This window comes from Cheilinus undulatus, linkage group 20 (assembly GCF_018320785.1).
Source record: "Cheilinus undulatus linkage group 20, ASM1832078v1, whole genome shotgun sequence".
Taxonomy (NCBI): Eukaryota; Metazoa; Chordata; class Actinopteri; order Labriformes; family Labridae; genus Cheilinus; species Cheilinus undulatus.
In genome coordinates, this window is record NC_054884.1 from 11,595,192 (window position 1) to 11,667,280 (window position 72,089).

Sequence of the window (72,089 nt, forward strand, 5' to 3'; positions counted from 1 at the left end):
TGGGATGAACTGGAATGGAGATTGCCAGCCAGGCCTTTTTGGCCAACATCAGTGCCTGATCTCATAAATGCTCTACAGAATGAATGGGCACAAATTCCTAAAGAAACACTCCAGAATCTTGGTGTAATGGTCTAGCGGCTGAATACTTTTGTCCATATAGAATATTTGTAACTGAATTTTTGAATTAGACTACTAAAGTTGTTCACAAATTTGGGTCTAAGTTCTTTTTCTTGTGCTTGTCCTGCAAGCAGCTACACTCTGACTGTCATGCACCATAATGTCAGGGTTTGGCCTAATTGCTGGAGTGGGTGTCTATTTGTCACTTGGAGCAGGCACTGCCAGAACTAACATCTTTACCTGCTGAAGATGTGTTTAAATTGATATTTTACTTGCTTTTAGTTCTGATCACCATCACCATAACCTCCTTAAGGCCAGTCATCCTGGCAGAGCTTACTGTCCCCTGGGTGGAGGGAATGGAGTCTGCCCACGAGTGGAAGAGGAGAAAGTACACAGATCTGGCAAATCAGAATAATCTTTCTTGTGAGTTGGTGTGGCTTCATGGCATTCAAATGCAACATCAATGTTTACTGCCTCATTTTTCATGATTTTGAAACTTAACTTTTAGATTAACCAACTTTTGTTAAACATATATTGTTACTTCTTCAAACAACAGCAGACTCTCAAAATGTGCAATTTTTGCAATGACAGTAGGAAACCTTCCTAATGGGGCCCCATCTGACAGCACTCACTCATGTTGCACTGGCGTAAGATGCTTTATTCCTGTGAAAAAGTTTATAAATAAAATTCACAGATGAGTTAATGTTCTTTAGATTTTAGAATTAATATTACCAATGTGCTTTTTCATGTCAGATTATTTACAACATAATGGCATTTCATGCTGGTTGGAGGGGTGCTTGTTAGTTTTTCTTTGGGCCTTAATAGACGAGAAAATTGCCACTTACCTTGACAATTTAAAGCCACTGGTATCTCCCCTCACTGCTGCCCCTCTGCGTCGACACAAGGGGATTAAACTATTAATATAAAGAGGACTAAAGGTGAGAGATTATGAAAATGAGCAAGGTGATGTTAGAGTTAAATATAGATTATTAAAGTCATCAGACTGCACACATTCATGGTGTTAAATGAGAATTAGCTTTAGCAGCAGGGCTGTGCACGAACATCTCCTCCAGTCAGTGATGGATGGGGGTTTCTGTTTCTCACTGCAGCTGCAGCTACAAACCACTCTGCCCCGTTCTTCATATTGTCATTTCTGGGGCTTTCTCTATTTTATTTAGGCCAAGATGGAGGGAGGCAAGGAGAGAGAAAAATGGGAGGAGGATTCACTGTTTTATCCTCCTTTTATTTCCTTAATGCCTTGAATATCTCAAGTTCAAAGAGCCATAAACATCTCAGTAACAATTAGGATAGTTCATCTTCACAGAGAGCGATTGCTTCTGTTTTGCACCATCTCCACAAAAGAAAACAGCACTATTACACCCTCAGGCTGGACTTCAGCTGTCACCACTTTTTGCACAATTAGACCGCATTTACACCCTAGATTTCTACTTGTGTGGGTGAGTTTGTATGTGCGTCTGTTGGGGCTGCAGGACTCTTAATCTGGATTACCATACAGCACGGCCATGCTTTTCATAATCAGTTTGGTGAGCTGTGATTCTCGGCAGCGCATGACACATCTGGATGAAGGCAGTCGGTTAAGGGGAGGTGAGTGTGACTGCGTGAGAGAGAGAGAGAGGGAGGGAGGGAGAGACGATAGTTCTCACTCGGAGGTTTTTACGCTCACACAGATGGAGCAAGCAGCAGACGACACACACCGGTGGGTTTGGAGAACATTCCCATGCACAGAATAGTTTTTTCGGGTAAGCATGCGTTTCTTTGATATGATGTTGCTCTTCTCCTTGCAGGGGACAGTCAGCCATGCAGACGTTTGCAGTTTTATTTAAAAGACTGTAGATAAAAAGCTGGAGGGGTTTTCATGTGCAGGCAGCAAAGTGTGCATACTGCATGCATGAAGCAGTGTGCACTGTTTGTTTCCAGCATGATCTCATTAAAGCTACTGTGAAGAGTTCAGACCTGGTTATGAAACTGAGTGAAATTAATATTTATGACTCTATATGACCTACAAATGAAAATAAAACAATTAGCAGCTAGACTGACTATGTCTCTACTGTAATTCTTATTATCTTTAACTACCACCATGGGGGGTAGGTGTCATATGAGATGACTGACACTTCTTCTTACATTTTCTACAGAAAATAAGTACATTAAATGATATATTTGAGTGTTTTAGTGGGAAAGTTGAGATTTTCTTTGTCAGAGCAGTGGTTCCCAAAGTAAGGGTCCCAAAGACACTGGCAGGGAATCGTGGGATGCTTTAAAAAAAAATTAAGTTATACTTTTTATGCATTGTTGTAAAAAACCCTTAAAAGGAGTTCAGTTTAAAATAAAACCATAGATATTTGTTGAGATTGAATGAAGGTAATGTCTTCTATGTTTGTCTTGTATGTTTTAACAACCTCCAGGGACGGTGGGGGTCCCCAGTTTCTGGCGCTGTATTTTTGGGGGTGATTGTCTGAATTGTTTGGGAACCCCAGCACTAAAGTACAAGACAAAATCCACATTAAAATATGAGGTGCCAAAGATGTTTCCCAGGAACTTTAACTACATAATCGTTGAAATATCAGCAGGATGCACTCATCTACTTCTAGATTTCACATCTATGTAGTGAAACAAAAGTTACAAAAGTGTAACAGCACATGCAGGTGAATTTATGTTGGTAAAATGAGCCGTGTTTCTGGAGTTGGTCTTGTGTTTTTATTGTTCTCGCATATATTGTATATTCTTCCATTTAAATATGTTATTTTTAATAAAAAAATATAAATGAATCACTTTTTACTTAAATGGAAGCAGTGTGGCACAACCATGACTCTTCCAATAGCTGGTTGTCCAGACAAATTGAGCAGTTCCAGGAGAATGGCCTTGGTAACAGAGGTGACCAACACCCTGATGCTCACTCTGACTGAGCTCCAGAGATCCTGAGTGGAGATGGGACAAAGATCCAGAAGGTCAACCTTCACTGTAGCCCTCCACTGATCTGGGCTTTATGGCAGAGTGGCCAAACGGAAGCTTCTCCTCAGTGCAAAACACATGACAGCCCGTCTGGCTTTCACACGAATTGTTTTGCAAACGGCAAGCTATCCGCTGACAGCTGTTGCAGACTGGCTTCAAAAGCTTCCCTTAGTTACCAAAACGCTGATTTCTCTCAGGCTTTCTTCAATATTTTCTACTGTTGATGCCCTGAATGAATGTACAGCACACATCTGTTTATAGACACAGCAGTCTGCAGAGTTGTTCACACACTTCACTAGTAAACAGTGATACAGGATTGATTTAATGTTTTATTATTTAACCCCATCCATGTGCAATATGGTCAGCTCCATTCCGCTCTACTCAATCTTGTCTCTCTCTCTATTGATCCAACCTGCTGTTTTCTTTAAATTTAATATTTCTACTGAATCAGGAAGGAAGATGTGAAAAAGTGGTGCCACAACCTTAGCAAGAGTAAGGGGATATACTTTATGGGGTAAGATTTATTATCAGAAAGACTTTCCAATTGAAGACAACTGTGGGGCATTGTAGGATTTATGCATTGGGCTTGCACTATCAGAGATAATTCTCAAATAAATTTGAAAATAATCAACTAAGTTACAAAATCTATGGTACAACCAGCTATTCTGCCTTTTCTCTTTGATTACTCTGACTGTGTTAAAACCCTCTAAAACACTTTGTAGTCCATGTGCAACAAAAGAACTGCTCCAACCTGCTGTGAGTTCTTTCACTCAGCAGGAAAGTTAGACTGCTCTAATTAACTGGCAGTAAAAGTAATCTTGCTTTGATAAATTTGAGGTTGATTCATGCGGTAACCTCCGGTCCTAAAAAATGAAGCCAATGCGGAAGTGCAAAAAATTGCTATACTGCGACTGTCTGCTTGAGGCTGGCTGCAGGAAAACCAGAAGTTCCGTCTGCACACATGTTAAACAGCCGGCTTTGACACACAAAATAAACTGGTTTACAGCCTGGTTCAAAACACCAAACATGTCTTATTAGCTAGTGTCTTATTGTGCTCCCACTATACGGGGGGTGAATTTTTTTGTCCCACAATCATTTGGATTATATTTAGGATAAACCTCACTTCACAGTGACTGGCGCGTCTCATTTGATTGACAGATAGCTCGGCAGGCAGAGGCTCCGTTCCTGTGAACTGGAATGCTAGCTAGCAGGCTGACAGGAAGTCGCGCTTAGTGGGCGGGCCGTTAGGTTGATCCAAAGTTTGGTTGAGACCGCGATTTCAATATGGAAGCATCCACAGATTGGCTTCAAAAGCCGTTTTACTTCGCCTATTGTAAGCAGACGACTGACGTCACACACAGTTCGTCCAATTCTTTCTACAGTCTATGGGTTGATTTGATAAAAATGGTTGCAATTTGATGAAAAAAGAGGCAGAATGTATTTTTTTTTATAGTTTACCATTTATCACTCTCAGCTCACTGCTGGTACTGTTCATTACAAGTTTACCTTTTGGGAGATTTAGGGGTGAAATTGACATTTGTGAGTGTTTAAATATTTATAATATTTTAATATAATCCACATAATTTAGATGTCAAGCAAGCCTGTCAGAGACACCTCCTGAGTTATATTAAAGTCCAGGCATTATAACTACATCCCACGTCCGTGTAACCTTGCAAAGCAGATTGATTCGCCTGTTTCTGTGTTTCTTACTGGTGAATCCATCTTGCAAAGCTCCCATCTGAACCGTTTTGGCCCGGTTAGAAAGTGACAGGACCAATCAGCATCGAGGGGCAGTGCTTTCGGGTGCGGCGGAGTCGTGACGTAAGCAAGCAACAACAAGAGGCCGGTGCATCTATGGCAGAAGAGATCAGTGTGGATGCTGCTAAAGCCTCAGTTTTATCCGAACTTGACAAAATTTCTTCGTTTAAAGAAGAACAAAGAACAGCAGTGAGTTGTTTTCTTTTCAAAAATGACATAAGTTGTGTACTGACATGTCTACAGTCGCCATGGTTTGCGTCATGCTGTTCTCTATGGAGTTCATTCCTTGGTAGCAGCGCACCTCGGTGAGGGCTGCAACGTCACGTGTTTATTTTTTTTCACAGGCTCTGCCCTTTCCCAAACACTCTCTATCAGAGGTTTTCCTGATGGATGTGTGAAACAAATCCATCTGGTGTGTCAGGCTAATGTCCGTGAGGAATGCGGGGCATTTCTGTGCCGTTAATGTCCATAAGACTGTTAATATTAACAGTCACAAACTGTAATTTCTTACCCTAAAAAAATCTCAACAAAGCCCTGAGCAATGAAATAATAACCAAGCTTAAAATACCAACTCTTTAATATCATTTCAAAGCTCTAGTGACAAACTGAGTTAGGTTTGACAGATGGCAGGCGGCGTCTCCGATGGGCTTGCTGGCTTACTTCACCTGGCTGAGCCTGGAGCCTTCAACTTCGTGAACAACAGGATAAATTTTCATTTCCATGTCACATTCTGCCTCAAAAACTCCCCAAATTTAGTGATGAAATGGGACCCAAAAGACTCTCCATCTCTGCTGTGAAGTTTCAGACATTTAAGTCAAGAGTTGACTGCAAACAGAATCTTTTTCAAGGCGGTAGTCACGAAAATTCAAGAGTCTGGCTGCAGTCTGTCCATGTCAGACGACCACTCTCACAGCTGCTCATCTGAGACGCTGTATATCTGAGAACTGAAACACAAAATAAAACTTTAAATGTGTAATTGGATTAAACTTCTGTTTAAGGTTAGGGTATGGGTTAAGATAAGGGTTACGATAACAAAAGTTAAAAGTCAAAAACCTGACTTACAAAACCTGATTAAATATTGTTCAATAAAGCCAAGTAAACAGTGTGCTTACAGGAAAAAATAGCTCGTCCTCCATATAAACATTCAATGCAGCCAGCATACTGTGTCTTACATAGCCACATTAGCTGCGTAAGCTACATAGTAAACAGAGCTAAAGCTAAGATCACATAGCAGCTATGTAAGCTACATATCTACATTATCTAGATAGCTGAGTTATTTAGCTAGTTTGCTAAATCTCACCTTGCTCAAGCAGTTTTGGTTATAAAATCTTCACACTGTTCAAAAATGAATGTGCCGCAGTCGTTAAATGACTCCATCTCTCTTGTCTTCGTGCCTTTTTATTGATAAATCCGTTGAGAAAGTGCGTTGAGTGCACAAGGTTTTTGTTCTGTTGTTTTTTAATCTATGGCCCGTCCTATTTACTGGAGTACTAAACTACTTTACTAACTACTGCAGGGGCAGCCATCCTCTGCTGCGTGTTGGAAAGGCTCCAAAGGCTTATTCAATGAAGATCATCACCACGTGACATTTCGGGCCCTTCATCAGACAAACAGACCCAGGGGGTACACCTCCATATGTGTGTAGTCTGAATCACCTGACAAGTCATGTGACATTATTATGTCAGTGTAAAGATAAGACATACCAAGAATTATATACATCTGCAAGTCACATTTTAAGACAAATATACATTATTGAATTCACAATCTATGATGACAACATGCAACAATATATAGAAAAAAGGAAGTTACCCTGTCACTTAAAGACAAGTGACAATCTTTTATCACAATAACTGTATAGAGATATGGAAAGTTCAAACCTCCATGTTGTCCTTTAATCCCTGATAATTGGACACCTCATCAGGCATTAACCCTTATATAATGGAGCTGCATAGCAAACAGAGCTAAAGCTAAGCTCACAAAGCAGCTATGTAAGCTACATATCTACATTATCTGCAAAGCTAAATAAGCTTTAGCTATGTTCCCTAAGCGCATATTGCTAAAGCTAACTTAGCTTTGGAGAACAGAGATACATGGCTAATGTAGCTAATGCTAAGCTCACAAAGCAGCTATGTAAGCTACATATCTACATTATCTGCAAAGCTAAATAAGCTTTAGCTATGTTCCCTAAGCGCATGTTGCTAAAGCTAACTTAGCTTTGGAGAACAGAGATACATGGCTAATGTAGCTAATGCTAATCTCACAAAGCAGCTATGCAAGCTATGCAGGTACATTATCTACATAGCTACATTAGCTTTAGCTAAATTTGCTAAAGTTTACACGCTAAAGCTAACTTACCTAAATCAGCTCAGGTAGTAATATTCATTATGTAGCTAGCTTAGCTAATGTTAGCTTTAGCTACAGCTAACAAGGCTAAAGCAAGCCACTGTTCATCTATAAAACAACTCTAAAATGAGTCAGCATAATTTAATCCCAGATTAGACCTCTGATTTTTTCTCTATTTTATTTATGAAACGTTGTTCAGTGTCTAATTTTTGCTGTTATTCTTGGTATTTTAAATTTGTGTGTACAGTTCTGTGAGCAACAACACTAAAAAAACCCTAATTAACCAAAGTGTAAAGAAATGTCAAGTAAAAAATGTTCACATATAAAAGGACTTTGTTCAATAAATAATATATGTGAATTTTGGTGCCCCCTTGTGGACATTCATATGTCTCGCATCTGCTGATTTGTCCCGTACACGTACAAGTCATGTTTGTTAACAAACACTTTCCAAATATATCGTTCACTTTGAGTCTGTGCTGATGAAAATTTATTTTAAAAAATGCTGTTTTGTGAATGTTTTCTTACTCACTGACTCCTACCCCCTGGCAATTGCTTTTAAGTATAAAAAAAATAATATTTTAAAACTCAATCTTGTCAGTTATGTTCTGGTTTGCTTTTGTGGGTCATATGAGAGGATCAGTGTTAATTTCAGTCTGTTTCATAACCAGCTTAAAACTCCTCACATGAGCTTTAATATCTACGTTAAATAACCTTTAGAACCTTTATAACTAAAATAACCATGAAAAGGACTGCATATCCATGTGGGATAGAATCAATGACAGTTTCTCTTTTTGGTTGGGTTATTTCTGAGTGCTAGTTTAAGTGACCCCTTGTGCCCTGTGTTTAATTTTACTATTTAGAATTTCCTTTGAACCATATAAGATTAGAAATACTTTACAGCATGACCCTACGTTTAAGACTTCTGATATCAAGGATTGAAGAATTGGGCTGTTTCTGATAACTTTTATCAACATTGGGTCACCAAGATGAGCTAGCTTGGAAACACAACCCACCAAATGTTGGTTTAGCCCCTAATCCGGCTGTGTGATTTGTCAGATTTCACAGTAAAACCCCTGCATTAATGTTAATCTCAGATTGTTACTGTTTGTGCCCAACAGGATGATGTTACACTAACCCCTACACACACACAGACACACACATATACCATGGGTGACAGGCATGTCAGGCTGATACCATCACTGATTAAGAATGTAATGGATTGATTAAACACACTACAGAGCACTCAGGGCAGATGTGTTTCGTGCTATAGTTGTCACATGACGGCTCTATATGTCACACACAACCCTATGAAACAGCTGACAGCTCTCTTATTTGAACTTTTAAACAGGAGCTTACCATTAAACATAGCGTGTGGTCGGTTACAGACCTTTAGTGATGGACACTGGAGCCCTTATAGTCTGCAATTATTGACATTTACTATATGGATAAAAGATTTTAGCTGCCTGACCATTATACCAATGAGGGCTGTAATAATATTGTGTTCAAATACAGTTACTTTAATATGGAGTTACCCCCCCTTTTGCAGCTTTAACAGCTTCCAGTCTTCCTGTGCCCGTTCATTCTGTTGTGCATTTATGAGGTCAGGTGTTGATGTTCAACTAAAGCACAGCATTGTCCGGTTGTATGCTAAAGCATTAAGTTTGGCCTTCACTGGAGATAGCTGAGTTGCTGTTGTTCCTAAACGCTTCAACTTTCTAATGCTATCACTTACAGTTGATTGTGGAATATCCAGCAGGTTTAGGTGGCTTTTTTCTATCCTTGCCACTTTTAGGTTATCCTCATTTTTTGCCCTGGTATTTCCCAGTTAATCCTTCTTTAAACAGAATAAAACCCCAAACTAAAAGGACACTGTTGTAGAAGTCAGCAGAGGTCACTAAAACCCTTTAGAAACATATTAGGGAAACCTAATCCTGTTGATGGGGCTGATCCCCTGCTTTTATTCTAGTCTTTCAGTGACGTTCGTGGTATTGGATGCAATTTCTAAAACACTTTTGATGGATTTAGTTTGGCCAACTCTTCTGTTTCCCCAAAGGGAGAACGGTGGTGCAGTTTTTTCACAAAGATTTACTGTTTTCTTCCAAAGCTTTGACCACTGTTTTTATTCAGGCAAATCCTAGTATGAAGGAATGCTGCTACATATTTCATTGAACTCAATTTTTCAATCATCAAAAATAAATTTTAATTGTTTTCTAAAGATTTTAACCTCCCTGTTGTCTCCAAAACACAGTGCTGTTTACCATGATAACATCATTTTGAAGATTTTAAGACAAATTTCAAAATTTCATCATTATCCAGAGTAAAGAGAGGCAAGCAAAGGTTAGTTTGTATGTCTGCTTAGGACTTCCATACATGCGATGTAGTTCCCATAAATATGTAGAACCTGCTTTTTTGGGCCTCAGACAGGTGTCTACTTGAGCGCCTTGTAGAATGGTCTGTTATAGGCTTGCTTTTAAGAGCTGCTTCTACCCCAATCCATTCGCGCATTTGAAATTAATAGTTTTCTAAATCATGAGGTGATCTCAAATTCTTGCTAGGTTATTAAAGTTGACTTTACTTTCCCTGATAAATCCATGCATCATTTTTAAATAGGTCTGTGTGCTTAATGTTTTCCTCTGTACAGGGATATATAACCAAGGCAACATGAAAAAATCTAAAATCATCTTTTCCGGGCATTGGCTGCTTTGTAGACCGGGGAACTTCACACTCAGGGAGACGTGTCACAGTAGTTTCTCCTCCACCTTTGTTGTTGATAATGTTGGAATCAGTCCTGTCCTTTCTTGGTTCTGATTGTCCAGTGAGGGAAAAATGACACTGACAAAAAGTTTCACTTTTTCACGTACACTATAGGCGGACTATGCAAATGCACAGGGCCCCACAAACCACTAAGGGGCCCCAAAGCTGAATGTTCATTCTCATCTGAGGAGAATTTAAATTGCATGTCTTTATCCCTTATATGCTTAAAAGAACCATAATATCACAAACTGAAGTAAGTGTAATGTAAACTATGCTATACATTACTGTTAGCTCTGTTGACAGAAGAAAATATAGGTCAACATGACTGCATAAATAATTTAATACGAGAGGTTATCATGACTGCAGTCTGTTTTGCTCAAGAAGTGTAGTAGATTGTGGCATGTGGATTATCTAATGGATTATGAATCTCTCCATCGTAGTTTAGCAAACTAGGGCCCCCCAAACATCTTGCACAGGGCCCCGACAAAGCTAGAAGTGGCCCTGGAGAGAACTGCCTCTTTATTTGACTTCCGTGTCAGATATTTTGGAGCTGATACCAACAACCAAGAATGACCTACTCCTGATGGCAAACACCAAAAAGATAACCAATCATTTTTTCCAATTGTTGATTTTGAAAATACCTTTATTTATGCATATCTGGGTTAAGAGGCATTAATATGTTGTAGGCTGAAATATTTATCACCAATTCTCATAGACATCAGTTGTGGTTACTTCCAAATACATATCTGACCTGAGAGGGCTGCAGACCGTACATCTCTGACAGCAGCTCTCACAGACCATTTATCTGAGACACTATCTGTTTCAGAACGGAAATACACACTAAAACTTTCAAAATAAAACCTGATTAAACTTCTATTAGGGTAATGTTATGGAAACCAAAAGTTGAAAACCTGACGAAACCTGATTAAAACGTTTAATAAAACTGAGTAAAAAGTCAGTTTACAGGAAAGTTTGTCCTTCATGAAAACATTCTTTTGCAATGCTCTGTCGGCTATGTCAGCTACGCAGATAATGTAGCTCTATTGCTATGTTAGCTATGTTTGTCAAGGCTCACGTTGCTAAAGCTAACTTGGCTACATTGACTTATGTAATACACTTAATTGCGTAGCTAGCATAGCTATGTTAACTAAAGCTCAAGTTGCTCAAGCTCAATTAGCTTTAGAAAATGGAGCTACGTAGCAAACTGAGCAACATAGAAAACTGAGGGAAAGCTTAGCTCACAAAGCAGCTACATAAGCTACATATATATGAATTTTCTAAAGCTCATGTCGCTAAAGCAAGCTTAGCTGTACAGAATGGCAATACATAAAAAATGTAGCTAAAGCCAAGCTAACAAAGCAGCTATTCAAATTACGTAGATACATTATCTATGTAGCTACATTAGCTCTGTTTGCAGAGGCTCACGTTGCTCAAGCTAACTTGGCTACGTTGGCTTATGTAATACTATTAATTACATAGCTAGCATAGGTATGTTAGCTTTAACTAAAGTTCATGTTGATCAAGCTCAATTGGCTTTCGAAAGTGAAGCTACGTAGCAAATGGAGCTACATAGAAAATACACATGCCGCCACAGTATGAAGGAATAATACAGAAACTACGAAATGTTACAACATTATGTTTCATATGTAAACACTACAATGAAAATGAAGGTATATATAACGTTTGAAAGCTTGAACAGCTACCATTAAGCATGAATGAAATGAATTGCAATGGATTATGGGATTTGTAGTTCCTTCCTACTTGTAAAAGGAAAAGGAAATATCTGTTTTTAAATTGTTGCAGTGTTTTGCTAAATGTCTGTGGGGGGTTTGAATGGTGAATTTCACTCACAGAACCAGTGCCACCAAAAAGTTTTATAGGTTGATATTGGAACCATAAAATTCTAGAAAGTATTTGCTGATATTTTATCAGTATCAATATACATCGTGCATCCCTAAAAACCCATCATAACCCCAATGTTTTTGTAATATATTGCACCCTGAGTTGAGTGTGTGGTTACATCCCTACTTGAAGCTGGAGGAGAAACAAACTGAATCTCATGGACAGCAGCTCCCATAGGCCGATCCTTTTCATAGTACTATCAGCTTCCACAAAACATTAGCTTATCAGATTTTCAGTCTTTCGAATGCATGTCTGAGTACATGGTGTGTAATGTGTCAGGTTCTGGTCTCTCTCTGCCCTCCATATGAAAATCTATGCTAAAGGTCCAGTGTCGCCTGTCTACGTGCACCCAGGAGCTTTATCTCCATCCATTTTGGGTGCGAGCAGATTAGTCAGAATCCACCAGCTGCTGTGGAATTGGTTGAAATTGTGACACACATTGCTGTAATGCAGTTACGTAAATCTGACCCGTCACAGGAGCTAGGGTTTAACTTGCACATAGTGCAGGGCACTTGACCCAGAGAAGAAAAAAAGACAAACAAAAGGGTCCCTACTGAGCCGTTGTGCTGTTTCCCGGCTTCTGCCCAGTGATCCACAACTGCTCTTTTCTTCTTGACAGCTTGTGATACACACACTGCATCTTTGCTCTGTGGTGGCTTTTCTTTGCATTTGTCATTTTGACAACTCAGTAGGTGGTGGCTGTTTAGTAGAAACATGCCATGCTGCTGACACACAAAAGCCACATGGAGGGAACGACAAAGAGTATCTTTGAACTTCAGCTCAGGGTTACATAAGTAACTCTTCAGAAAGGCTTGAGAAGACTTCAGAGGAAGGGCTGGGAATCAGGGTTTCCATGGCCGACAGTTTGCTCTGTAGTTATTTCCTTTGGGAGATGACATGCAGAGTATTTCTTCAGATCACGAGTTTGGTGATTCTAGTGAAACTTTGAGTGTTTATTCAGAGATTTTTTTGGAAGATGTAAACATCTTCAGCCAATCTTTCCCTTTTCATCTTGTTGTTCACAGGCAAAGAAAGTTTGAGCATGTGATAACTCCAAAACGAGCCAATCAGCCCCATTAGACCTCAGATCCAAGCCTGGGCTGTCCTAGTTTTGCAACATTTGGGGGAAGACGGCCTGTCTTGTCTATTTTTGCATGCCTCTAAAACTCATTCAGTATGTGGAACGACAGCTATGGGAGAGGAGAGGTGCTCTCGGATCCGATTCACGCTCACTAGTCTTAGGATTAATTTAGATTTCCACAACTCTTCACAGCCACACTGTGCAACATTCACACTCTAATGCGTAGTTTGCACTGGTAGGCAGTTCCTGTGAAAATGAGGCACTGAAAAGATGCCCTTCCTCCCACTCTACAGCTCATTCCCTGACTGCTATTATTTGTTCTGCCCCCAGGGCTTAATAATGTAGCTGACCGTGTTCTTTATTTGTTCCTGTTCACTGACACTTAGGTGCCTTTGCTGTGCGATGTGAAGTCAAGAAATGGCAGAGAGTCGAACAAATGGGAGGAAAGGAAGCCAGGATAGAGAAACAGGAAGTGGAGGAACGCTGCAGGATCCTCACACCTCGTCTCTTGGCCTTTCTCCAGTCAGTGCCTCCTCCCTCGGGAACAAGAGACATCTTCCTAGAGGGATTGTAATCCAGCTGACCGGGACGGAGGGTGAATGGGACAGCCTGGATGAAAGTGAACTCATCTTCTCCCTTGATCGTGATGAGGACTACCCTTCGATATCTCTCTCCAAGGAGAGGACGCTTTCTGACGAGGACGGTAGACGGTTGCAGTCCCAAGCCTTCCATGTCCCTCTTTCCCCTTCGTCGCCTGGATCTTTGGGAAACTTCTCCACTGCTGGCCCCAGCTTCCTTTCCCCAGGTCCTTCTTCGCCCACCCATCGACCCCTTGCCAGTCTTGTCAAGTCTCTTTCGACAGAACTGGAACTCAAAGAAGGCTCAACTCTCAGGCCAAAGCCCCTTCTCAGTCTCGTCAAATCGATCTCGACTGAAATCTCCCGCTCCGAACCTGAGGTATCCCAGTCAAAATCCGACTCACGCCTCAATGTCCACTTGTGGAAGCAGCTTACACAACCAAAAAACCGCACCAATGGGGATTCCCGCACTGCACCCCCTTCTCCTTGCTCCTTATCCCCAAGTGGAGAGGGTTCAAAAGGAGGGTTCTTCAAAATGGAGCTGGAGGACACCAAGAGGAAGCTGTCGGAGGCCGTGCACGAGCCTTTGAGTAGCATGTTAAGTAAGATCAGGAGAGAGGAGAGCACTGGAAGTCCCAAACACCAGGGTAAGACGCAGGGTAGCTCTAGAGGACTGGGGCGAGAAAGTAGCACAGACACGGTACTTTCAGAGTCTCCTGTGAGGAATGCTAAAAAATCTGATGCTGATGTTTTGCCTGTGTTTGACTGGCCTTCTGTTAGATCTCCTGGGAGAAGATTTCATCGCCTGTGCCCCTTGCATCCCAACAGACTAAGCCGACAAGACGAGGAGCTAGAAATTTGCACAGATGGTGACACGATCCAAGTGTTAGCTTTAGAGACTCACAGGAAGGCAAAAAGACTACCTGAACCACTGATACAGACTAATACCCTTCCTCAAACCCCTCATCCTCTGCCACGGATGAGTTTATTCTGTGTAGCAGTGCTGTCCTATGGATATTTCATCTTACCTCTCAGTCCATACTTCTCTGGTCTCGCTCTGGGGTTAGCACTTGGCTTTTTGTTGGGATTGATGCTCATCAGGATGGGTTCCTCAAGGTCCTACTGCTCCGATCGGTCATACAGACAAACACAGACTTTCTTGGATGGAGGGATTCTGAGAGGAGGGACCCTCATCACTGAGCCTGACACCATCAAGGTAAATAAAATCCTTTATTTCTCACCTTTTTTTATCTTCTCAGTCTCACGACTATATTCACACATTTCTCTGATTTTCAGAAAAAAAGTAGAGGAGTCATAAAGAGCCCTGTCACTTTTATTTCTCTGATATCTAATGCTCAGTCCTAAGTAAGCACAACATGATGTGTTAATGAGCCTCAGGTTTGCCGGTAGGTTGACAATGATAGCTTTTGATAAAGCCGGACAAGAGGTTTCCATTAATTTCCAGTCCTAAGCTAACTGGCTGCAGCTAAATGCTAAATCTTAAAACCTATCAGCCAGATCTGTTGTGCTCATTAACATCTCATCTCCACAGATTTCTGTCTTTCAAACAACCTTAAATTTTAGATTAAAACATACAATATAACAGCAGATTCATACAAAAACACTGGGTTTAGGCTTGGGCCCATGAAAGGCTCCTTCTCTGATACTCTTCAGTCCCGCATGGACTGCATAATGGGACAGGTAATGGGACTAACCTTGCAAAGCAGATGGATTTGCCAGACTCCATCCCTGTCATCAGGCAAATCCATCTTGAAAAGCTCCACTTCACAATGTTTGTGCTGCACTGAACACTGTTTGGACCAATCAGCATCATTTGAGGAGAATGAGGCGGTAACTATAGGGAGGGTTTAATTTAACTCAAAGCTGTTTGCAATGATTTCCCCCAGTGCGGTGATTAGCTTGGAAACTGTCAGTTTAACCAGAACTCGACTACATTTCTGCTTGAAACAAGAATAAAAACAAGATTAAAAGCAAAAGTTTTTGAGCGTTTGGGTGGGGTAGTTGATTTTATTCACAGAAAAGCTCTGCCATTAACAATCTATGGCAGCGGTAACCTGTCAGCCCGAGAGAAGCTCATGCATTTAATGTCATCTTGTCTTGTCACTCTGATTGGTCTGTCATGAATGTGACGGACTAAATGTTCCTCCAATCACCTTCCAACAATTTTCTAAAAAGTCCTGCCCTTCCCAAGTGCTTTCTCTGGGAGCTTTCCCAGATGAATGTGAAATATTTCCATGCAATGGATGTTTGAAACAGTCAATCTGGTGTGTTAGGTTAGGAATCGGTACTGCTCAGGAGAGGGTCAGCTGCTGGATACAGGCTTTCCCAGCCTTATCCAGCTCACTGTATAATGCTTTCCAGGGACCTAGTAGACTGGGGGCATGGATTTGGTGCAGGCCTAGATAATGACCATTAGGAGGCCAGAACAGTACAACTGGACACAGTACATAGAGTCAGTTGTCTTGAAATCGAAAGGTCCTGCAGTCACTTTATGTGTCCTTGGGGGTGGCCAATTCTCCATAACAATCTCTGCCATCAGTGTGTGGATGAGGAGTGTAAGGGTGTGAATATTTAGATGTGATGTAGTCAGATGACTAAAGCACTTTACAAGCACCACTTTACAGGGTCAAGGTTGAGGCAGCAAAGTGACTGACCAGCATATGCTCCCATAAATAGGGTTAGGACAGGACGGGCTGGATTTGGAGAGAACATGCATGTGCTAGGGTAGGGTCAGGCTGGATTTTTGGGCCTTATCCAAGCTTTACTACTTCCAAAACCATTACCTTGCCCACGGTAGGTTTGGCACTGCCATGCTAAAACCTATAGAGACTGCTTTATAATAAAAAGATATCAGATTATCGCATAGCCTCGTAAATGGTCAATTAACTTTTCCAAATATAGAGCTTAAAAATGGTATATAATGGTATGCAAAATACTTTATAGAACTTAGATTTTGACAGCTATTTCATTTTAAAGAAGAAAGAAAGTTTGTGATCTGCATATTTGCAGCTTACACAAACTGATGCACAATAGGACGTATAAAGAGCAGGTGGAAACCTTTCACTGCTAGAATGCTACATGGCTACCATGGTTATAATAACATGGCCACTGTGGGATTTAAAGTAATCACAATTTAATGTTAATCCATCTTACTCTCCTTTTTTCCTCTTATTCTGAGGCTCTTACACTGCAGCGATGACGTACATGGGAGAACCCTTTTGGATTCCCCTTTGAGAGGAAAAAAATCAGAACAAAATGAAATGTAATATCTTTCTGACTCTGCCATAATAGCATTAAAGAGGACTATTCTGACAGGCAGTCTTTTGGAAACAAAAATATCACAAAATATCATCAGAAAGCCTACTTAGTGAAAGTGACTGCCTTCTGAAAGCACTTTTTGAAAGGTATATCGAAGCACTGTAACAGTCTTCTTGTAATTGGTTTTCAGTCATGCTAATTTGCTTTTAAAAGGAACAGTTGCCAAGTCACCGCTGTACCTCTGGCCACTTTTTCCTTCACAGATTAAAGCTTCTGAAAGTGGCATAGCGACTTCATAAGATGCCCTGAATGCAATTAAAAATGCCAATAATAAAAAGTGGCTGAGCAGCAGAGGTAATTACTGTTCTCCTCCTGGCTGAGCTCCACTCAGGGAAACAGGAGAGGACAGCCGCCACCCAGACACCACCACTTCCACAGGCAATTAGTGAGAATACAGGCAGGAGCAAGCAGTGATTTGTCAGGAGGCGAGTCGCACTGATGGCTGGATTTACTGTCACGACACTGAGATGATTCCCTTGTTTGGTCATTAGGGGGTAAAGTTCCAGTCTGAAGCTAGACCTGCAGAGTTTCTGAAGGGTTTCAGGGATGACAGAATGAGAAAGGTCAGTGTTTGATAGTTGGCGTAAGACCTTTAATAAACATAGAAATTCAGTTTGTACAATGCATGGTTTAATGAGGAGTATTAAGAAGGAGCAAGACACTCTAATAGGGGAAAAAAGGAGGGAATGATTCAGCAAATGTCCTACCGAACACTTAAGCATATGTAAGACTGAGGACTTAAGCCTTTTCCATTTTAATATTTCATAGAAATAAAAACAACTGATTGACTTTAAATGGGATTAATTTTCCCCAAAATAAAGGGTTAATTCAGTTTAAGCTTCAAGCTTATGTAAAACATAAATCCAGGCACAAAGGTCTCATGGAGGGGCGCAAAGCTTTTTCAGCTCTCAGGTTAGAATTAGAATTGCACATAACTAGAATCATGATAACACACTTTATGAATAGTTTATACAAAGATCTTCTGGTAGGAATAACACGTTTGCATGTTTCCTTTGGGTTTTATCAGTGAAACAACTGAAAGTAATGATTTTTAAAGTGAGGGGGGTCTGAATGGGACTTTTGAAGCTGTTAGTGGACTTACTTTTGGTCAGCCTAACACCAGGCACAGAGGTGAAGCTGAGGAAGGTCTGCCTTTGGACAAACAAAAACCATAATAATAACCATATTAACAACAACAACAACAACAACAACAATAATCATAATAATGATTATAATTATAATTATGATTATAATAATTAGAGTAATAATAATAATAATAATGACGATGATGATGATGAGAATAATAATAACAATAATATAAATAATAGTAATAATTAATGATAATAATAATGATAATAATAATAATAACAACAATAACAATAGTGGTAATGATAAAAATAACAATAACAATAATAATAATAAAAGTGATAATAATAATAATAATAATAATAATAATAATAATAATAATAGAGTAATAATAATAATAATGACGATGATGATACTGAGAAAAATAATAATAATAATAGTAATAAGAATAATAAGAGTAATAATAATAATAATGTTGATGATGATGATAATGACAATAATAACAATAATAATAATAGTAATAATAATACATGAAAAAATAACAATAAAAACAAGAAATAATAATAATAATAATAATAATAATAATAATAATACATGAAAAAATAACAATAAAAACAAGAAATAATAACAATAATGATAATATTATGATAATAATAATAATAATAATAATAATAATAATAATAATAATAATAATAAATGAAAAAATAACAATAAAAACAAGAAATAATAACAATAATAATAATAATAACAATAACAATAATAATAAAAAAAGTAGTAATAATAATAATAATAATAATAATAATAATAATAATGATAATAATAATAGAGTAAAAATAATAATAATGATGATGATGATGATAATGAGAATAATATTAATAATAGTAATAATAATAATTATTATTATAATAATAATAAATGAAAAAATAACAATAAAAACAAGAAATAATAACAATCATGATAATGATAACAATAACAATAACAATAACAATAATAATAAAAGTTATTATAAAAAAAAAAATAATAATAATAATAATCCTCCAGAAAAATAAAATGGAAAAAAATGGTCGCCTTCTATGGTGTGTGCATATAAAGGCATGAGCTATTCAGACCATATTCTATTTTTGAGTCAGGCTGTAAATATGTTTATTTCTTCTGTGAAAACTGGCATTTTCAACAGCTGTGTATGGGACTTTCTGTCACATACACAGAACTGGACAGGAACTGCAGATTTTGCTTCATTTTCAACACCAGCATTGCTGCCTGGTTATAACATTGTAAATTTTGGTGCAAGATCTAATTTACCACTTCTATCAAAGTTCAAGTTGCAAAAATGACATTTATGAGTGTAGCCCATCATATCTGTGGATTCAGTTCTGGCTGGAAAAAAAACATGTATCCATTAATCCTTACTCATAACTGTCTGGAACCCTGTAAGTATTTAAATTTAAAGCCTGGTCACTTATACTGGCTTGGTGTTGTTGCATGTTTTGAAAAAAAAGGCCAGTCTCCCTCAATGAGGCACGTTCAGTACTGTGCAGAACTTTAAGGAATGTTTGAACCAAAAATTGAAGCTGCATGAAGGCGTAGATGTGGCAGGTAAACTGTCTGAGGGCACCACTGGACAGGAAGGAGGACTGACAACCCTGGTTGTCTCTGGATGTCCTTGCATATTAGCAGGTGCATAAGAAAATACTCTGTTGAAACAGTCCACACCTTTGGGGTGGACTTTTTAAGTAAGTGGTGGATGTGATGAGTAAGCATGGCCAAGAACAGGGTTCGTCAACTACATTTGTGCAAGGGCAAGCTTTTTTCTCTGGCAGACGCTGTGGAGGCCAGACTTTAATGTAAACTAAATTAAAATTAACATTTCAGTCCAACTAACTTATTACTGTTTGAATATTTTCTGCCAAAATGTAAATAATTTTTATCCTTAATTCATTTAGTCCCAACTGCCTATACTGCAATTTGCCTCTAGGGGGCGAATGAGACATTTTGATTGCTTATTTCTAGGGTTTGATGCTTATATGCTGTCTCATGACTGGTACAGATCTATTATTTTGATTCTAAGGTAGGAGATATTGAAATTTCTAAGGGCTCTACATGGAAATTTGGCATGGTAATATCAGCTTTAAAAACAAACAAACAAAAAAAAAAGGACTAATGCAAGAGATGAGAGAAGAGATGTCCCAAGAGAAGGCAGGTTAACATCATATACTGAAGTTTAATAAAAGCCTGGCGTTGTAATGATAGGACTGTAACTATTAATATTGCATATTTAAAATCAGATGTTTATGAAGCACTTGGACGTTAAAAGCAAAAGCTCAGCAGCTCAGGGGGGTTTAATAAACATAAATCAGGCTAAGCAGGGAAAAGTCTTAGAATATTCAAACAAAAATGTAGAGAGCAAATGCAATCATAAAAGGTCCATAAGAGTAACACAAATAAAAAATGAAAGCAAAAAGCACCAGTCCGTCATTTCTAATGATGCTGACCTAAAATTCCCTTTGCAGCATGCATGTACTGTACACATCCTGATCAAGGCTCTGTTTGTTTTGATTTCTGTTTACATGGATTGGTTTACCCTAACCCTGACCCTTTTCTTAATCCTGGCCTTTACATCTGTAACTGAAGTTTCTGATTGGTGGAGTCAACAGCAGCAGAAAGCCAGGAAGCATGTGTTGCCTGTGAAGTCAAATCCAGGGCAGAATATCACCCAAAACAAAATCTATTTTTGTTGTGTTCCATGCATATTCTCTGGTTTTATTATTATTCTGGATGAGTACTCCTCTGAAGCCTTAGATCACCTTCTGCACTGCTTTCAGGACACCGTTACACAAAAACAGCAATAGAAATATTGATTATATACAAGTGTATCAATGTGAATCTAAAACTCACATTAAAAATGCACATTTACAGTCACATTTCCTCCCTTTTACCTCACTTTATTAAAACATTTTTTTAAGATTGAAACAATCCCCAAACATCTGCTTATCACTCACTTGAAGCTGCAAGGGGTGATGATTTAATTAACGCCTCCTTTCTGCCTCTTCAGGGCTGGATGAACGAGATACATGACTACGACCCAGAAACCTACCACCCAGCCATGACTCACTCCGTGTTTGCCACCCTGGAGGGCTCCCGTCTCCGTCTGGATTCCCCGCGTAACAACATCAGCCGCAGGGCGGCGTACGATGAAAAAGTCCAAGAGGCCGTCTTCATCAAGTCGCGATCCTTTCAGCTGGCACAGAGCCAAGTACGATGTTAACCCTCACTATCAGAGTTAATTGTTTTAACCTGAGGCGGCTGTGGTTGTTCACGTGTCAAGTAGAAAGAAGAGAAGTGACCTAAAAATAAAATGTTCTGCTGATGTCCTGACTATAACAGTAACATGTAGCATGTATGCTAAGGTATTCTAATTAGCACTTGATACAAAATCACTTTACAGTGTGAACCAAATTACCTGGGGGCAAGATAACTAGTCAGAGGACTGCATTAGATGTTACAGGTAATCCTGAGCAGGACTGTACCAAATATTAATTCATGGTGTTGCAGAGGAAAAGTCATGGGATCACAATGCTGAGGAAAACGGTATTAATCCAGTGAATGCACCATGTCATAGCAAACTAATACCCCATGAAAATCTGTGTCTGGAAGTTTCTGAAAGGTGTCAGGGTTGTGTACTTATGTTTTTGATCGGGGGGGCTGGTAACCTGACACACCAGATGGGAGTGTGAAACACATCCATCTGGTGTGTCTTCAATAGGAAATAGAGTTGCACAAAGGACAAGCATTTGTCAGCTTTTTCTGTCTCTACTATTCACAACCCTTCTTTAACTCCTTACACTTAAATAAAAGCATCCTGCTGTACAAACCACAATTCCAAAAAGTTGGGACATTGTATAAAATGTGAATGAAACCTAATCTGCAGACCCTTTTCAATCCATATTAAATTGAATACAGCACAAAGACAGTATATTTTATGGCAAACTCATAGACTTTCTTTTTTGTAATTAAAAACACATTCTTAATTTTATGCCTGCAACACATTCAAAAAAGCTGGGACAGGGTAGAGAACAAAAGACTAGAGGAATTGTGGAATGCTCAAAAAAAAAAACAACAACAAAAAAAAAACACGTGGCCTAGCAGGGGCACCGACTAGCCTATCCCAGCTGTAAACGGGCGAGGGGCGGGATACACCCTTTACTGTTTGCCACTATAGAGAAAAGCAGCCAGGTACATTTACACTCACACTCAAGGGCAATTTAGAGTTGCCAATTAACCTGACAAGCATGCTTTCACACAAATGACAAGCATTTTTTTGTCTCTACTATTCGCAATACTGCCTTAACTCCTTACACACACACAAAAATTTCTGTGTACAAACCACAAATCCATATTAAACACATATTCTGAATACTTCAAAAAATTGTATTTTTGTAATATTAAATATCTTGTTGTTGTGCTTCAATTGAATAATGGTGAAAAAATAATTTGGATATCACTGTATTCTGTTTTTATTCACATTTTACAAAATGTCCCAACTCTTTTGGTATTTTTATAAAACAGGTAAGTAGTCCTAATGCTCACAAAAATCATTAAGCTTTTCTTTCTGCAAATGGGCATGAGTAATGTTAATTATAACATTATCAAAGCTATAACAGAAAAAAGAAGTGGTTCTAATATCAGTTAAACGTTTCAGTTTCAATCAATAATGCATGATTGGGACTTCTGACTGCATTACCCATTGAACAGTTGTTGTTTGCATTGACACAACAAAACTCTGCCACCATTCCCCAAAGGTATTCCTGCTGCCATCTGTGCTGGCTCGAAAGAGAGTGTGGAACCCAAAGTACCCCATCTGCATCCAACTGACAGGAGGAGTAAACCCCCAGGAGGGTGAGGGGGGAAGGTCAGAGGAGGGTCGCGGAGAGGAGCCTGGAGCCGAGCCTTCAAGTCCACAGCTAAGTTCCTTAAAACTGGACCATGAACTTCCCACCACTCTATACCTCTTCGGCCGCACTGGACGAGAGAAAGAGGAGTGGTTTCATCACTTCCTGTTAGCGTCCATGGACACAGAGAGGGACAGAAAGAGGCCTGGCAGATGTGTGTCCAGATCGGGTATGAGAAACGTCAATAATGCATTAGAGCGTAGACATAAGGCAGCTATAGAACTGCTGTCTATGTGTGGATTATGGATTATATGCTCCAATTCTTTGCATTTCTAAGCCAATCCCTTTCAAGGGAACACATCTTACAGTTGTTTGGTGACCTGTTGGATCAGAAAAACATCTATCACAGGATCAAGCTTTGACTCAGAGTAAGTGTCTGAGTTTACAGAGCAAACACAACCCATTACTATTTATTTACACATGGAAATTAAGAAGAATGGGTTTCTTTTTGGACAATAATATTAGAAATATTCAAGGTTTTATTTTTGTAGGATTGGATGCTGAGAAGACTTTAGAAGAAGACATCAGGATAGATTATTTTGAAGGCAGCAAGCCATGGACGACACATGTAAGGGATGTGTGCTTCAAGGACATTACTCTTTGAAAGTTAGCGGCAATTATTCAGAGAAAATTTAAACAATTGTTTGTTAGATTGATGCTAAGAAAAAAAGGATCTAAACCCCAGAGTTTACGCTGAGATGCATCTACCCTGGAATTTCAAATAATGTCGTTCTAACATCATAAACAGGGCTGTGAGTGAGGGGGGATAAGACACGCCCATTTCCTATAGCGTCATAACAAAATCCCTCACATTTTTTTTCAAACTGGTCTGTCCTAAGCCCTCATCAGTCAAGATGCAGATCCATGCTCCCTATCTGCTGTTACAGCGGTTGTTGATATGGCTGTTAATATGGACCAGAGAGGCATTGTGCCACTGTTTCTCTTGACTTGTCAAAAGTTTTTAACCCAGTTGACCATGGACTTCTTATGCAAACAGAACTACCCGTGTAATAGATGACAGTGTATGAAAGCTGGAAATATTCAGTCTGGGTTTTTACCATTAACTAAAGATGTCCCACAGGACCCGGTTCTGGGCCCATCTATATTGTATCCATCTCTATGCTGATGATGTGATTTTATATTGCTTTGCTGATTCTGTACAGCTTGCTGTTGAGAAATTACAAATTTAATTTAATATTCATTAAAAAAGCACTTTAAAGCCTTAAGCTTGTTCTTAAGTGTAGCAAACCAAATTCAAGAAAATTGGGGCTGAAACAAACCAGATAAATGCCCGATAAATTGTTTCGTATATCCTCTGCATGGGGAATATTTCACAGTTATCTGGGAAACCTCCCTTACAAAGTGTTGGGGGGGGCAGGACTTTTTGATAAAACCTCAGAAGGTGATTGGACAAACGTTCTGTCACATTCATGATGAGCCAATCAGAGCAAAATGTCAAAATTATGTAGTAGACATTAGTGTTGTGGTACTTACGAATGGTCTTGGTCTTGAGATCGGTCTCAAGACCGCATTTTCAATGTCTTGGTCTTGTCTCGGACTCGAGAGCATTTTTACTCGGTCTTATCTCGGTCTAGGAGTGGCTGAACTCGGGATTTTCCATCAAGACTGGTCGAGACCAGCAATGATCTGCTATTCTTTGGCTTCATTAATATGATGATAAAGAGAAGCACTTGATAAACAACAAAAAGCTACACCTGCAAAAACTCAGACATCAGTCCATCTTATTCTTGTCAGAAATACCTCTGAACACTTACTCTAGGCCTCATTCACCTGACAACTCTAGATCTAAAATAAATCAAAAATAATTCCAGACTTGTCAGTGGCTTTTAAACATATCCAAGGATTTATTTTTTACAAGAAGTTACTTGAACAAATTTGTTGTTTTGCGATTTGAGATTTTTACGTTTTGCTTTGAAAGAGTTGCAGATACCTTGTTTTTATCCGTCAAATTTATTAAAAAGAAAACTCAAATTAAAGAGAGAATGCTCTTTAACTGTTAGACTTTGTCATGGTTTTCAAAACAGATTTTTATGATCTTGGACCTGTCTTGGTCTTGGCTTGTCTCGGTCTTGGTCTTGACTCAGTCTCGACCCCCAAAAGTCTTGGTCTTGTCTTGGTCTCGGTGCACTCTGGTCTCGGGCAAGTCTTGGTCTCGGATAATGTGGTCTTGAGTAAAACACTAGTAGACATACACAGCTTCAGTGCTAACAGCCCTAGAGTGTTTGTAGTGTTTGGTGCTTGTTGGAAAGGAAACATGCAAAAACATCTCTGCTGAGAGAATCTCTAGGTGTGACTCTTTGCTCTTGTTTTAAACTAAAAATGTGGTCAAGGTAGTATTAGGCTGCAGCTTTCCTACAGCTACATCCAAGCTAATCGCTACGATGGCGACTAGCTTACAGTACAACTCAACCACACCTGTAACATTTGCAAACTCGTGCTGAAACAGGCCGGCAGAAGAGCAGGAAACATCTTTTCCATTATGAAAAGCTTTCAGTGTAGCTCTTTTCTCTTGTTTTAATAAAGAGATGTGATTCAGTTACAATCAAACTAATGCTATACTAAAGCTACACCTAAGCTAACCGCTACACTGGTGTCAACGAGAGAATATAGAGGACGAAGCAGAATTCTAGTTATTCTAAAGATATTTGAAGCTAATTTAATGACAGTTTTACACAGTTAACAAGGGAAACAGGGGCTTACTGATCAGCTAGCTAGCTGTATTGCTAGCTTGACAGTGTCTGTTTTATACTGATTTAAAAGAGGACGTTTCTTAGGAGCTGGCTAGTTTTGTTCTCTCAGTTTCCAGTGGCATATTGTAGGGAATTTTTAAAGAAGCCAAGTAAGGCAGCTCCTACAAAACCATCACAGTGCAGACACTCTCTTTTAGCAGGTTATTTCTAAGCATTTAAACACACAAATACCATTGTAGCTACTTGACCTGCACAGGCAGATTAATATTTTATTCAGGTAACACAACACCAATCTTAACTTGGTAATGATCTCTTCATGTTAGCTGTCCATGGTTGTTAATTTCATGATTGTTAAGTCATTAACCAAAACATTTTAAAGATTTGGAAAATCTGCTGTGAACCGTATAGCTCTTACAGATAAATGTTTCCTGTTTCCTTCCAGGTGACCCAGCACAGACACAGAGTGTTAGCACAAGCAGCAGAGGTCCCAGCAGGGTGGGCAGCAACGACGAAGACGCCCCCTCCTCACCTCCAGTCTCCTCCATCCCTCCGGCTCACATCAGTCAGACCTCCAGTAGCATCAGGGGCCTTTCACTGCTCGACTACCCCTGCTACATGGCTCGTCTCTTGGCTATGGAGGAGCTCACCCCCCTCTCCAGTGCTGGAGTTAGCAGCACTGAGACAAGCCCTACCCTCAAAGGAAATGTAAGTTAGAAATTCATGTTGGCAATCATTTAGAAAATCTATAAAAACTTCCAACATTCATGAGCATATTTTCCTTCTATTTTAGTTTTGAATTGAACCAGCCACACTTTTCTTGTCCTCGTCTTACCCTGACTTAAGTCTTTTTTCTACAGTGTACTTGTGACCTGTCAGAGTACCCCGGGACGAGCCAGACTGCTTGGGCGAACGCTTTAATTGGTCGAATCTTCTGGGACTTCCTGCGCGAGAAGCACTGGGCTGATGTGGTTTCCCATAAGATTCAGAAGAAGCTGAGCAAAATCAGAGTGAGAACACAGTGACTATGAGTCATTTTGACAGACAGGTGACTTTTAATGAAGTGTACTGTTAAAAATATAACATTTATCTTTTACAGCTGCCTTACTTTATGAATGAGCTGAAGTTGACTGAGCTGGATATGGGCTGCTCAATGCCACAGATCACGTCTACCTCCAGACCAGAGGTCAACCACAGAGGTGAGAAGATGTTGGAGGGAAAATATTTCACAAAACAAATATTCTACATGCAGGCCTTAAATGCACAGTTTCTAAATTCTGCCACCAATTAAGAGAATAACAGAAGATGATAAGTAGAGACCCGCTGCTGCCCTGCCCACCTCTGTTGCTTACTTCTTGTTTTGAATTGAAGACTGTGTTCTTTAAAATTTGCACCTCCTAAGGTGTACTTACTAACTCATCACTTTGGTATGTATAGATTTAACATAAAGAGGGAGAAAAGCTGTTAAAAAACTTTAATGGTTAATGCTGTGAGTGGTGCGTGTAAGGATACTTCCTGACTGAATGGCGGTAGATTAGAAAACAGTGGTAGCAACATGATCCATGCTATCATGTTTGTGCTTCAATTAATAAAATAAAAAGTTATGATTCATGATTTAATGAAAAATGTTTCAGATGAGCATTAGATAGAATAAAACATACAACTGAACAAAGAGACTAGCCAAAACAGTGGGAGGACATGATTCTATGTTACAAGACCGTCTTGCTGCAGACCTCATCTCATCCACTCTCACAGACTGTTCATCTGAAAGTCCGTATATGTCGGAATGGAAATACGCTGAACATGCTAAAACATTAGAGTTAAAATCAGAGTAAACTTTGGTTTAGGGTTAGGGAAGGAGTTGAAGTAAGGGTTAGGATGCCAAAAGTTGAAAGTAAAAAATCTGGCCTGCAAACCTGATTACAAAACCTTTAATAAAGTTAAACAGTCTGCTTACAGAAAAAAGCTCTGTGAAAACACTCTAGCTGGATGTGTTAGAGTAGCTGCGTAGAGTAAGCTATATAGCTAACGGATCAATGCAGCTAACATAGCTTAAGCTAAGCTCCCAAATTAGTGACCCAGGCTACATTATCTGTGTAGCTAAATTGGCTTTGTTTGCTAAAGCTCAGGTTGCTAATTCTAGCTTAGCTATAGATAATGTAGCTAGCGTAACTAAAGCTAAGCTCACAAAGCAGCTATGAAAGCTATGTAGCTACGCTCATTGTAGCAATGCTCTATGTAGCTACCCTAGCTTCAGCATCCTTTGCTAGAGCTAATGTTGCTAAACGCTTCCATAGCCACATATGCTTATGTCAAAACATTACTTACAAAATTACTGTAGCTATGTTAGCTTTAGCTAAAGCTAACAAAGCTACATCAGCTTATGTAGTAGCATTAATTGTGTAGCTATAAGCTTATGTAGTAGTGTTAATCATGTAGTTATCATAGCTGTGTTAACTTTAGCTAAAGCTAATATAGCTACATTAGCTTATGTAGTAATGTTAATTATGAAATGAAGCTGGCGAGTTATTTCTGTTGATAATCAATAATTCACACTTGATATGCATCTTAATCAAATCACATGGCTCACATCCTCCTAAATTAGTGGTCCATTTAAGTTGCAAGATTTCCGGTCTCTTCCTCTTCTCTGAAAATTCCCCGCTCTGCCCTAGATCAGCACTGTGCTCTTGGTTTAACCCACCTCCACCCCAGCATCCACCTGTTGGCTCCGAATGAGGGTTTAAGCTGTTATCTTATCACTCCTCAATTCTGTATGTAAAAATCTGCTAGGAGTGATTAAGTCGGAGCCTGATGCCAAACATATTATGCCATAATAAAAGCTTAAACAAACTACAACATGTGATTATTGGCCAAAAATGTAGTTACTGTAGCTATGTAAGGTTTGCTAAAGCTAGAATAGCTACATTAGCTCATGTATTAACGATAATTACATAGGTATCGTAGATATGTCAGTTTTAGCCAAAGCTTAGATAGCCACATTAGCTCGTGTAGTAACATTAGTTATGCAGTAATTGTAGCTATGTAAGATTTGCTAAAGCTAGAATAGCTACATTGGCTCATGTAGTAGCATTATTACATAGTTATTGTAGCTATGTTAGCTTTTGCCAAAGCTATTGACGTTAATGTGAGCCACTGTTCGTGTAAATGCCTCTAAAGCAGGTCTAATACATAATTTAATCCCATATTATACCTCTGACCTTTCTCTCAAAGTCTGGATGTACACCAGTAATATTCTAGGACTTAAATTTAGAGTTCCCAAGTATTTCAGTAAGTGCCTTTTAAAGGGTTAAATTGGAATTTTAAGCTTTTAAATCACTTGTGATTCCAATCACAATACATTTTGATGGGATTTTTTCATTCAAAAAGGAGCCACAGGCTGATAATATTCTGGTCCAAAAGAAGTCAGCAGCACAAAACATGAATGAGATGCCAAAACAGAAGGGCAGATGCAATAGCTGTTCATGCTTCCTTATGCACTGTTTTCATGGAAACAAAAAACATGTCATATCTGACACAACGGTTTTAACAGACAACTGTTACGACTGAAAGTAATGGAACATTTCTCCAGCTTTTAAAACTGTTTGAGTAAGAACTCAACTAAAATATATACAGTATGTAAAACATTTTTACTAATGTAGACATTTCAGAGTGAAAAAACTACATATTTTACCTTTAACACACAAACACACAGCATTATGTGTGAGAAGATGACAGGTTGTTTTGTGAGTAATGTGAGTGCTGCAGGGCTTCAGATCAGACGCTGTTATCCTGTTGTAATCTCACACAGCCTTCAACATTAAGAGCATGTTGGCCTGTGAGGGAGATCATGTGTGCACGTTTGTGTTGTTTGTTAGTGTGTGTGTGTGTTTTAAAATCAGACAATCTGGCAGACCACATTCCTAACCATGAGGAGAATAAATGTGTGTCAGCGTGTTTTTCTCCACCCACTTTGCTGTTACACAACCGCCCGTCAACAAATTATCCTGTTTGCTGCTTCTCACTCGGCTCGGCCCTTGCATTTTTCCCGTAAAGGGGATTTATAATCCTCTGTAATTTTTTATAAATTTAATTTCAAGGCTCGATAATCACACTGAAAGCTGTTTAATCTGCCCACTGAGCGGTGCGAGTCCAGATTAGGCTTCGAGGCTTCACAAGCTTTGTCTTAATTTTTGGTGATCTGATGATGACCCCTGTGTGCTGCCCCCTGCAGGCCTGTGGGTGGAGCTGCAGATGGTCTACACCGGCGCTTTGCAGATGACCCTGCAGACAAAGTTTAACCTGTCCAAGCTGGGGAAAGACGGCGGGCAGGAAGCAGACTGCACGGCTGAGACTGGTAGCCCACGGTCAGTTGTACACTCTCACAGCTGTGCATGTGAAATGGTACTTCTATTCTAGATATCACAGTCAGAAATATTAAAAGATCCTCCTGTGGATAGTTCATATTGCCTCCTATGTGAAGACTTTGGGATTTAATAAAGTGTGAGACAAGTTTTCATTAAGATGGAGAAAATGAAAGCATCACAGTCAGTCTATATCTGGATTTTAAGTCCTTATGCTGGAGCCCCAAACCAGCTATAATGTGGCGCAGCAGCATTTTATTGAACTTTCCCTATCTGGAGACATAATTCGGTATTTTTTCTACATACAAGAAGCCAGAGCACAATAGTTGAAATGGCTGAGTCATACTCTGGGTGATGACTGAGCAGCCATTTAGATGCTAAATCAATGGAGTGCCACTTTAAATCATCAATCATCATTTTCTCAGTCATCTTAAGACAAATCCGATCATCTTACTCAGGCTAAGTAGCAGGACAGATAGCCCACATTACAGTAAAGCCTGTATTTTCATTCTTATCATAACACTCACAAATACACAGCTACACACCTCAGTGTCTGTCCCCTGATCCCTGCAGAGCAAAGCTTCACATCACATTGATCAGCGTTACATCGGCTGAGGATTACAGTCCACGCTGAGCTTTACATCAGCTGTCTGTGAGGCTTTGCACCCACACGGAAAACTTATGTTTGTTGATCTTTTATTAATCTTTTCAAGCTGGGAGACACTTTCACTTTGACTTGCAAGATTGCCTCTAATACAAGCATCTGTCTATAAGCCTTGTAAAAATTTAAATCATTCAGTTCTCATCTAAGAGGCTAAATATTGCTGGTGTCAGGAAGAAAACCTTGTATCTCCATTTTTCATGATTTTATTTTATTTTTTAAACAAGTGCTATTGGTCATTCTTTACACCTGTCAGGGGGTTTTAACAAAATTTAAGGCAATAAAAGGGTTAAATTAATTTAAAAAACAGATTTTTTTCATTCTCTAAAAAGTGATGATTTGGGAGATACAAGGTTTTGGCTCAATGCCAATGCTATGCAACATCCTATGTGTTAAAATTATCCATATGTAGGAATACTGTTGAGTAATGACTTCCTAAAAGATACTAAAGTCAAACTTAATGTTTGTTGTTCTCAGCTGTACATTCACACTCAGTATGTTTACATGCAGCTAAGTTTAAAGAGGGTTATAGTGGGATGAATTTATTTAATGTCCACTCTATGATTGAACCCTTTCAGGGTCTTTCTATTGGCCTTGCTAACACATCAGCATCAAGATGGTACATGACAGCATGTTGTAGTTTGTTGAATGGTGAAAACATGGACAAATTTTAAAGTTTTGTAAATTTCTTTGCCTTACTTTTTAAAACATTTCTAGGTGCTTTTTATGCCTTTACTGACAGAGGAGGACAGTGGACAGAATTGGAAACAGGGATGAAAAAGCTGGGGAGAGACATGCGGGAAAGTGCCACGGACCGGATTAGAACCTGGGCCAACCATGTACATGGGATGCGTCTTAAACCAATAGGCCACCTGCGCCCTTTTGCTTTATTTTTGAAACAAAAACAATGTATAATATGTAATTTGTTGGCACGCTTCTGCAATAAATCTCAGCCGTAGCTGAAAAATTATGTGAAAAATTATTAGCGCTCTTTCGGATTTCTTATATTTTTGCTTTTTTTTTTACACTTGAATGTTTTTCATAAACAAATTTTAATATTAGACAAAGATAAACCGAGTAATACAAAATGCAGTTTTTAAATGATGATTTCATTTATGAAAGGAACATCAAAATCTACCTGGACCTATGTGAAAAAGTAATTGCCCCCTGAATTTAAGAACTGGTTGTGCCACTCTTGGCAGCAACTACAAGCAAGCGTTTGCTATAACTGACAATGAGTCTTTCACATCACTGTGGATGAACTTTGATCCACTCTTCTTTGCAGAATTGTTTAGTTCAGACACATTAGAGGGTTTTTGAGCATGAATGCCCTTTTTAAGTTTCTACCACGGCGTTTAAAGTAGAGCTGGGTTTGGACTTTGACTAGGCCACTTCAAAACCTTCATTTAGTTTTTTTTTTAAGCCATTCAGACATGGACTTGCTGGTATGTTTAGGATCATTGTCCTGCTGCATAACCCAAGAGCGCTTGAGCTTGAAGGAACTGATGGCTGGATGTTAACCTTCAGGATTTTCTGGTAGAGAGCAGAATTCATTTTTCCATCAATCACAACAAGTTGTCCTGAAGCAGCAGAGCAGACCATCACACTACCACCATGCAATCTTTATGAAATGCTGTGTTAGTTTTATGTCAAATATAACGAGGCGCACACCATCCAAAAAGTTCAACTTTTGTCACTTTAGTTCACAGTGGTTTTGGCCTTCTTCCATGGATGCCCTTTTCCCCCCTGTCATTCTTTTTGTTGAATCATAACCTTAACTAAGACCTTAACTGGTCTTTAGATGTTGTTCTGGGTTCTTTTGTGACCTCCTGGATGAGTCAGGTTTTGGTAGGATGGCCACTCCTGGGAGGGTTAAACACCGTTCCAGGTTTTTCCCAATTTGTGGTTAATGGCTCTCACTGTGGTTCGCTTAAGTCCTAAAGCCTTAGCCTTAGTTACATTTAAGTGATTTCTTGATTCAACAGGTCTGGCAGTAATCAAGTCTGGGTGTGGCTGGTGAAATTGAGCTCAGTGAATTCATGATTTAACAAGTGGATGATTACTTTTTCACATAGGGCCATGCAGGTTTAGATGACATTTTACCCTAAATAAATGAAATCATCACATAAAAACTGCAACTACTGTTGTTGGACCTAACACATTAATCCGGCTTTGTCTACTGCATAGAAATCTACTTACTTATGGGATGGCATAAGGGGGGCTGGAACTGAGGGATGAAGGTTTAACTTAAGGGAGCATTGTTTTGGTCCATAAAGCTGCTCTCAAAGTTGCAAAGTAAACCTTTAAATTTAAAAGAGTGATTATCAAAGCTATTGTTTTACTGTATATCTACCCTGCTCTCTTCCAGCTGCAGGCCTATCTTTAGTGTGTTGGCTGACAGCGATGAGGAGTCCTCCAGCGCTGGTTCATCTGATGAGGAGGAGCCTCTTCTCTCTGAACCTCAGGGTCCAATAGGAGAGAAGGGATCTGCACCAGCTACTGATGGGTAAATACGACTAAAATAGAGTAATGTTGCTCTAAAAAGAGACATAAGTTAATGAGAGATTCCAAAGGCAAAAGTTAGTAGGTGGTATTGTAGTTCATAGATTTAAACAAACAGATACCAACAAAGGAGGAAGGTGTTACTTTAAAAAAGTAGCAAAAGGAGGTGTTTTTTCTGGAACAGTCACTTGACTGCTATCTCACTCCAGCTGGATGTTTACTTTCACTTTCACGTTCTCCTCTAATCCTCTCACAGCACAGGGGGTGGAAAGACAGGAAGGAAGATTTTGAGATTTGTGGACAAAATCACCAAATCTAAGTATTTCCAGAGGGCCACAGAGAATGAGTTCATCAAGAAGAAGTTTGAGGAGGTGTCCAACACGCCCCTGCTGCTCACTGTTGAGGTCCAGGAGCTGTCAGGGAGTCTGGTCATCAACATCCCACCACCGCCTACTGACAGAATATGGCAAGTACTAAGGCATTAGGATTACTTAGGACCAGATCCATAAAAAGAATAGGACGGCTATTTGTGCATGCTGAACCTGGGCAAAATGACAGAAAAAGGAGCATTGTGGGCGTGTCAGAGCCAGCATTTGATCAGAGCAAATTCTTTAGTGGATATGGTGCAGAGACAAGGCAAAAAGTGAACACTAATTCTACCCTAATCCTGTTGCTATTTAAGCTGCCCCTAAATGGCTAAAACTTGGATGTCCTTGAGTTTGGTGATTCCACAATGGCAGGTTCCCAAAAGTGAAGCCAAAACATCTGGAGCTCCCCCTGCTGACTGGCTGCAGTACAAGCTCTGCCTCTCATGTGAATTTAAACACTGATGGATCAAACTGTGACACAGAAATACACATAAAGGAGCACCGGGTCTCATCAAAAACATTTTTTCTTATAGTTTCTGTCTGTAATGCCACTTTTTAACATTTCACTTTTTGCCTAAATGTTTAAACAGTATTATTCAAAATAGTCTCTGCTTCTAGTGCATGTTTTTTCTCATCTCTTTAATGACTTTTGTTTGGAGATCAACATCATTTTTGTGCTTTTAATGAGGAAAATTCATTTCTAATTGAAATAGAATACCATTCTTTCAAGGCCTTATTCGTTAATGCTTTTACAATTTATCTAACAAAAAATTGTTACATATACAGCTTCTTGTTGACCAAATACAACCCCAGGTCCATAAGTTGGATTTGCAAATCTCATAAACCCACTTAAAATATAAACAGACATTTTACCATTCGAAAAATATGTCAACCTTTTGAATTTGATGGCAGTATTCCATCTCAGAAAAGAAAGGGTGACAAAAGGCTGGAAAAGTAGTACAAATAAAAAAACAGCTGGAGGAGCATTTTTCAACTAATTAGGTAATTGGCAACAGGTCAGTAACATGACTGGGTATAAGAGGAGCATTTCAGAGAAGAAGTGCTTCTTAGAAGAAAAGACGAGAAGACGTTCACCAAAAAAACTGCATAAAAATTGTGGATCAATTTCAGAAAAAAAAAAATTCTCAACAGAAAATTGCAAAGACTTTGAATATGCCACCATCTTCAGTAAATGATAACAAAAGATTCAGACAATCTGGAGAAATCTCTGTGCCCAAGGGACAAGACCAAAGGTCACTATTGGATGATTGTGATCTTCAGGCCCTCAGGCAGCACTGCATAAAAACAGACATGGTTCTGTACTGAAAATCACTGCATGGGCTCTGGAGGTCATCTTCAGCCAACACATTTCTCCGTGCCATCTACAAATGCAAATTAAAAGTGTAAACCACAGAAACCACAGAATCCTACATCAGACAAGAATGGGACAACATTCCTCTCCCAAAACTCCAGCAACTGGTCTCCTTACTTTCCAGACATTTACATACTGTTGTTAAAATAAGAGGTTATGCTACACAATGGTAGACATGGCCCTGTCCTTACTTTTTTGAAATGTGTTGCTGCCATCAAATCCAAAATGATATACTGTGGGAGTCAGATTGTAAAACAATTGTATTTGAGCAAAAACAATGTTGTGACAAATCTTCAAAGGTTATCAACCATGAAGGAAAGTTTGCAGTGCAAAAGTCTTGTGCTCTCTAGTGGACAAACTTTGTACTAAGAGAACACATGATCTGTATTGATTTTCACCTTATCTGACTTTATTGGTATATGCTTTGCTACAAACAGTATTCATCATGAATAATATATGGACAAAAATGTTTGAAATAAGCCAGTCAGTCTGTGATTTATCAGTGAAACTCTCTTTCTATACTGACATTTGGATGAGCAGCAGGTTGTATTTGTGTCCCTCTGCACTGTGACTCAAGTTTAACACGTCGTCTCCTGCCAGAGAACATTTATTTATTTCTAAAATCAGTTTGACATCAGCTCTGAGCCTGTTTTTTACACATAATTGGGAAATGTATGTGATGGATTGGGTCATGTTGTTCTCTCTTCCATAGGTACAGCTTCTGTGTGCCCCCTAAACTAGATCTTCATGTGCGTCCTAAACTGGGAGAGAGGGAGGTGACTTTCTGTCATGTGACTGAATGGATTGAAAAGAAACTGCAGGACGAGTTCCAGGTAAACAAAAATAAAATACTCTATCATTTTCTTTGTTTTTGTTCCACTTTCTCACCTTTTTGTTCATCTCCTGCAGAAAGTGTTCGTTCTTCCGAACATGGACGACATCTACTTACCCCTGATGCATGCTGGGATGGAGAGCCTTCAGGCGTCGCAGCGTGCGTCCTCCCGGTCTCAGCGGTCCCAGAGCTCGTCCACTGAGTCCATCGAGAGGATCCCAGCTGAGGTGTGTGGGGCCGAGTCTGACTAGTGCCTCGCTGATTAAAAACTGTATTCATAGTCAGAGAAGTGGGAGAGACTCTGTGGACTAAACTTTGGAGGGATGCCTGAACAACAGCCTATGAAGGGTTAATTTTTATCACTCCATGTGTGATGGAGAGTGTGTTTTATTATGGAAGACCTCACAGAAAATAAGTGAAGATACAGTCAGAAAGAGATTATAATACATCACTGTACAAACCATTAAAACCTTTTGACGATGTTTACATTTGAATGACCCTATGACAAGAATGCTGCTTTAATGTTTACAGCTCAGTGTCACTTTGGATATAAAATGAAGGACATTATTAAATAAATGTTATTTTAAAAACTGTAACTATCAGTGTGATTCTCCCAGACTAATATGAATGCACTAAGAACATTTGAAACATTGTGAGACAAAAAGCACTAATACTCATGGATTTCATGTTTTACTACAAGCTTATATATATATATATATATATATATATATATATATATATATATATATATAAAGCAATAAAGTGAAATAATTTTAAAAAAACTACAAACCCCAACTCAAAAGACAGTTATTTGCAAATCCATTCAAACCTAGGTTTAATTGGATACAGCACAAAGACAAGACCTTTCAAACCAAGAGAAAACAAAATTACATACCTGCAGGTGTTCCAAAAAAGTTGAGACAGGAGCATGTTTACCACTGTGTAACACCTTTTCTTCTAAAACTCTGTAAGCATCTGGAGACTGAGGAGACTAAATTTTAAGTATTAAAATGTGGAATCCTTCACCATTCTTGCTTGATGTGCAACAGTGCAAGGATTGTGTTGTATTTTGTGCTTCATGATGGGCAATTACATTTTCAATAGAAAGCTGTGAAGGGTTTTAGCTCATGCCGAATGTAACTCGGCATTGTCTTGCTGAGGTAAGAAGACGCGTCCCAGGAAAAGACGCCATCTAGGTGGAAGCGTATGTTGCCCTCAAACCTGTATGTGCCTCTTAGTGTTAATGGTGCCTTCACAGATTCAATTCAGTTCCATCAACAAGACTTCATTCATCCCCAGTGGGGCAGTTAGAAGCACTTAGAGCAGCAGCATTACATAAAGCAAAAAGCAGAAGTCTAAAAAAATATCACAATTGCAAATATAAACAATTACAACTGAAGTTTTTAAACCATATATATATAGAGTATATCTATGTCTATATCCAAAATAATTAACAGACTATCTGATATATAGGTCTCAATTATTGACAGTAAGAACATGTAAATAAATAAAACCATGCCTTACAATGACAGTAAAAAATGAAACTGTTGTAGTGCAAATAAACTGGAAATAACTATTAACCAGGACAACATGAAATGAACCAATACGGAGTAAACAAAGTGGTTGTAGTGCAATAAAATAAAATATACAGTACTGTGCAGAAGTTTTAGGCATGTAGAGTGCTAACAGTTCTTCACAGGTCCTGATGTTCCACAACCCTGGGCTGAAGAGATGAGGGAGGGCGGCCAGAGTCAGTGTCGACACATTTGACATGTACGCGTGTTGCTCAGCAGCCAAGGTTGAGCTTAACAGCATTTCTTTTGTCCGGGCCTTTGCACCCCTGGTAATACGCCCGGCAACCACCAACAGTTTTCAGGTGCTTAAAACATACACAAGACAACCAGGGGGTTGTGGCAACCCTCCTACGCACCCTAACAGTACCCTAGGCTATGTTTAAATGCCACATCTACCCATAACTCTACCCATAACTTGTTTAGTTTTCATCAGATTATTTTCCCATGCCCTTGGGAATGTACAAAGACATCCAGAGCATTACATGGGTTGTGTCAATCCTCCTTCCCGCCTGATGGGGCCCTCGCCATTACTTGCCTTACTTCAGCCTCAAATTTCGGCCCAAACATGCCTAAAACTTCTGCACAGTACTGTAAATGAATAAAAAATATATAAACAGAGGTATATGAAATGGGTACAACAAAATGTGTTAGTGCAAAACAAGGACAAAGTAACAGAAGTGACTGTTGAGTGGCCATTAGAGTGACTCTGTGACTGGTCATTAGAGTGACCTTGAACATGCTGCAAGCATTAAATTCAGAATGTGTGTATATTTCCAAAAAACAAAGTTAATCAGTTTAAACATTAAATACCTGTATTTGTGCTGTATTCAACTGAATACAGGTTGAAAAGAATTTGTATATCACTGAATTCTTCCTATTACACAATGTCCCAACTTTTTTGAGAATGTTGAGTTTCTACATGTTTTTGTATGACCTGACATCCAGCACTTTACTTGTCATCCTTATTTAAAAAATCTATGGAAAGACTTTTTACTTCCCCCACATTAGTAAATACTATACACATCATATTTAAGGCATTATTAATCATTTTATGTCATTATGAACAAAGCTTGAACGGATTTTGGATGCAATAGTTAAACCAAGGTCAAGGGTATTTGTAGGAGCCTCAGAGTGTGAGACATAAATTGCTCCAGCAGGTGTCACCTTTGGGCTCAGGTAGGGCACCTTATAAGCAGAGCTTTGATTAGGGTGTCAGTTGTTGTTAGACAGAGGGGCACTAACTACTGTGCCAAGTAAGGCAACACAGAGTGTTGTATCCTGAATCATTTAGATGGAAATTCACAAAAATGTGTCTTTCTAGAGAAATTAAACCTACTATTTTTACTGTAGTGTACTTTTAAGCCAATGTTGATTGTTGGCTTATTAGTGGGGATGCTGAGCATCCACACTATTGATTAGCGTCGGCCATTTTGTTTATTATTATTCTTCCACGTCGGCTATCTCCTCCTTCCTACTTTGTTGTATCGACACAGTTTCAACTCTAAAAAATTCAGTTTCTTCGTCATTCGACTGCTATGATTTCTCATTTCTATCTTTTATATTTCTTAAAATATAGCTATTTCCATGCTATTTTCAGCTATTTCTATGCTTTTTCAGCTATTGAATGCAATTTTCAGCTACTTTTAGGCCAAAATAAGCTATTCTTATGCTATTTTCAGCTCTTCTTATGCCAATTTTATGCTATTTTTATGCTATTTTCAGCTATTTTTGAGCTTTTGGCTATTTTCAGCAGTTCTTCCACAATTCAGCTCTCAGCATCCCCACGTAATTTCAGCTGAAATTACAATTTTGATATAGCTTTTATCTAAAATGCACGTTTTCTGCTTCATAACCACAGCTCTTTACTCTTAGTATTTATTTTATGTAGACCTCTGAGTGTTAGACATCTGGTGTGCATTAGGTGAACTGTTGAGCTTGACTCGGAACAGAAAAAAGCTTACAACAGAACATGATGCAAAAAAAGAGGCTGACTAAAATGCAAAGGAGAGGTCCTGATGCATAAAATTAAATCCCATGGGAGCTGAGTGTGATGATGTGTGGGAGGGTGAGTGTGAATATGTGTGGTGTGCACACGTCAGTCTGTGGGATACTGTTGAGTTATTTGCAGTATGGTTCATTAAACAAGCTCTCGGTCTGAATATGAAACCGTTTCCTGCTGTAAATGTACTTCAACATCAAAAAGTAATTTTCCACTTATTATTAACCACTGCATCACCGTGCAGTCCAGCCAAAGGGCGTGGGCCTGTAAGAGGCAAAACTCAGACAAGAAAGATGTGCATTCTGCATTTTCTTTACGCTATTTGCTGGCATATAAAAATAAAGTTACCTGCATGTAAAGATTTTTGTGCATTGATCCTAAAGTAGGTAGGGTCTAAAGGCAGGCAGTAGAGGGCAGCAGCTGTTCATTACTTAGACAGTTTTAACCCTTCAGGGGTGATAAAAATATGTCAAGCAAAATGTGTGACTGCATAAATATTCACCCCTTTCAAGTCAGTGTTTAGTACATGAGCCTTTGGCTGCAATCACAGCACTGAGTCCATGGGGATAGGTCTCCAACAGGTTTACACATCTGGACCCTGCACTCTTTTTTATAAAACTGTTCAAGCTCTGTCAGGTCACATGTAGATCAGGCGTGTGCAGCCTTTTTCAAGTCCAGTCACAAATTCTCTATTGGATTGAGGTCCAGACTTTGACTCAGTCACTCCAGAACATTCACCTTGTTGTCTTTAAATATTTCTTTGTGGCTTTGGGTCATTGTCTTGCTGGAAAGTAAATCTTCTCCCAAGTCATAGCTCTCTTGCTGACTGAATAAGTTTGCCCTTTAGGATCTTTCTATATTTTTCCCCATTTGACCAGCTGCTGAGAAGTATCCCAACAGCATGATGCTGCGTACTATCTTAATATGAGTTTTCTTCAACATGCCACTCTCCCATAAAGCTTTGACTGGTGAAGAATCCCGTCAACAGTTGTTGTATCCAGAGTCTCTCCAATCTCAGCTGCTGAAGCCTGGTGGCCTGTCTCACTAGTCTCCTTCTTGCACGGACAATCAGTTTGTGAGGACGGCTTGATATAGGCCAGTTTGCCCACGTGCCATATTCCTTCCATTTCTTGATAACGGATTGACTGAACTCATGGGGATGTTCAGTGCCTTTGAATTTTCTTTTGTATCCATCCCCTGACTTAAACTTTTCAAGAACCTTTTCTCTGAGTTGTTTGTCTTCATGGTGTAATGGTAGCCAGGAATATTGATTTACCAGTAATTGGACCTTCCAGAGACAGATGTCTTTATACTACAATGACTTGAGACACATTCACTGCCCTCATGTGATCCTAAGTCCACTAATTGCGAGGCAACTAGCAGCATCTGGCTGGACCTCTGTTGAATTAGGCCAGTTGCTTTAAATGGGGGTGAATATTTATGCAGTCACTTAATTTACTTCACATACTTTTATTAAATAGGCATTAATTTGTGGGAATTTGTTTTCACTTTCACTGACATTAAATTTTTTTTCTTGTCAAAAAGTCCAACTATATTGACCATGATTGATTTATGAAATCAAGAAAAAAGGTAAAACATCTGAGGGGGTGAATACTTTTTATAGGCAATTTATATGAACATCAAATGCAAAAGTTGAAGTTGATTCTGTTTAAAACTCTGCTCTCTTGTGTCAACGCTAGCTCAAATTACTCAACCTTGTCCCTGATGTCATCAGAGACAAAAAGGGCAGTATTTAGGGCGGCAGAGAGTAAATGGTATAAATCAAAATAATACACTGACATGCCTGATTTACCTCTGCTTTAAAATCTGCTAAGAAGGCATTTTATCAGGCAAAGATCTGTGCTGCTACTGATGCATGCAAAGTCTACTCTGCTTTTAATTCCCTCCTCTCTCCTTCAAACTGACATGGTTTCTACCATCAGAAATCAATTCTCTGAGCCTGAGAAACTTAGCTTTCTGCCGCCAGCTAGTGAAGCCTCATTTGGCTCATTCTCTCCACTGAATAAGGGCGAAATCGCCAGGCTTCTGCTTGACTCAAAGACCACAACCTCTAGATGTTTCTCCACTGTTGTCCCGTGGTAGAATAACTCTTCTCTGCTGTTGTCCCAGTGGTAGAATGGGTCTTAGCTAGACTCTTCTCCACTGTTTTCCCGTGGTAGAATAAGACTTAGTTTGACTTTTCTAAATCTAAGTTTGCTGTTGTCCCCAGTCTTTGCTAGACTTTTCTTGGCTGTTGTCCCCTGGTAGAATAGATCTTAACTAGACTCTTCTCTACTGAAGGCCTGAGGTAGAATGAGTCTTAGCTAGACCCTTTTCCACTGTTGTTATGTAGTAGAATGAGTCTTAGCTAGACTCTTCTCTGCTGTTGTCCTCAGTGGTAGAATGAGTCTTAGGGCGCACTTACACTAGGCCATCCATACCGTGCCATATTCTAACCATGCTGAAGCCCATTTGACCTGCCCCCTTCTTTGGTCCGCATTCACACTGCTCAAAGCATCCAGGCCTGGGCACGGTTACGTCATGCTCCGATGTCATCACAGGAAGCATCCACCGCTGATGAATTTGTACGTGTTGATGACTCAGTATAACTTTGCAAAGCAGATGGATACGCCCGTTTCCTTGTTTCTCACTGGCAAATCCATCCTGCAAAGCTCCCATCTGGACCGTTTGGGCCCGGTTAAAAAGTGACAGGACCAATAAGCGACGAGGGGGCAGTACTTTCAGGTGCAGCAGAGTCGTGACGTAAACAAGCAGCAGCAAGAGCTGGTGCAATTATGGAGGAAGAGATTAGTGTGGATGCTGCTAAAGCGCCAGTTTTATCAGAACTTGACAACATTTCTATGTTAAAAGAAGAACAAAGAACAGCAGTGAGTTGTTTTCTTTTCAAAAATGACAAAAGTCGAGTACCTACATGTTTACAGTCACCATGTTTCGCGTTATTCCTCAGTAGCTGTGTACGCGCAGCTCTGAGTTATTTCAGCGGACCTGGGATCAGTAGATATGTTAACTATACAGAACCCTGAGGAGAGAGAGAGAGAGAGAAAGTGGGTCATAGCGGAGAATTATCACTCACATCATATAATCTGGAGCCGGATCAGAGTTCCAGGCACTTCTGCTGAATGAAACCTGGACTTTTTAACTCGTATGAGCCCCTACAGTCATTTCTCTGCGTGTCCGTATATTATCTGAACCCCCCTTGCATTCCTTTTTGCGTCATGAACTGTACTATTTCTACAGGTAATTCTGGATACCTGCTGCACCAAACAAGTTCTCATGTCACAAGACAGCCTGTGTCCAGAGCAGGATTAAAATGTTCAGTTAAAGGGTTTTTTTCTTCCACTGTGACAAGAGCAATTTTAACCCTCTGATGAGAGCTGGAGGTGAAAACACCTAAGGATTAATAAACGATGTTCTGTTCAAACACCAGCGATCAAGATCACAATTTCACTTCTTGGTGACATGACATAGAATTAGAGGTAAGTTAATTCAGTGGATGATAGTTTGGCATTATAGTTTTATAATAAGAGAGGTTAAATCAGCTGTGAGATTAACCACAGCACACACTTGTTCACATATTTGGCACTCTCCTTTACGCACGGGGATGAAAGGTGTGTGTTATCCTGTGAGCTGCTGTTTGAGACTCAATCAAGGGAGAAAGCTTTATTTCACAAACTAAAAACCTCACAGTCATTAAAGCCTGACTTTGCCAGAAACTGGGTAGAAATGTGGACTGGACTGGGATCCTGCTGTCTCTAGCATGCGGCTGTGTGTGCTCTCTGCACTCTCAAGCGGCTTCCTCTTGTTGTTACTTAACGTTACGTCACATTCCCTCGTCTGTGCTCATTCATTTGCATCCGTGCCGTGCCTAGCCCACCTTGTCCTTCCGTGCCAGGTCCATGAAGCGTGCCACGCTGAAGCACGGAACGATTACACTTACACTGGCCAAACGTACCAGACTTAAGGCTAAAATGGGCCCAGGCACGGTGAGGATGGCCTAGTGTGAGTGCGCCCTTAGCTGGACTCTTCTCTGCTGTGTTCCCATGGTAGAATGAGTCTTAGCTTGACTCTTCTCTGCTGTGTTCCCATGGTAGAATGAGTCTTAGCTTGACTCTTCTCTGCTGTTGTCCCGTGGTAGAATGAGTCTTCAAACTACCATTATCTACCGTTAACTAACTTTTGGGTCTGTGTGCCCAGCTCTTGTTGAGTGACCCAGCTGTGGTACTTTGGTCATTGTTTGTTTGTGAAGACAATTTAACTGATGTGATGATGAGAGGTCCTCTCACGATAATTGACTCATTTCTGATGTTTTTTTTAAAAAATACACACCCACACATAAGCTTCCACACACCATGTGCATTGGCATGCTGCATTTTTGTAGCCTATTACCACAAGAATGGGCGTACTCCAGTCGGTGTCAGAATGCAAGGCATGCTGGTACCAAAAGTAACATTTTATGCCTTGTTCATCATGTGACATGGGAGAGAGTACAGAACACCAACACTCACATTGATTAAATCACTGAGTTCAGTAGTTGTTATGTAACTTCCAGTCCTCTCACATCAGGTAGTGCAAGTGGGAATTACTACTGTAACCAGGTATTCTAGAAGACAGGCAGAAAAACACATACCATTCTAAAAGATTATTTTTGCAAGATTTTCCTAACAAAATAAAAAACAACATAAAATCGGGGTTTGTTTTCTGTTTTGTTTCCAGGACTAAATTTGGCTCTAAATGCTAAAATATTTGAGAAATTCATAACCATTTTTAGACTTAAACAAATGTTATGATACATTATACAATCTGATTCAATGTGAAAAGTTACTGAATAAAACAGAACAGGGCAATTCAGTACGATGTTATTTAATTGATTTGACAGCATATAGCAAGAAGGTCCCTGGTTCGCTTCCTGGTCAGGGCCTTTCTGTGTTGAGTTTGCATGTTCTCCCTGTGGACACGTGGGTTCTCTCTGGGTACTCCACCACCAAAAACATGTTCGTTAGGTTAATTGGTGACTCTAAAATTGGTGGGTGTAAATGTGAGCATGCTTGGTTATCTGTCTCTATATGTCAGCCCTGTGATTGACTGGTGAACAATCCAGGGTGTACCCCGCCTCTCGCCCAATGACAGCTTGGATAGGCTCCAGCCCCCCGTGACCCCGAATGGGATAAGCGGTAGAGAACATGGATGGATGGAGGATAGAGAATATCAGGATATGATACGATATCATACGACACACACAGGTTGCTCTGAGATTGTCAAATTTGATTTGATATGAACCAGAGGGCCTGCATGGTGGCACAGGGGTTAGCGCTGTTGCCTCACAGCAAGAAAGTTCCTGGTTCGCTGCCCGGTCAGGGCCTTCTTGTGCGGAGTTTGCATGTTCTCCCTGTGCACATATGGGTACTCCAGCTTCCACCCACCACCAATAAACCTTCTTATTAGGTTAATTGGTGAAAGTTGGCCTTAGATGTGAATGTGAGCATGCCTGGTTGTCTGTCTCCATATGTCAGCCCTGCCTAAATAGCTATTCTATTTTTTTTTTACATTTACCTACAGTGTAATAAGTAAACAAACAAAAGGATGATCAAGTATGTAATAGACCAATAAAAAAACAAATGAAAATGCAACATAGTATTATGATCATTTTAACATCATTTATCAAATAAAGTATCTTTAAGCAGACATTTCTGGTCAAATGTACATGGTGAGATTTTCAATTTAAAACACTGACTAAATGATAACATCTAAATCATAAATCCTTTCTTTGTCTCGTGTCAGTACAGTCTACGTCCATGTCAGCATAAAGGTTCAAACTCCCCACTTCACTACCACTCACTCATGGCATCCAGCTATAAATAGCTCCTCTTCTCTGGTACTTAAGGGAATGTTTTCCTGTCAAAAGTGAACATGATTCCTTGAAGGAAGTGTGTCCAACTTGTTACAGCTAAATGGGCTCACTATCAGTTAAAAAAGAGTTGACTGAGTGCAATGTCTAAGAGATTACAAGTCCTCTCAGCTATGTTGAGTATAAGAAGAATACACTTTTTCTAAAAATAATGCTGAGAAAATCCTTTAACTGTGCACATTTGCATCCCAGTCTCTTTAGTTTTATTCAAGCATGCAATAAAGGTAGTAACACTGCTGCTGACAGTGCAAACGGTGATTTGGGTTTTATCATGTAATCGATCCGTTTGAAGATTGTAGTTGTACTTCCCGCACGCTCCGTTTTACTGCAAATATAAAAACTGCACTCACTCACTCACACAAGCACAGAGGAGTCTTATTCATAAAACTGTGTAGAAACTGTGTGTAGTGAAAATGTACCCACGGATCAAACAGAGATATCTATTTCCCATCAGCAACACATTTCTGACTCATTGCTCACCTTGGATTTCCTTGTCTTTGTGTGTAAACACAATAAATCTGACTCAGTCTCTCCAAAAGGACACAGTGTAATTGATATGATTCTTGGCGAGAAACCCTCAAATAATTTCCTTTTACTGCCAATGGATGACAGCACATCCATCACTCTGGTGATATCTATCCTTTTCGTGCCACGTTTAGCTGATGAGAATATAAAGTGAAAGTAATGAAGAAGTGTGGTGATTTATTGAGCTATGTGCTCTCAGGTCAATGAGGATGTAACACTTTGAAAAAGTAAGACTTTTATCAGATGACACTCATTAAAACAGACGCTGATTTGGTGCTTGGGTCTCGCTTTTTATCAAAGCATTTTCTCTTTTTGGTGCAAACTCCTCACTGTGGTCATTCATTTATCATGATCGCATTCCTGTAGTACCTCACTTATCTCATACATGTAGTTTGCTTTGTGATAAGGCTTTCCTTTCATCTAAAATCTCCTAAACGCTGCCACCGACTGTGCTTCCATGTGTTTCTGCACTTAAGACTGTGTTGGCAAACATGCATGATAATGACTAAACCCTGATATGCCTGCAAATGAGGAAACCCTCCTTTTTAAGTATAGACAGTATAACAGCAAAGAAAACAAAATAAGATGTTAGCACTCTTATTGAGATGCTAATGTGAACCTATTCTTATGTAAGCAGATGAACATGCTATCATTTGCTTTCAATCACTTTACAAAGGAGTGGAATGTAAAAAATGTAATTGCATAAAAAGGGAGTGAACCACTTTGACCTGATGGTGGCACTGTGGGTATGAATCAGAGAAGTCATTACATGTCGTCTTAAGGGGAAAATGAATTTCTGCAGCAAGTTTGAGGCTTAATATAAAATATTTGAGTTAAAAGGAGACCAAAGTCATCCAGATAAATCTTCATTTTTACAATCTTCAGGAGATTTTTAAAACCACACTGTGGAATGGTAGGATCACTCAAAATATGATATGAACCTTATGGCATGAAGTTATGCTTTACAAAATGATATGATACTAAACTAAGCACAAAAAGTAGGGGGATTTGTGTTTGGTAGATTATTTCTTTGTTGAAACAATGATTCTTGGCAATAAATCTTATACTGTTGTAAAGCCTGTTTATTTGTCAGGAACATGCATTTGTGGGATAAGCAGCAGAGCTAAGTATGTGGTTTGCACCCATGATAAATGTTCCCAAATCTCCTCTGCCAATGCCAAACAGCTGATTTTTCTGCTGCTAGTGAACTCTGAAAGCCCCAGATTCTGACAATGTGGTACCTGATTGGTGTTATGTTAAGTGATGAGTCCAGATTCTGTCTATGACAGTTGGATTGTAGGGTCAAAGCGTGGAGAAGACATGGAGAGTGCTACACGCACTGATAGAGTAATATCTTTTGGTGGAGGTGATGGTGTGGGGCGGCATCTCCCTCACTGGAAAATCAAGGCTTGTCATCACTGGAAGCAATCTCAATGCAGAGAGATATCAAAATGAGATTCTGCAACCAGTGGCAATTGCATATCTCCACAGTCTGGGACCAAACTCTATCCTCCAAGATGACAATACCCGCCCCCACAGAGTGGAGTTCATTGGAGACTACCTCCAGAATTTGGGAGTGGAGAGGAGGGAATGGCTTGCCAGTCCTGACCTTAACCCCATGTGGGATCAGCTTGAGTGTGCTGTTCATGCCAGAGTGGCCAACCCAACCACATAGGCAAATGCTGGTTAAAAAATGGGATGCCATCGCACAGCAGTGTGTGACCAGGCTGGTGACCAGAAATTGTTAAATTGCCAATATGTCTCCTTTCCTCAGACTTCAATCATCCAGTCCACCAAACAAGAGTCAGTGGCTGGGTTGCAGTGGCAGCAGGCTGCGCAAATCCACCCAGAAATTCCTGCCCCAAGCAACATTTTCTAGCTCTTCCAGGGGGATTCCGAGGCATTCCCTGGTTAGATGAGATATACAGTATAATCCCTCCAGTGAGTCCTGGGTCTACCCTGGGGTCTTCTTCTTATCCACGTTAGACTATCTCTAAGGCTGAACCCAGTCACCCTTCTGAGGAATCTCATTTCAGCCACTTAAACCCACGATCTCATTCTTTCAGTCATTACCTAAACCTCGACCATAGGTGAGGGTTGGAATGTAAATGCATTCATGCCCTACATACCATTTTAAGAGCTCATAATGTAAAATGTGATGAGTAAAACTGGCAGGGAACTGTTGAGAGCAAAGGTAGGGGGATCTACGCAACACACTTGTGTGGCACAAAAAGCTTAAGTAATGGCTGAAAAGTAGAGGGCAGAAAAGGAATCATAAAATGTAAATACAGGGTAAGACAAAAGTGTTTGCTGACTCCTGCTTCCTCTAAATGGATTCATATCTCTCCTGCTAAGTTGTTTTAAAAGGAGCTTTCTGCGCCATCAAGATGGAATTACCCTGATTAATTTGAACAAACATAGCAAACCCCTGCAGTTTAAAAGTCTTATCATATCAGTTACACCAAGCCGCCGTAGCCTCCTCTTCATCGTGGCTGTGAAAGAGCTTCTGTCTCATGTTGTCCTACACCATGAGGATATGCTGCTTAAAGCCTTTCCAAATCTTTTGATGATAATTCATTATGATTCAGAAACATTATGAAGCCCTGAAATCCCCCCTACTGGCCCATCAGCTCTAACTGTGTGAATGTTTGCTGAAAGCAGAGAGCAGAGTCAAGCACCGACACGGAACTGCAGCCTCACAGCAGAGCAAGAGGGATTATAGTCTACTTGACCTGAGTTAACACATAACTGAATTCCCTCAGGGTCACTGGCTGTCCATTCCTAATTTTTCACAGCAGGATTAAAGTTTTGACTCGTGCAGCCGAGCACTGAGACTTCTCTTTGTGGGGATTTCCAAAGTCCAGAGAAGTTTTGAGCATGGTGACAGCTTGGAAAGGGGCTGGCCTCACTAATGACAGAAAGATTTTCTGGGAATCTGAGCTTGATTTCCTCTTTCTTGTGTTGACATTGTGTAGATAAACTAGTTAAATTTAAAGCTGATGAAGCTACTTCACCTTTGTAGATAGTGTTACAAAGATAAGGTAGTTAAATTTTATTCTAAAAATTGCAAATTTAAAGTAACAGATAATGTTATGTAGATAAAGTAGTTAAATATAAAACTTAAGAAACCACGCTGACTTTGTGTATGATTTACATAGTTATCGAGTTGAATCTAAAGCTAACAAAGCTACTTCCCTACATAAGCTACATAGCTAAATCTAAATCTAATGTAGCATTGCAGATAACCTTGAGTAGATTAACATGGATATATTTAAAGCTAAAGAACCTTCCATAGCTTTATAGATGATGTTACATAGATGAAGTTAAATCCAAGCCAACAAAGCAATGTAAGCTTTGTAGATAACATTATGTAGCTACAAATTTAAATTCTAAGCTAACAAAACTACATTAGCTTTGGAGATAATGTTATGTACAGTCATGGATGAAAGTATTGACTTATTTCCTTTATTTTATACACAACACAAAGGTTGAGTCAACTTTTAGGCATTCTAACTGGCTTCATGTGTGATTTCTATATTGCCAGCACCTGTTACTTGCCATAGGTGAGTTAAAATGAGCATCATATGCTTGAAATGAAATGATTTACCCACAGTTTTAAAAGGGTGCCAATAATTTTGTCCGCCCCATTTTCAGTTTTGTGTAAAATTATGTCAATTTTGGCTTTTTTCTTCTGCTTTTTGTGTTTTTCCAATTCCCATACAGAAAATAAACGTGTATACCAAAAACATTTGTAATTGCAACAATTTCTGGGAGAAATGGGGTATTTTCTGGAAAAATTCCAGTGGTGCCAATACTTTTGTCCATGACTGTATATAACATAGTTAAACTTTAAGCTAACCAAGATACATTAGCTTTGTAGATAATGTTACATAGGCATCGAGTTAAATTTAAAGGTAAAGCTGCATTAGCTATGTAGGTAATGCAGCTATGTAAGTAATGTAGCCACATAGCTAAATCTAAAGCTAACATAGCTTGGCAGATAACCTTTAGTAGATTAACGTAGTTAAATTTAAAGCTAATGAAGCGATGTTAGCTTTGTAGATAATGTTACATAGTTATCAAATTAAATTCAAAGCTAATATAGCTATGTTAGCTATATTAGCTACTTTGCTAGTTTCTATAAAGGAATTATTCTGGACTTTATGCCATAACATAAGACTTTGCTTATGCATACCTGTTGTAACTGATCTTAAATCATCCGAGAAGATGTCCATGCAAGTGTTTTTCAGACACACTATGTAGACAAAAATATTCAGCTCACCAACAGGAACTGTAATGATGTATTCAAATACATGTACTTGAATATGACAGTCTCTCTCCCATTTATTCTGTATAGCAATTTCAGTTCCAGCTCATCCCAAACAGGCTCAATGTGGTTGAGGTCAGGGTCTTTATAGTCCTTGCTTTTTGCACTGAGGCACAGTCATGTTGGAATAGGACAGAGCTTTCCCCAGACTGTTGCAACAGAGTTTGAGTCATAGCACTGTCCAAAATATCTTGGTATCCCTCCTCCACCAAACTTCACGATTGGCACAATACAGTAAGGCAAGAAAGATTCTTCCAGCATCCACCAAACCCAGACTCACCCATCTGACTTGCAATAGAGAAGCATGATTTATCATCCATGTGCCTTAGCAGTCGTTGATCCCGCTTTGTGATATTATGTGGTCTTCTGATTCATGGCTGAGACGCTGTTGTTCCTAGATGCTTCCACTAGTAAGCATTAGTCAAGCATCAGTAATCCTAACACACTGGTTCCCAGCATGGCGTTCAGGACCCTCTAGGGAACCTAAGATCTTAGGGGAGAGATAGTCTTAGAATGAGGGATGGACATATTATCTAAAATCATGACAAAGCTCTCATTGCATACTTTGTACAGAGACCTTCTGCTTAAAAAACATATAGACTTATTTTCCAATGATTTTATCAACCAAAACAATTCAAAAGAGGCTGTCAGGGGAAAAAAAGGTTGCAGACTGTTGCCCTAACCCTTACAAGACCTTTTATTAGTGCTTCACTTATGAATCAATAGTCTTGTAATTGCATTTTTAAAAGACACATAAACTATTTCATAATGCTTTGCAGATGATGAGTCATACTAATGCTACACTAATGCCTTATTAATGCTTAGTAGCATGTAATGTGGTGAAGTGATTCCCACTGTGGGACAAGGGATCAACTCACAAATGTGTGGATGTTGTTACGCTGTTACATCACAGCCTTCTTTTCCCACAATGCTGCAAACTGGTCATACATAGCTAGTAACAAAATGAGTCATGTGATGAGAAGCACAAATTCCCCTGGTTTTACGAGCAGACAAAATTTTCAGAACTAAAGTTGCTGAACCAGTGGATGTTGTCAAGTCCTGACATGTTCTGCTGATGATGAATTTGATGGATGCGGTAGGTAACGTTTGCCTATCATTCTTATTATTATCATTACTGTAATCATAATTTTAAACTGTTCAGAAATTGGCCTTCTAACTGAATTCTACTGTTACAAAAAATTATTTAATGCATTACTGTAACAGAATTAGGTGATTGGGCTATTAAAGTTGATCGCTTGATTGCAACACTTACATCATATAGGCTGACTAGCCGATAGATTTTTGCCAGTTGACCCAGGATTATGGGCAGAGAAACTCTGATAGGCACTTGTTTGAAGACTATAAAGATGCAGACCCACAGTGTCTAACATCAGCCAATGAGCATGAGAAAACAAGAAAAGATTGACTTATTTAAAGCGAGAGTGCAATGACTTTGAAGTGACAAAGTCATTCAAAAGTGTACTGAACAGCAAGGATGGATTGAAGGTAGCAGAATCAAATTGCAAATATTGTACAGAAAACTACCAGGACGTTATAAAGAAATCTCCATAAAGAGTGATATTTGAAATGGAAAATACTTTCAACAGTCATTATCGGCAGAAACAGAAGATAATGGCTTCCTTCAAAAACAACTGCAGGCGGACGCAGAGAAGAATAAATAAATCCTAGAGAGTCTTTTGAATGCCACACTTTATTTAACTTTAAAAACTCTTGCACTCAGAGGCAAAATGGCACTGTAAGCATTTTCCTAGCGAGCTAAAATAGTTTATGTATTTTCTCATACTTAGGGAATTGGCTAATTAACACATAAACTAATGTGAATGGAAAAATACATGTCAATTTAATTTAACCAGCTCACATTGCTAAAGCTAACTAAGCTACACTGGCTTATGCAGTATTGTTAACTATGTTGCTTGTATAGCGATGTTGGCTTTAGTTGTGGATATCTGAGCTATGAAGCTACATAGCTAAAGCTAAGCTTACAAAGCAGCTATGTAAACTGTGTAGGTATGTTGTCTACCCAGCTGCGATTTAAGCAACATTAATTATGTTGCAAGAATAGCTTTGTGAGCTTTAGATACAACTTACGAAGCTAAAGCAAGCCACTGTTCGTGTTACTACTAGCGGTGGGCGTATCGATCCTAAAGTATTGATATATCAATATTTACAAAGTACTCATTTGGTATCGAGTACTTTTTAAAAGTATCGATATTAAATGAGTACTTTAAAAAACTTCGAACCATGCACCCCATCTGTTTGTTTGCAGTCACTCTCATCTGTCTGTTGTGCCAGAAGTCGCTGCTGCACTGTTTAACGTGTCACGTGAATATGGCAACCAATCAGATAGAGCAAACGCGCACATACACACTCAAGGCATGCACACACGGTTATTCAAAGTCATCATGTCTGTACCAAACTGGAGAGAATGGCAGAAATAAACTGCTGCAGCTTTGTGAAATAACTTTTCACAAAAATGCAAAGGTGAGTCAGCATTTCCAGTGTCTAATAAGTTTTTATCTCAAAGTTACATAAAACTGATGCATGAAGAGGATGTTAGATTTATGTCTAATTTGCATCGCTCACTCTCTGATGAAAGACATTGATGGTGTTTTTCATTGAGCCAAAGCCACAGCTAATGCTGTTAGTCATAAAAACCAGCAAAGAAGGAAGTTCTGTAGCTGACTCTAATGCATTTGTGATTAATTTTAATTGACTTTGAGAGTGTACTTCTAAATCTGTTCCTCTTTATTACTGTTTACTAGTTTTTCTCCTATAATTTGACTGCATCTTCCAAAGTTTACAATGTTTTTTCCAACATTTTCTCAAACCACACATTGAATAGTCCACAGATTAATTAACTAATTTAAACAGTCTAACAATTAGGTACAGTGAGAAAACCAAAAAGATAAAATCAAGTCCCATATTACAAAAAATATATAAGTTAAAATCCTGCTTTGAAATATGTTTTACCCCAAATACTTAGTTGATAGTAAAAGATAACTTGAAAAAGAATTAGTTCTATTTATTAAGACTGATAAATAAATGATAGATTATGTTTTTTGAGTTTTTATTGGCCTTATTCATATCAATTTAATAATAATGTATACTGCTGCTTTTATAAGTAAAAAGTATTGTATCGAGTATCGGTATCGTTGATAGTGGTCCGGAATGTACTTGGTATTGGATTGATGATAAATTTTGCAGTATCGCCCACCACTAGTTACTACTTCTTAAACTGGTCCATACACAATTTAATACTGGATTAGACTGTATGAGATTATGAAATGTTTCTCAGCCTGTAATGTTTGAAAGACAGTTATTGTAACTGCCAGACTTTGTGTATGAATAAAGTCAGATAAAAAAAAAAAATCTAAAACTGGAAATATATTGTACCTGCAAATTACAGCCGTTCCCTTCTGAGATACACAAAGTCTCAGATGAACGGTCTTCCAGTGTGGCCGGTCTGCAGCCAGACCCCTCTCTCTGATTAATCCATTTATGTGCCCTGCTTGCTGGTTTGATTGTGTCCTCAGTTAACATCTAATTTGTACAACACTGAGACTTGTTTCTTGTAACACTAGATGCATGACTGCCAGCATTATAGACACGCAACTGTCACTTAAACAGAAGCATGTAACAACTTCAAAGTTTTTATCTGTCTCTGAGAATTATAGTAATCATTCCTTGGCATCAAACTTGTGTTACCTGATCTAAGAGAACTGGAAGTTACATAACAACTACAAAATGTGGTGATTTAGTTTATGGGTGTGTAGATGTTTCTTTTAATTTGTGTTACATCATGAACTTGGCATAAAATTTCACTGCTGCAAGATCTCAACAAGTAAATATGTGGAAGAGTGACATAAGAGCTTGTGGGCAGTTGCTCAACACACACAGAGCACATTTATAATATTCATACATTCATACTCACAATGATCCATCCATCCTGACAGAGAGCTTCGTGCTGCAGCAGCTGGTCCGTCACAGCTGAGCCAAGTTGGAGAGATGGAGAGCAACTTTTAATTCAGTCTAGGTGACTGTGAGAACAAATGTATGCCTTCATCTTTTATATTTCCACGGTTGATGTCCACATAATACACGGGAAAATCGCAGTGCTCAAAGTGAGGTTTCAGTGCAAGAGAGGGAGAGAGAAAGGGAGGAAGCAGCAGGAACTAGCTGCGTTTCCATTACAGTTTTTCGTAAAATAAAAGTGATATTTCTTAAATTTCAACTAAGTACACTTTGAATGTTTTTCCATTGAAGAGAGTTTTGAGCACGAGCCTTGCAATTCTCGCAACATCTCATCTCGCGAGACTCCCCTGCAAGGAAGCTGGACGCTCAAAACCTGTTGCGTGTTGGTACGGTTTTTATTACATCTATTAGCAGTTGCCTTGATAATGTTGACCAAAAGATGAAGGCAAAAGATGATATTTAAGAGGCAACGTCTGTATGGCAAAAGCCACATATTAGGATATAAGCAGGATAGTAGGAAACGTCTTGGTCCCCTCTTCTGTCCACACATACCATGCGATGTTGTCTCAGAGTTATCAGGTCATGTGACACTGTGCGTTACGTCCTGTGACATGTAAATGCAGAGAAAGTGTTTCCATTGCATTTTTGCGAAATATTTCTATATTGAATTGTCTGAAAAACGTCCTCATGACAGCGTGAAAACTTTTCAGCGATATTTGAGAGGCTTTTCAAAATTCAGGTGTTTCAATTACCAGTTTCTAATTGTGCTGTTTAGATTTTGTTTATTTCTAAGAATAATGGAAAGGCAACTACAGATGTTAATCATCAATCACCCATTAAAATGATGTGGACTGATGAAAAAAGTGGCATAGAATAAAACCCTGTTCTGAAAAAAAGTGACGCATAAAGGTTTCTGGATAAGTGTAAAACCTGATTGAACAGCGTGAGATCCATTTTCTTTATTAATGTATGGAAAAATTCAGATGAAAAAACAGAGTCATTGTGCAAAGGCCTTTACCATAAGATCTAGAGTAAAAGCTGCACTTCTAACCAGGGCCTGATCGATATAGCCATATAGCCTATTCAAATAATCAGTCAAAAGTGTGCTGATAGATGCAGATGAGAAAACTTTAATTTCGCTAGTAAAGAGCAAAGGATAGACTTGTTTTTATTTATGATGTCTCAGTCTGTGTTCTATTCATCCACTAGAGCAGTGGTTCTCAGATGGTGTGCCAAAGCACACTAGTGTGCCTTAAGGCAAGTCTAGGTGTGCCGTGGGAATTTGTACAATATGTTACTACTACAACTTTATAGCAAGGACTGTATCCAGGCCTGCCCACAGATCTGGACCTGAAAAACCACAGAGAATGGGACCTCCCCAGTTGGGATTAATTGATGATACCACTGCATGTGTGTTGGATCAGTAGCATTGGTGCTAGCATCCTGGCTAACAGCTACCTCATTAAGAGCTGAAAAGCATGCCAAGTTATTATTGGGTTGAAATTGGTGTTGAAATTATTTATTCATGCTATTTTTAACCAAGTTACCAACTTTTCTACCCAATTTTGCCACTTCGTAGTACTACTTTTGACCCATTTTTGCCCTTTCTGCCACTTTTAACCCACTTTTGCTCCCTTTTTGCCACTTTTTGCCCAATTTTGCTATTGTTTGGCCATTTTTTGCCATTTCCCCCCTCACTTTTGACTCCATTTTACCATCTCTTATGAATTTAACATTTTTTTCCCCAATTTTCTGCCACTTGTGATCTATTTTGCCACCTTTTGGACATTTTCAACACATTTATGTGACCTTCTTGCCAATTTTTTGCCCACTTTTGCCTTTTATTCACCACTTTTTTGCCCAATTTTGCCTTTTTTTCACTTTTAACCTATTTTTACCACCTTTTTACAACATTTAATCCTTTTAAGACACTTGCAATCAATTTTTGCCCATTTCTGACTTTGTTTTTCCACTATTTGCCCACTTTTGCCATCTCTATGATCCCTGAGTTGGATGGGCCCCAGAAAGCACTCCCCTTTATCCCCCCTTATAGACCACCTTGACTGTAACATTATTTAAAAAGTCTATTTTGTATCGATTTAAATATGGTGTGCCTTGAGATTTTGGCTTAACCTTAGGTGTGCCTTGGGTGAAAAAAGTTTGAAAACCACTGCACTAGAGGGTTCATGCCACTTGCTCCATATTTACCTCCTTATAGCAAAGAGGCTAGAGCTCAGAGCAGCTTGGCTGAGCATCAACTCTGTTGAAGAGAACGGTTTGCCTCAGTGGTAAGTTTGTACCTAGTTTGTGAAATTAATAATGACTCCATAAGTTCCATGTATCATTTCAACCTACTTGTCCATGGCATGACTAGTCAAGACTTGCCTTGTTGAGTTGTTCAGGCTTATCTTCTAATGTTAGCAAGCTAAAGTATAACCTAGCTTAACATTAGCAAACTTTAGCAGAGTCAGCAACGACACAATGAACTTAATAGTGCAATATCTCATGGTAATATCACGCCTACTCAAGCCCTGCCAGATAAGACCAGAGTAATGAAAGAGTTACGACCATAGACTGTAGAAAGAATTGGACAAACGCTGCATGACGTCAGCCATCTGCTGACGATAGGTGGACTCAAACTGCTTTTGACGCCAATCCGCATCAGGCTCCGTATTAAAATCGTAGTCTCAACCGAACTTTGGATCAACCTAATGACTTACCCACTAAGATCAACTTCTTGTCAGCTAGCTAGGTAGCTAGCATTCTGGTTGACAGAAACGTAGCTTCTGCCTGTCGAGCTATCTGTACAGTGAGAGCACACGAAGACATTAGCTAATGAGACACGTTTGGTTTTTTGAACCAGGCTGTAAACCAGTTTATTTCTAGTGTAAAAACCAGCTTTTTAACAGGTGTTCAGACTGGACTTCCGGTGTTCCTGCAGCCAGCCTCAAGCGGACACTCGCTGTATTGCAGTTTTTTTGCACTTCTAACCAGGGCCTGATCGATATAGCCATATAGCCTATTCAAAATAATCGGTCAAAAGTTTGCCGATAGACACAGATGATAAAACTTTAATTTCACTAATAAAGAGCAAAGGATAGACTTGGTTTTATTTATGATGTCTCAGTCTGTGTTCTATTCATCCACTAGAGCAATGGTTCTCAGATGAGGTACAAAGACACGCATAATCAGTAATTATCAGTGATTCCCAAAGTCGGGGTCAGGACCCCTGGGAGGGTTGTGGGATGCTCTCCAGATAAACAAAGACACATTTCACTGATTTAAAGTGGTAAATTTTACTTTTTGTCTTTTTTAAATCAATGTTTTTCCTTGAAAAATGCCTTAGTTTTTCTAACCTTATTTTCTGGCATCCTGACATTTGTGCATAATGGCTTAGCTGTGGAGTCTGACATTACAACCTGATACTGTATTTCAGTGGGCCAAACTACATTATAAAACTAAAAAAAAAAAACAAAAAGAGTCCACTAACAGGCTACATTTAACTACAGAATACATAAATACATTTGTGGAACTGACATGTGGCGTGGCCCCAGAAAGTGCTTCCCTATCCTCCCTCTTTGGGAGACCTTGTGGTTCTGTTGAAATACTTGTAGTGGTGTCACTTTCACTTTTCTTTTATAACATTCTTGTTTTTTTTTAATTAATGACCTGACGCTAAAGTAAACTTACCAGCCCATCCTTTTATTCACAAAGACTGTAATTATGTCTGACAGTTTAGTGTCTCTATCTTCCTCCAGGATGCTGCTGTGATTGACCGTTGACTGTTTTTGAGAAAAGTGGGTGTGTTGAGAAAGGAATCTGAGGCTGAGTCAGATGTGTGCATTTCTAAACGGGTCATAATTTATGAAAGGATCATTGTGTGAAGGCATTTGTAAGCACAGTTATACAAATCTAAATTACTCTTGCCATCAGACATGTTCCAGTTTTGGCGTATGAACAGTTTTTGTCAGGAAATTTGAATCACTGCTCAAGACACACCTTATTTTATTTTGGCATTTAATTCATGTTGACCTACATATTGGCCAATTTCTGTAAAACTCCACGCTAATATGATACTACCTATTGTCTTATTTTGTTGTATTGTTTTCATTTTTCATTCGCTTTTATTGATGTTGCATTTGAGGCCTGTGTAGTACTTTGGTCACTTGTAGATGTGCCAAGAAATAAAACTTATCTTGACCTGAATGGAAATTTTTTGACCTCCACGCTGTGAAGGCTGGCTGTGCACAAGAGAATTTAAGGCCCACTTTTGGGCCTGATTTGCACCCGTCAGTGTTCAGGAGGATGCATCCAGATTCAAGGCTTGTTGAAAGAGTTTACAATCCCAAATAATTATCACGTGTGTTGTGTAAATATGATTGCTCCGCTGACTCAGATCGAGTCTGAGCCTTCTTGATCTGGGACCATAAATATCAAACATGTTTGAAGTTCACAATTCCAGATCAGGTTGCCTGTGCAACAAGTCCAGTTGTGAAATTTCCTCGCTCTGAAATATTCCACAGTCAACTGTCAGTAGTATTATAACAAAGCGGAGGCAATTGGGAACAACAGCAACTCAGCCACAAAATGGTAGGCCACGTAAAATGACGGAACGGGGTCAGCAGATGCTGAGGCACACAGATCGTCAACTTTCTGCAGAGTCAATCACTACACACCTCCAAACTTCATGTGGCCTTCAGAATAGCTCAAGAACAGTGTGTAGAGAGCTTCATGGAATGGGTTTCCATGGCCGAGCAGCTGCATCCAAGCCAAACATCAACAAGTGTAATGCAAAGCATCGGATGCAGTGGTGTAAAGCACGCTGCCACTGGACTCTAGAGCCAGTGGAGACGTGTTCTCTGGAGTGACGAATCGCACTTCTCCATCCGGCATTCTAATGGACGAGTCTGGGTTTGGTGGTTGCCAGGAGAATGGTACTTGTCTGACTGCATTGTGCCATGTGTAAAGTTTGGTGGAGGGGGGATTATGGTGTGGGCTTGTTTTTCAGGAGCTGGGCTTGGCCCTTTACTTCCAGTGGGAGGAACTCTGAATGCGTCAGCATACCAAGAGATTTTGACAATTCCATGCTCCCAACTTTGTTGGAACAGTTTGGGGATGGCCCCTTCATGTTCCAACATGACTGAGCACCAGTGCACAAAGCAAGGTCCATAAAGACATGGATGAGAGAGTTTGGTGTGGATGAACTTGACTGGTCTGCATAGAGTCCTGACCTCAAACTGATAGAACACCTTTGGTATAAATCAGAGCAGAGACTGAGAGCCAGGCCTTCTCATCCAACATCAGTGTGTGACCTCACAAATGTGTTTCTGGAAGAATGGTCAAAAATTCCCATAAACACACTCCTAAACCTTGTGGAAAGCCTTCCCAGAAGAGTTGAAGCTATTATAGCTGCAAAGACGTCATATTAAACCCTATGGATTAAGAATGGGATGTCACTTAAGTTCATATGTGAGTCAAGGCAGGTGAGTGAATACTTTTGGCAATATAGTGTATTTATGAAGCCAGTAGAAACTTGAATACATGAACAGCAGCTGTTTTTCATGTAACACGATGTGACACTCAGTAATAATTTATTACCATTACACCATCCCCAAATCTTCCTGCAGTATGAGGTATTACATCAGGTTTTTAAAAAAACACATTAAAACAGAGCACTTGCCAGTACGCAGCCATTTCACTACATCCTTTAACAAAATGCTTTAAAAAGGTTTCACACCTAACCTGCTTTGGTTCAGTGGAAATGAAGGTGAGTTCATTTGGAGAGTTGATTCAGTTCATTTCCGCTAGTGTGAAAGCTTTCCACCAAACTTTGGTGCAGACCATAGACTGTAGAAAGAATTGGACAAACCCTGTGTGATGTCGGACTCAAACAGCTCTTGAAGCCAATCCGTGGAGGCTTCCATATTGAAATCGCGGTCTCAACCGAACTTTGGATCAACCTAACGGCCCGCCCACTAAGCCTGTCGAGCTGTCTGTCAATCAAATGAGACACACCAATCAGCGTTCATCCTAAATGTAATCCAAACTATCGGGGTACAAAAACATTCACCCCCTGTACAGTGGGAGCGCAATAACACATCAGCTAATGAGACACGTTAGTTTTTTTGAACCAGGCTGTAAACCAGTTTATTTCTAGTGTAAAAACTGGCTGTTTAACAGGTGTTCAGACAGGACTTCCAGTGTTCCTGCAGCCAGCCTCAAGTGGTTTGATTTGTCTTTGGAGAAACAAGCCGATTTCTTCTGATTGAATTTTGTAATGTATGCATTCAAAGGATGCTTGGGCTAAAAATCTACTAAAACTGCCCTAATGCCTATGCTTTTTCATGATTCTGCCACAGAAATTGAGCTTTGGTGTAGCTCAATTTTTAAAGACCTTTTTAAAACTTTGCTTAAAAGAGAAATGAATGTTTGAACACAAAAGTGAGTCTAACTCAGCTTCCTTGATAGTCTGTGATAAAGAATATATTGGAAAACGTGTTCAAAATGCATCTCATCCTACTGTCGAACTCTGAGCTGCACGACACACACGTGAAAACAAGTGTTTTGCAATCCTGAGCAGTGTTTAAGTTGCCTGACAGATTAAAATAAGGAAGACGAAACACTGCCATCCATTTTCAAAAATGGATGGCATAAAATCTTATGAATGAATAGTTTGTTGTGAAAAACTTTTAAATCCACCTCACAGCTGACACATGTAACGTTAGCCTTTGTCCTCAGAGCTGAATGACAGCTTTGTATGTTTGCTTTGACAGAACTAACCTCTGAGGTCATGCTCAACAACTCTGCAAACACTAGGTGTAACAGGAGTGTACGTGACTTTGCCCATGTGTTGATTTTAGAGTTGAAGCCTGGCTCCATATTTGAAACAATACACTTCTTAAATATTTAATTATCCTGGATCTTTTATAACCAGGCCTCAGTGAGAAAATAAAGACAAAGATACAGAGAGGATAACTTGAAGCCTTGTTAAACCACGAATCATCCAATATTAGGTGAGGAATTTAACCACAGTGATTTAGGTTACAGTAAATAGATAAGTGCATTTGAGCTGATGCTTTTAGCACAGTGAGCTTCGTTATTGTATTTGAAATACAGTAGCGCAGTGAAAGACATGGCAGGATATTTTAAATTAAGCTATGCTAATGTAAAAAGGTTAAATTAAATTTTTTAATGTTGAGCGGTCCTTAGAGTAACTGTGACTGTTGAGTAGTCATCACAGTAGCTCTGTTTTAGATCTGGTTGGATCAAGAATTTCCACTCTTAAAAGGAACCCTGCATGATCAGACAAGTTCATCTTGTTGGACAGATATTTGTACCTCTCAAATGCATATTGAACTAAAAAACTCACTAGACCTATCTGCATTTTGAGTAAATTTGTGCTCATAAACTCACCAGGAGGCCGCCATGTTTTAGTCCGTGCTGGTAGTGTGACGTCACAGTTCCGCAGCGCTCCTCACTGTTTCTATGCAGAAGCTGTTTTTCAGATGGTTTTTCTACTCGCAGCTGTTGCTGACATGAGTTGGCTGCGTTCTGGTTTTGTCTCCCTGCAGTCAAAGCGCTGTCATTCCTCCTAAGTTTTACCTCAATAAATCTTCTACAAGTGACTGGCTTCAGTGTTAGTGGAAGCGTGCGGGGAGCTTTTCAAAATAAAAGCAGTATGTACATACGAAGAGAGTTTCTCTAAAGAAATGCTAGAGTGGACTTTTACTTTGAAAACCACAAACCGGAAGTGCTTTTGTTCTGTATTTATCTTTACCTGAACCGTGTGTAAACAGAAAGCTTCATAAAGAGAAGTTCGGGAACAACTTTATTAAACAGATGCATTTTAGCTTGTGGCCTTCATCTGGGTCAGCAAGAAACAGATTTCAAACATATACTATCAATGTGGACATAAATATTTGCTACAACAAGGTAAATATGGCTCTGTATTTATCATTTTCCTGTCTAGATGGACAGATAACTGCTCATAGTGCAAACAAAAAATAGAAGAGACCTCAATTTTAAAATTCTCTGTGCGCGAGATGTGCTGTGTTTCTGAGTTGCAGCCCTAACACTAGCTGCCAGTCTGAAACAGTGGTTACTGCATAGAAACGGCAAGGAGCGCAGCGTAACTGTGACATCACGGCGCCAGTGTGGACCAAAACATGACAGCCTCCTGGTGAGTTTATAAACTCAAATTACTTAAAATGCAGATATCTAGTGAGTTTTTTAGTTCAATATACATACTAGAGATACAAATATCTATCCAACAAGATGAACTTGTCTGATCCTGCAGGGTTCCTTTAAAGCAGGGCTGTCCAATTTGGGGCCTGTGGGCCAACTTTGGCCCACGAGCTATTATTTTTGGCCCACTGCCCATGTTCGTTTTTTTTTTTAATTAGTATTTTCCCACTGCCAGCAGTCTAAATATTTCTTTCAGTATTTATTTATTGCTGCACTTCCTCTCCTGACCACAAATTAACATTGTGTTACACTGGGGGTAAGGTGGCGCTGTTGAGCTCCTGTCAGCTCAGATCTGGAAGCCCATGACCAGAGTGAATCAGTGAGAAGATGCTGGGGTCATGGCAGAGAAAGAGCGTATGAGGCAGTGGCACACTGATAAGAGAAAGTTTAAAAATAGTTGGGTACATGAGTACTCTTTTCCTGAAATTGATTTCAAGGCGGTATGCCCAATTAGTATTTGTGCCATATGGATGTTCAGTAATTCCATGCTGTGAAATACAATAAAGAATAGTGTTATTCATTTTCAAAATTACTTTGTATGAGCTATTATTTTGCATAATTATGCTATAGGCATATTTAATTTCATGCACTGCAACATGAATGTTTAGTTTTGGCCCGCGACCCTCCCCCCCGATTCATTTTTGGCCCTTCACTGAAAAGCATTTGGGCACCCCTGCTTTAAAGTCTTTGGACTCAGTTCATCACTTTGCCCTCAGATGTGTCACAGGTGACACTTACTCCACTCATCATTGCATCCTGTAGGATAAAGATGGTCAACCTTATTTAACACTTAGCCATGAGAGACACTGGTGATCATTTTTCTATAAAGCTCTCATTGTAAATCTGCCTGCATAAATTCTCTGTTAAACTGGGCAAACAGCTCTTACTAGATGCGTTGAGTGATTGGCTAATGCTAAAAGTACCAAGAGTCAAAACTGAAATTCCTTCACCTTCTGTGCTGCACACATCTTACAACATAATCTAAAACTCAACACAGTGGGAGAATTCAAAAACATGATTATAAACTGCTGTGCTCATGAATGTAATCTTTTCCAGAGTGACCAACAGAACCACATTGGCCAACTTGCAACAAATGCTGGTTGAAGAATGGAATGCCATGCAACAGCAGTGCGTGACCAGGCTGGCAACCAGCATGAGGAGGAGGCTGTTAGGCTGTTGTGGCTGTGTATGGCTCTTCCACACGCTACTGAGGCTCCTGTTTGTTAAATAAATTGTTAATTACCATATGTTTTGTTTCTTCAGACTTCAATCATCCAATCCACCAAACAAGAGTCAACGGTAGAATAAGCAGTCTGGAAAAGAAGTTTTGGCAAATTTTTCATGCGTACAACTCTGCTGCTCATCCCACAAATGCATGTTTCTTACAAATATGGCACCATTTATAAGTGAAATAAACAGGCTTTCCAGATGTGTAAGATTTATTGCCAGGAAGCAATGTTACAACAAAGAATCTACCAAACGAAAATTTCTTTACTTTTTGTGCTACGTTTATATATCAACATGGCCAAGTCATACTGTATGTGCCCCTCGTTGAAAATAATATGAGCACACAGAACACAGGAAACGCAATATTTAAGAAAGATTTTCATTGGGATCATTTAAACCTTTTGTCATGTATCCTGTGCATCCTCACAAAGAAAAAATAAAGAAGAGCTTAAGAAAATGTTCCTTAAGTTGTGGTGTTAGCATGCTTTAGCATTTACCTGGACAAAACAAATCCTTATGTGGTAGGATTATATTGATAAGCCAGGCAGTATTTTATCTTAAAAATAAAACACATCTTTTCACTTCAGTGCAAACAAAATTTTATTGATCCGTTTAAGTGAATCGTACAAAGTCATGCATGAGAAAACTGCAGTAAACTGGACATACAGAGAAATAGACACTCATTAAATAAACATAAATTAAAGGTTGTAATTTATAAGAACATGTTTTAGCAGGAAACCCATACGACATCCTTCTGTTAAATGACAGCTTCTTTACCACTCCCATCGCTTGTTTACTGCCATTTTCATGGCTTCTATTTACAAGTTGACCCATGCCAAAAGTACCTCTCAGGACTCAGAACATCACAGTTTGTAAAGTAGAGTACAGTGATCTTGAAGTGCGGGGCATAATAGTGGGAATATAATACAGGAATATCTCCAGCAATGTCTGCGTTAAAAGAGATACAGAAAATTAAAGGATATGAAACAAAGTTTAGTGTAAATATTCAACATCTTTAACACCAATAATCCACTTCATTTCACCTTTAATAAAAATAAAGCATTTTTTGCTACTGTGTGACCATGTCACATACATATTTGTTAAACCTGCTCATCTTAATGCTTCACTGAAGCTACACGATTCAAACCAAAGACATCAGGCTCCATTTACTCAAAAGGAAAAATATTTAGACATCAAATAATAGAATTCAGGAAACATTCATCATGTCACCAGTGTTTTGTCTGAAGGCAAAGGTGTGACAAGACAAAGATAAAGAGATTAAAAAAAAAAGATGACTGGCAGGCTGACAGAGTTAAATATTTTCGTGACATACTTAAGGATTCTTAAAAAAAAATCAAAATTAGAGGATCATATTTGGATTCAGCGGCTGTAGACAGGCTCTGGCTGGATCTGAAGCCGGGTCTTGGTGGCGAGGGCAGCCTTCCTCGTCATGGTGGTGCACCGGGTCAGGATCTCCTCCGGTTTGGGTCTGGGTGGCACCTTGGGGGCATTTGAAGACGACTCAGAGAGGCTGAGATCAGGGCTGCTGTTCCCGCTGTTGCTAACACTTCGTTGCTGTGCTTCCTCTGAAGTCACGCTTGAGAACGATTCGCTGTCCGAGGAGAAGCCGGAGAGGCTGAGCTCGTTGCTGGTGCTGCTGGTGTTGCTCGTTCTGCGTGTGAAACTCTTCGAGGTGGAGGCGTCCCGCTCCTTCTGCATCCAGGTCTCAGAGAGGACATCCAGGGACTGGGCCTTAGGGAGACGCCCGGGCACACGGGGCTCTACTCTGGACCCGCCTGCAGGTTCTCTCTCCAGGCTGTTTTCCTCGCTGATGCTGGGTGGAGGAGATGCCCGGGGCTCATTGCTGGTGGTAGAAAGGTTCAGGGTGGAGCTGTGCAGCTTCCTTTGCATGCTGAAGAGGCCGGCACGAGGGTTGTTGTAAGGCTGCAGGTACATGGAGGGGATGTAACCTCCCTTACCGTTGAACCTGAAGAGATGATGGAGGGATAAAGAAAGTTTAATCACCCAGAATATTAAACCTCAGACCTCAGACACTATCAAATGATGGACATATCCTGAAAACTTTATTGAGCAGACATATCATGTTTATCAAAAACATTGTGAACAACTTGATAACACTTTATAACTTGTGATTGAGTACAAAAATGACACTTTTGTGTTGAACACACTAAATTATTATAAGCTTGTTGGTGCTGCATTATAGATATCTTATTTATAGATGCAAGATGTCTAAATTTATCCCTAAATTTACTGGCTTTTTGTGAATTTAAACATCAAAACTCTAACTTTCATCACTGAAAACATAACAAATTGTGACTATTCTAAATGAGCTCTTCAATACAGGAAAATCCTGGTTTATGCTACGCTATGATTGATTTTCCTACTTTAAGTTACTCCCAATTGAAGAAAGTCTGGCGGTTACATTCACAAAATAACTACATTGAAAACATTACAGAAAAATAAACAGTTCAGAAAATATCATAAGTCTAATCTGGAATTAAATTATGAATATCCCATTTTGGAAGTAGTTACAGAAATGGTGGCTGTGATTAATCATGATTAATCACAGCATAGTGATGTGTTTAATTCTTTAATCAATTAACAGCACTAGATCAGACATCTCCAGATTATATAAATCATAAACAGTAGCATCAAACTGACATGTAAACATTTTCAAACATGTAAATAATTAATTCAAGCATGACCACATAAAACAAAGCAATGCCGCACTGAATGCCTACACTGAAGCAGCATGCCAAGTGTTGACGAACCACAATGTTTCATATTCTTGTTTTACTTTTATGTTTGCTCTTTGGCAGCAAAGCACCAAAACAAATTCCTGACATATTCAAACTCACTTGGCAATGACTCTTGATACTGATCCAAAAACTCCATTTTTGTTTTTTGTTTTTAAATTACCATTTTACTTTGGTTGGTTCTGTTCTTCTGGGAGGTTTTCTCTGTTATGTCCTATGTAGTACGTTTTTTTTTTTTTTTAATATTTTTAACTCATCACACCATTTGGTTGTGTTTTGCATTCCCTGCGCTGTCTTATATTACACTGACAACAAGGGAGACAAGGTAAAAAAAAAAAACATACTAGATACCACTGCCGCCTGAAACTGTGTCTGTAAAAACAATGAATGGGGCATTGATGATTGCTTCACCACAGCCCGTATTCCTTAACCTTTCTCTATTGTTTGCAGCACAGACAGGTATATGAACATGTACCTGATGAGCCACCAGCCGTCGTCAGATTTCCTCAGCACCTCGACCACAGAACCGATAGGCACAGACACCTCGTCATCTTTCTTTGTGGTGTAACTCCTCACGGCACAGTACAGGGCACCTAATGGTGACAAACAAGTCAACAAGCTCAGAGAAGGCAGCACAGTGCAGCTTCAAAAGTGAAGTCAACTCAGGACAAAAACAAAACAGTCTTTGAAAATGGCCCAAGAGCGCCCTCTAGTGTTTGCTGCCAGTAACAGCAAGGCCTTACAGCCTTGCAGAGCATGTAAACTTGTTATTAACTGGAGCAAGTAATTAAAAGTGATAGAAAAGTCTAGGCCACTCAGGTACAGTTATGTAATCCTATTAAAGAGGCAAATTCTTTCAGTGCCTCACCTCCTAACTGGAATCCATCATCATCATCATCCTCTCCCTCCCATAACTCCAGGTAGGGAGCTGGAAACCAAGCCAAACGCTTCTCCTCGTTCTCCACCAGCCACCAACCTGCAGGAGAAACAAAGTTAACTTCCAGAAAGGAAGAAAAAGAGCAAGGGACAAAAGACACAACAGTTAAAAGAGCTAACCTGCAGGGTCTTTAATCAGGACATCAAGCTTCTCATCCAAGGCCACCTTGAAGGGACGATTTTTGGCATCTTTTGTCTCATAGGCGGCCACGCAGCGGTAGGTCTGGGTGACCATAGGGTGGGTGACGTTTCCAGCAGACTGGCGGTCCCCTCCACTTCCATCTGAGCCATCAGACAGCAGGATCATAACGCTGCAAGAGAGAGGATGCATTAGAAAACAACATTCTACAGATGTTTTGTTTATTTTAGCTCAGCACTTACTGTTTGATACACGTACCTGTTCTTAGTGTAGTCAGTCTGCAGGTCGTGATCTTTGGGCATGAAGAACTGGGTGAGCTCGGAGCTCTGGGTTACAATTTGGTCGCACTTCAGCAGCTCATCACAGTAGCTCTCCAGGAACTTCATGCGGCGGACGGATCGCTTTGACCCTTTCTGCTGGAGGCTCCTCCTCGCTTTTCCTGCAGAGAAGAGAGAAAACAGCTTAATATAAATGTCATATATGTTTCATTATGCTCACATGCATTTATTCTTTAAAGAAAGGAGGGCAAAGGCAGTGTTGCTCACATTAATACATTTTTATACTTAAATAGTAATTTACTAAAATTGTAATGCAGGCTAGATAAACACAAAACATTTTTTCAGAAGCAAATTAAACTGTTTTAGTTTACAGTTTCATCTCTCACAGAATAAAACCATTCTCACCATTAAATTTGGGGATCAGTCTGATGTTTCTCCGGAGAGGGTTCACGTGAGGGAATCTCTTCTTCAGCTGCCTCTGTTTAAAACAAAATTAATATTTATTAGTACATTATTTCACAACGAAAACCACTTTTTCGTATCTCTTTGTTTGTTTTTGACTTACATGAAATTTCTTGAAGTCTTGGAAGGACCTGTAGATGATCACTTCCGTTTCATCAGACCATAACACTGTTATCATGAACACCTGCGGAAGGATAAAAAAAGAAAAATAGTACCACAAATTTAACTTATTGGATTTAATTCCTTTAAAATAGTTTAAAAAACGTGTGTTCAGGTTTTAGCTCACCTTAAGTTTTGGTGACTCCCTCAGCACAGACCCAACGATCCGCACGCTGATTACAAAGCGGTCCTCGCTGACCATCTCGCGCCTCTTTGTGTCTCTTCTTGCGGTAAGACAAAGCTGCTTTTCAGACCTTCAGTCTCCGGGCTGAACTGTCTTGGCTGCTGTGACCGGTGGAGGTTTCAGCAGCGGTTAATATACGTTTCAAAAGCTGCTGCGGGGCGGAGTCACGAGACGAGCTCACGGAGAGCAGGGACTCACGTGGAGAGGCAGGACACGCAGCATCCACTCGCTGGCAGGCAGGTGCGGCTGTAAATCACACCGATGAGCATCACCGAAGACACGTAACCTGAGAAATCCGAGGTTGACGAGAACGTCTGTCATAAATACTTTCAGTCACAGATAGATGAAGAACTGTAAACTGGAGGCGTCAAAATTTCCAACTCTTGTTTTTCCATGTTTCAAACTGACAAGGTCGATGTTTCGTAATGGCCAATCAGTAGGCTAATATTTAAATGTATACCAAGACATTTAACAAATCATCAAAAAATAGCACGGACTAAACTGCTCAAAGATTTGCAAAAAGTTGCAGAATTGAAGCACAAAGTTGCACAAATTGGTTGTGGCAAAAAGAAGTGGCAAAAAAATTGTGAAAAGTGGCAAAAGTGAGACAAAATTGGCATAACGCAGCAGAGTTAAAGGCGGCAAAATATAGTAGTAAAGAGAATAATGGGTTAAAAGTGGCAAAAATGTGTTTATTGTCGCAAATAGAGAGGCAAAAATGTGCAAAAAGTCAGCAAAATTATTTAAAAGTGGAAAAAAGAAGAAGTTAAAAGTGACCAAAATGGGTGTATAATGGTTAAAAAAAAAGTGACAAAAATGGGTGTATAATGGTTAAAAAAAGTTGCAAAAATGGGTTGAAAGTGGCAAAAAGATGTGGGGAAAATGGATAAAAAGTTACCAAATAATGGCAAAAAATGAGCGAGAAGAGGTAGAATTGGATCAAAAGTGGCCAAAAAAAAAATATAAAAACAACAAAGAAATGTGGCAATTGACGTAAAATAAAAAGTTCATTGTGGCAAAAAGAAGCAACAATGGACATAAAAAAGCAGCAAATATGGGTTAAAACAGGCAAGAAAAGTGGCCACAATTGGCAAAGAAATGGCCAATATGGGCAGACATTGGTTCATTGTGGTAGAAAAGCTCCAAAAAAGTTGCAAAAACTGGTTAAAAGTAGCAAAAAGAAGTGAGGTAACTGCTAGCTAGCATCAATGCTACTGATCCAGCACACTTACATCATCAATAAAGCAAAACTGAGGAGGGCCCACTCTCTGGGGTTTTCAGGGTCTCGGCCAATTCTGTGGGCAGGCTTGGTTTGTGATTAACTACCGGAAAAATGTCCTATTATATACTTGTTTGATTCATTTAATGCTGGAAATATGTTTGCATCATTTGTAGGTAAAAACTTCAACTCCTATTTCAAAAATCAGTATTCAATGTTATTAAAAGTCTTAGACCCATAACAAATATTAAACAGTCCTTATCATTCATACAATGGTACATTAGCCTCCTCTAGTGGTAGCCTACAAGCATGCCATAGTAAGAGAAGTACCTACTTAAAAAACAATAAGCTGTAGTTTTTACGACTTCAAACAACTTTTCCCCATAATTATACACAGAACATTAACATAATACCATTTTTATATGTTAAAATGATTTTTCCCATACATAGCAATAAGGGTGAAAGTTAGGCTATGTAAAAATTGACCTATTGTAAAGTTAAAAGTCCAAAATCAAATAAAAGGCATATTTTGTCAAATGTAATATTGTCAACTTACTGTTAACTACTTTTGCAAATAGGCTACTTAAGAAATTTGGTTTGCTGTATAGCGCTCTGTTCTGTGAAGTTTGGTTACATCCTACAGATACAAATGTTTTTATGCTTTAAAAGTAGGGCCATCAAGATTAAGTGAATTCACTGCAACTACAATACACAATTAGTACATTATTTATTTTTTTTAGTCATGAGAAACACATGCTTTATTATTTCTTACGATAAACTTTGATATAAAAGAAGTATCCACCACTGTTCCTCAGTGACTCATTTCACTTTAAAAAAAAAAAATCATAGCTTGGCCAAAAGTCATCCGAAAATCATGTCATCAAACATTTACTTTTTTACTGTTCCCTTGGATTCCATTCTAAAGTTTTACAGTATAATCCTCAGTCTACCTATAAAAACAGGCCTGTCTTCAAACAGGATGTCAGTGATCTTTTCTGATACAGCACAAAAATCCAAAATGCAATGAAAACAATGTAAAATGCAAAATGTGAGATTTTAAAATGCAATTAATCATGTTAAAAAATTTTACTCTTTTGACAAGAATGATAAAAAGACAATTATTGACAAATGCAGACATTATAGACAAAAACAAACAATAGAAACACTAAGTGACTTTTGTCCAGAGTTGATGAAAACACATTAGGTGTATTCCACATTCCACAGTTCTGCACTGAAGGCCTAATATTTTGTTACTCTAATCACCACTCAACAGTCACAGAGTGTCAGAAAATAGAATTTTTATTTAACAAGCACCTTTTCCCCATTTCATGTAAAATATTTTGCTAGTCTCTATGTTAGCGCTAAGCTGGCTAAGTCCTTCATCAGAGAACCACTAGCTTCAAAAGATAGCCTATCTCAGCTCGTGTGTCAGAATTTCACACATGGCCAGTCGATGATTTTGTTCCATATATTTAATGCTTTTTACTATGCTTCATATACTTACTAATCTAATCCGTACAGTGGCCTACTTTCGTAAAAGCCGTGCTTTCTCATTAATTGAACCTCCTGGTTTGATTTTGACCTTTGTTAATAAATCAAGAGATAAATTTAGAGTCAGGTATTTTGACTTCCTCTAATAACAAACAAACACTTGACATAAAGTCATGGTCAAGATGTTGCTGTTATCTGCTGTTATCTTACTGTCGTTTGCTTTACTGATGCCAACAATGTTACCAGGAAGTTCCTGCTACTGGATAGACGTACGTATAGCCCCTTGTAAAACCAGTATGTGTTTTCTTTATACTTCGATTTGTGAATGAGCTGAACAAACAGGATTATCTGAGAGCCACAGAAGCTTATTAAAACATTTGCCAGGAAAGTTAACTAATTTAACCTTTTCAGTTTGATGCTAAGCTAAACTAACTTTTCCGTAGCTGTTGCTCTAGCTTAGTGGCACACATGAGAATTGTATTTGCCATCTAAGTTAGTTCTTAAGTTGGTTATCAAGTGTCAGGAGTTTCTTAAGCATAAATTTTCCCTCTTTCTCTATTTCGACATACACAGTTATTGAAATAAAGCCGTTTTAAAGTAATGTTGTGTTGTTATTTTCCAGGCTCTAGTCTGTTTTCCTACACTTCCCGGTATTCCCAGCTTCCTTGAACACCCAGCATAAAAAACATATTTGCACGTGCAATTACTTCACACTTGTCAACTGGCGGTAATATTCCTTATCAGGAGTCGGTGTGGAGAGCTTAGTGTGTGCATGTGTCACTGTGTAGTGTGACTTTATAGGTAAGGGCGTGCATGTCGGTGGAGAGGGGGAGCAGGTGTTTCTTCAAAGTGAGGAGTGCAGGAGACGGCCAGAGTCGGAGGGGGTTATCCCAATCAGTCATCAGATTAACCCGAGTGTGGAGTTCTCATCTGAAGTGATGCCAGGAT

At 39.3% G+C, this 72,089-nt stretch overlaps 2 protein-coding genes across 2 annotated transcripts; one reads left to right on the top strand and one right to left on the bottom strand.

The window, feature by feature from the left end:
* The first annotated feature begins 13,342 nt into the window (after nucleotides 1-13,342).
* Nucleotides 13,343-35,972, top strand: tex2l (testis expressed 2, like). Its single transcript, XM_041816388.1, has 11 exons — nucleotides 13,343-14,719; nucleotides 20,981-21,181; nucleotides 22,728-23,046; nucleotides 26,031-26,293; nucleotides 26,446-26,595; nucleotides 26,685-26,784; nucleotides 29,817-29,949; nucleotides 32,976-33,113; nucleotides 33,366-33,575; nucleotides 35,562-35,682; nucleotides 35,759-35,972. Exons 1-11 carry the CDS (start codon nucleotides 13,343-13,345, stop codon nucleotides 35,930-35,932), a joined length of 3,186 nt encoding a protein of 1,061 aa, XP_041672322.1. The 3' UTR covers nucleotides 35,933-35,972.
* Nucleotides 35,973-64,082: 28,110 nt separating this feature from the next.
* LOC121528461 (NADPH oxidase organizer 1-like) lies at nucleotides 64,083-68,529 on the bottom strand. Its single transcript, XM_041815936.1, has 8 exons — nucleotides 68,375-68,529; nucleotides 68,192-68,272; nucleotides 68,032-68,104; nucleotides 67,607-67,787; nucleotides 67,330-67,520; nucleotides 67,142-67,249; nucleotides 66,749-66,866; nucleotides 64,083-65,483 (listed from the first exon to the last, which is right to left on the bottom strand). Exons 1-8 carry the CDS (start codon nucleotides 68,447-68,449, stop codon nucleotides 64,877-64,879), a joined length of 1,434 nt encoding a protein of 477 aa, XP_041671870.1. The 5' UTR covers nucleotides 68,450-68,529; the 3' UTR covers nucleotides 64,083-64,876.
* Nucleotides 68,530-72,089: the final 3,560 nt, after the last annotated feature.

Coding starts and splice junctions, on each gene's coding strand:
- LOC121528461 (XM_041815936.1), bottom strand. CDS start 68,449: ATGGTCAGCGAGGACCGCTTTGTAATCAGCGTGCGGATCGTTGGGTCT. Junction 68,105..68,191: donor AAGACTTCAAGAAATTTCAT/GTAAGTCAAAAA, acceptor TGTTTTAAACAG/AGGCAGCTGAAGAAGAGATT. Junction 67,250..67,329: donor CCTGATTAAAGACCCTGCAG/GTTAGCTCTTTT, acceptor TTTCTCCTGCAG/GTTGGTGGCTGGTGGAGAAC.
- tex2l (XM_041816388.1), top strand. CDS start 13,343: ATGGCAGAGAGTCGAACAAATGGGAGGAAAGGAAGCCAGGATAGAGAA. Junction 23,047..26,030: donor CAGATGTGTGTCCAGATCGG/GTATGAGAAACG, acceptor GTTTCCTTCCAG/GTGACCCAGCACAGACACAG. Junction 35,683..35,758: donor AACTGCAGGACGAGTTCCAG/GTAAACAAAAAT, acceptor CATCTCCTGCAG/AAAGTGTTCGTTCTTCCGAA.